The sequence below is a fragment of the Musca vetustissima genome, unplaced genomic scaffold (genome assembly GCF_032173495.1).
Source record: "Musca vetustissima isolate MV318-11 ecotype Yass unplaced genomic scaffold, APGP_CSIRO_Mvet_v1 utg2525, whole genome shotgun sequence".
Lineage (NCBI taxonomy): Eukaryota > Metazoa > Arthropoda > Insecta > Diptera > Muscidae > Musca > Musca vetustissima.
The window spans coordinates 160,439-232,527 of record NW_026880725.1 but is presented as its reverse complement, the minus strand read 5'-3'; the positions used below and the strand labels follow the sequence as shown (position 1 = coordinate 232,527).

The following is a 72,089-nucleotide window of genomic DNA, read 5'->3' as shown; positions in this document are numbered from 1 at the left end:
GAAGTATTGCATTGGGTGTGAGGGGATTGCTGGATGTTTTTCTCCACGCCATATCAATGACTGTGTGTGTGTGTGAGAGCCAGCCGCGTTTGTGTGAAAAAGAGTACACAGTACATTGTGAATTGTAAGAATGTGTATAGAGTGTATTGGGGGGTTTATCGTTGTTGTTGGTGGTTTGTTGCCATGCAAACCGTAATTATTAGTTTGTTGTTAAAGGCCCTCCAGCTCCTCCTCATCTTCCTTCTCCTGGATTCCGTTTCCATGTTATCCCCACCACTACTAACTAAAAATAAACGTCATTATTATCATTTTACAATCATTGCAGTTTTGTGTTTTTTTTTTGCACTAAGTTTTTTTCTTCTTCTTTTTGGTTTGTTTGATCGTTTGTCGTCGTAGAGTTCTATCTAAAGCACAAAGTGTGATTTTAATGTTTTCATTTCGTTTTTTTCTGGTTGTTTCCTTTGAAAAATATTTTTTCCTAATTTAGGGCGTTAAACGAGTTATACAAAAGCAAAAAAAAACGTAGAAAACCAGCCGCACCTTCTTTTGCAGGTCTCTCACTGGCTGGCTGTGTAGTATTTGTTAACAGATCTACAACCCATTTTGTGAAATGTGGCAAATCTATGATGATGAAAGTGTTTCTATTTCCTTTTTTCTTCTTCTTCGAAATGTAGGCCAGACAGTTCTTTTTTTATATTTTTGTAGAAAGCAATTAGTTTAATGAGACATTCACACTCCAACGCATGCTGTCAACTAACTCTAAGTCACATGCACACACCAACACACATACCTTTGGGAATAACTTCTATGAATGTGACTTTAGAAAAAAATGTGTTAAAAATTTCATTCAAATGGTCCGCATTTTTTAACTATTTTGAGGGGTGTTTTTTTTTACAGAAATTGGATTTGGGTTAATAAGTGAGGGGGTAAAATTTAATTTCGAAGAATATGGTGTTAATTATTTTTAATAAATAAAGGACAATAATTAAAAAAAATAAAAACGGTTCCAATTCCAGTTTAATTTTAATTTAATTTAAAACCCAAATTAATTTAAAACAAAATCCTTATTTTTTTTAAGTCATTTTTTATTTGAGTTTCTGCCCGTAAGATCGATGATCATTGAATGATTTTTTCGAGTCCTTTGAATAAATAAAAATGAATTCCTGAACAATGTCAGGATTTAAAAAAAACTGACTGTACTCTTGGAGGTCTAGATATCCTTTGAAAATATTTTTAAAAATCTTTATTGGAATCTTTAGAAAAATATTTTTTTAAATACAACCAATTGGGGCCAGATAGAATATATATATTTTTAAAAAAATTGTCTATACAAAATATTTTTTTTTTTTTTTTTTTTATTCTTAAAAAATCCACGCCTTGAAAAAATATTCTTAAAAAATCCACGCCTTGAAAAAATATTCTTAAAAAATCTACGCCTTGAAAAAATATTCTTAAAAAATTCACGCCTTGAAAAAATATTCTTAAAAAATCTACGCCTTGAAAAAAAAAATTCTTAAAAAATTTACGCCTTGAAAAAATATCCTCTATAAAAGTCACGCCTTCTCTAGTCATTGAAGAAATATTCTTTAAAAAATCCACCCCTTCTGGAGTCCTTGAGAAAATATTCTTTAAAAAATTCAAATTCTAGACCTTTAAAATATAAAAATCGAAAATTTTTGCCACTTTCATATCTTAATAAAAAAGGTCCAGTGTAGAATTAAACAAACACAATATATCAAAATAAAAGCAGACCCTTCATCCTGAGTTTCTTTTTTGGAAACTATGCATTCTGACCACAAAAATAAGCTTTAAAAAGTCCACAATTTAAATAACTTTTTAAATAGAGTTAAATATTTTTTGAAAAAAAACATATTATTCCGCAATTTTCCATTTTTCAACTAAGAAATTCTTTTTTATTCAATTTTTTTAATTTTATTTTATTTCTTCTCTTTCCAAGCTCTATATAAGCACTTGTTATTTAATGTCCTTCCACCAAATTTTTTTTGTTATATTTGGTTTTACTTTTTCAATTTTCCACATTGAATTAAATTAAAAAAAAACTCTTGCCATGACATGTCCACCACATAAATATAAAACGAAGCGCATCATAAAAAGGCTTATAACAAATACACTAAATATTTCATTCAATGGAGGCCTCCTTGTACTAATGCAACCAATTCAATTTACCTTATTTTTCGGTAAATAAGTCTCTTTATCTTTTGTACTCTACCCGCCACTCTAGCCATCTTTCGATTTTGTCCACCAAAGTCGAGTTGTCCACAAATAGGTCAAACATGTGCACACAGCAGCCATTGCCATTTTTTGTTGTTGTTTCCTTTGTAAATAGATACACGTTTTTTGTCATGGCTCTTCTCTTGTGTAAGGCCACCATATATATATATATATATAGTACATATGTACATAAATGCCGGCCAATATCAATTATCATCATTTACGAAGGATTTTTGCTGCATTGCTGTGAACTGTCAAAAAAAAAGAAACCCCAACAGCAATGGTCTTCTTCTTCTCCATTATCTTCTTTCATTCCATTCATTGCAAATGGCTCCAAATTGCATGAGAGTTGGAGTCAAAGGCAAAGAGTAAGAAGGCATGCTTGGGAGAGAGAGTAGTAGTGGGGCCATTGCACATGCATGCATGCATGTTTGTTGGTGGAGTGCTGTACTGTACTACAACTGTACATTGCTGTTAGCCTCTCCACTTCATGGTATGTGTGTGCCTGTGCATTTGTTTGGATTATTTTATAATGGCACAAAAAGAAAAATCAAAATGGGAAAATGTACGAAATGCAAAAACGAGACACACACAAAGCAGATAAAGCAATGTGATATAAATGCACAGACACACACACACCCAATGACATATGTGTGTTTTAAATCCGCAAACAAGTAACACAAAGCAGCAGCACAGACATTTTTGTTTTTTGGTAGATAAGAGAGAACCAAACAAAAAATAAAAGCAACGGCGGCGACACTTGTATTTTTGAGGCGGCAACGGCGTCGGCATCATCAAGCATCGTGCTCGTTCGTAAATGTGTGTGTGTGTGTGTGCAAATAAAGTGCATCAGCTGTGTATTCCCCCTCTCTCCTCTCGTGTACACCATATTTGCATTTATTTGCTTTAGCTACTGTACAAATGAGAATTGTATATATATAAAATGTAGTTGTATATATCCATGACATGTGTCAAAAGATTTATCTCGCCTGTTTTTATGGTTGCGCTTGCTTTGAGAAAATTCAGATGGGATGCCTTTAGGGAGTAGAATGGAAAATGCCAAGAAATTAAGGACACTTGAAAAGGGGGGATTTTTTTTAACAAAATATAAACATTGTTTAACGCCGTAAATTAAATTAATTATATGCATATATTTATTTGGAGAGATATAATCTGAAAGCCAAAAATGTATTTAATGAACAGGTCCACATAATTTCAAAAAGCCTTCATGTGTTATGATGACCGTTTTTGGAGCATTTACTATATTATTGCCCCTATCTTCCCCTCTAATAAAATCCCTTACCTTGCAAAAGCCATGTCCACAACAAAAATATTTGGCAACAACTTTGACAACACCACATCCTTTCAATAAATCACTAATCATTCACAAGGTTTTGACAACATGCAAACACAAACAAAAACAAAACATCCCACCTCTTTTCTCTTTTCCTCTATCAGACTTTCTGACTGATGCCAAGCATAGATTTGACACTGATAGAAACTCTAAACAAAACTGTGCTGCAACTGTCTGTCTGTCATCGGATGGATAACAACAGCGCTGCCAACTACTGCAATATTGAAATGACTGGCTGACATACTACCGGAATTTCCGTCCATTGTAAATGAAAAATAATGACACTTGGCTCTCATTTGATATACACAAACAAACATACACACATACACCTAGATATATATTCTACTAATTAAGGTCGATTATATGGTCCGGCATAACACTAAATCATTCGTTCATTTTCAATTATACACCAGCTGTGGCAGTTTATTTACTTCTCTCCCTCTGCCGCTCTCTCTCTACTCTTCCCCCTTCCTCTTTGCAATTTTATTGATATTTAAATGCAATGGAAGACAATAGCGCTACATAGCACAATTGTTGTTATTGGACCCAAATAATTTGGATTTTTTTTTTGGCCATATGAAATATGATTGCTTGGCCATTCTATTGACCATAATTTATGTGTTCTCTATTCGAATGGTGGCGATGATGATATCTGTGTCACCTGATAATTATCACATTTATTTTGTTTGCTGTCAAAATTGTGCTGGTCAAGTAATCAATTTTTGGTGGTAATAAATTACAATTTTTCACAAAAGGGGGAAATTAAAAATTGACTACAATTAATTGCAACTGTTTGATCACTCAAAATGATATTTTATTACAAAATCAATTTCGATAAATTTGCTGTAATCGGGTTTTATGCTTGAAAATTTTTCAAGCATTTTTTATTTAAATTGGATGTAGTTTTAATAAAAAAATTATCGTGAAAAATCTTGAAATTTTAACAAAATCATTTCGATAATTTTCGATAAATTCCAATTTTTGGCTAAAATTTTGAATTTGTATTAATCTTTTCAATGTAACAATACTCTAGGAAATAATAGTAACTCAAAATTTTATGAAATTTTGAATGATATTAATCATTTATCGGCCTTTATCGAAATGAAAAATTTATATTTTTTTAAATTTTTATAATAATTTTCCTATGATCTTCATAAACATGCGAAATAGACTAAAAATTGAATCGATAACTTTCGCGAAATTCGAAAATATAGGAACTAGAAATTTTACATATGTTGTTTAAAATGTAAATTAAAATGTAAAATTCGAGAACTTTCCAAAAAATTATTTTTTTTTTCGATAAGTTACAATTTTTGGTAGCATTTCTAATTTATTAAACATATAAATGTCCCTTTAGTTCTATTACATAGAAATAGAATTAAAAATTTTATGAAATTTCCAAATAATCGGAAAAATCGATTTTTCTACATTTCTTGTCTTTCGAAACTAAGAACATTTCCGTTGTTCATAAAAATGCATTATACATAGAAAAAGAATGAAAAATGTTATAAATTTCCAAATAATCGGAACTTATCGAAATCTAAAAAATCGATTTTTCTGTATTTCTTGTCTTTAGAAACTAAGAAATTTTCCGTAGTTTATAAAAATGCAAAATATAATTTCGACAATTCTAAAAACAAAATAATCTGTGCAAATATTTTCGATAAATTCAAATTTTAAACGCAGTTTGTAAATTTTCAATACATTTTTGATTATTTGTAACGCCTCAAAGTTCTATTATATAGAAATAAATTAAAATTTTATGAAATTTTCCAAAAAATTTTAAGTTATCGGAATATATCGAAATTAAAGAAATCGATTTTCTTGGAATTTTTAGTATTTAGAAACTAAGAAAAATTTCAGGCTTTATAAAAATGCAAAATAACCCAAATATTATTTCGATAACTTTAGAAAAAATTATAAATTTAATTCGATAAGTTCCACATTTTAAAATAGATTTTATTATTAAAATCATGTTTTATTATTTTAAATATATTTACGATCTTTTATATAGAAATAAAGTGCAATTTCCATGTTATCGGAATTTATCGAAATTAAAAAAAAAATGATTTTTCTGAATTTTTAGTGTGGATTTTTCTTAATTTTTAGAGATACAACAACATACATAGGTTCTATTTTTTACTTCTTTAATACAAAAATATATTGCAATTTTTTGAAATTTCCGCAAATAATTCCATGTTATCGGAATTTATCGAAATTAAAAAAAAAATAAGATTTTTTTTAATTTTAGAAATTAAAAATCTATTTTTTACTTCTTTTAAATTACTATTAATTAAACCTTTATGGCAAATGATCGATAAATCGCTTACAAAATAATTTTATCGAAATTGTAATCAGTTAATATTAGATTAGAAATAATAATACGGTCACAATTGCCACACCAGACATTCCTAAGAACTACAATTTTAAATTGACCTGTCTGCCACTACAACTCAAGTGTTGTTGATTGCTGTAATTATTGTGAGAAAATTGTTTTTCCTAGGAAATCCACAAGAAAAGGGATTTGCTATACATTAGTGTTCATATTTTCATACACATACAAATATCGCTTTTAATGGTAAAATGTCTCCAACGGAAATGCTACTTCTAATCCATCCATCCAATGCACCCCCACCGATATACTCAACAAATTTTTTTTTTCAAAGAGAAAATACTTAACTTACATATATGAATGAATTCAACTCTTTCAAGTCCTTCAAACAAGTGCAATAACAAATGCACATACAATGAATCACAAAAAGAAGAAAAAAAAACAAATCTGCAATGTAAATTGAAATGGAAATGAACATATGCATGCACTCACTTGCACGCACGTACACACTTACCTTACCTTTTTTGCACTATATACGAAAACAAAAAATCAACACTCAAAAGGTAAAAGAGCAAACAACTAAAATGTTTATAAAAGTCTAGTTTACAAGTCATTCAAGTATTTCCGGCAAAAAACGAAACAAAACGAAATGTAGCAACATCAACAACCAATAAAACTCGATATTGACGACTCTCATCACCACCAGCCAGCCACACACAGAGAAATAACCCACTCTTATATACACATACACCCAAACACACACACACACACCCACTTATCATACGGCAACTCACTCTTGTAATAAATGTATGCAGACAGTAGTATATTTTTGCAATTTTTCCTACTTTTCATTGTTTACTAAGACGTCTCCTCTTCCTCTCTCTCACTCTCCTTCTCCCACTTCCTCTCTTCGGCACAGGTATGGTACTTAAGCGTTTAAGTAATTCCACATATTACATATGCATGTAACACCCACCCACATCACCTTTGCCAACACATGTGTTTGCATGGTGACAGGCAAAGGCAGAGAGAGAGTGTGTGGGAGGGAGAGTGAAATGGTTTCTTTTATCCGATTGTCGTCTGCATTTTTTGTGGTTTATGGTAGGTCCTGATTTTATAAATACAACACTTTCATTGCATAATATCACAACACGATACACCCAACCTAACCACCAAAGCAATTATTCCATCTTCAATTGTTTTTTATCTATTATTCAATGACATGGCTTAATTGTAAACAACAGCACGAGCAGCAGCAGGTGTTGCCAACTATATATTGTCAAATGATAAGTAGGGACAACGTAACGTAACGTGCATTTATTGGGGAAGATGTGATACAATTATGGAGATTTTAATGATAACTATTTTGTAAATAACGGATTTTAGTAAAAATTGAGGAAAATAATAACTAAAAAAGGGGGAAGAAGGAGAAAAGTATTTAATGTTAAAAATGCCAGACACCAAGCAACTCTTTAGTTTAAAATTTAAACTCACTTCCAATGTTAGGTGTTAAAGGAAAACGACAAAAATCGATTAATTAAATAATTCTTATAGTTTCTTTAATTGAATAATTATTATTTATTCAATTGTAGATCATTTTATGCCTATTTATTGAAATATTAACCTACAATTTGATGTGTGACCATGTAGCTATATTATTTCAAGCAACTTAATGTATGGCCTTGCCACCTTACAGTTGTTTACTATTGGCATAATTCATTTGTCATCTCCAGTTATTTTCGTTTATAACTGTCAATCAACTCTCTCGGAGAGACTAACGGTTAATTTATTGATGCTTCAATGTCAATTGATAAAATAAACATACATTGAGAAACGTCATGTAAAATGGCGCTCTCTGATTATTTGACTATTACAAACAGTGTTGCCAACATGTGTGGAAATGTAAATAGTTATTCCAATAAGAAAATAATGTTATTTTATAAGAAAATTGGTAGAATGGTAAACAGCTCTGTACTCATTTGACAATAACCAAAAAGTGTTGCCAACACTTAAAACTCATTAGAATATGGCAATCAAGTCATTTTATGTTAGGATTAATTTAAAATGACGCAAATTACAAGATAGATTGTTGCAATTTAGGATTTCGGGCCAATCAAAACTGAATTAAAATTTTGTATGGTAAATCGTGGTAAATTCAGCTCGATTTGGCAAATTAATGAATATTATCAACATAAAATCTAATAGACTACAGATCTTTAAAAGGAAATGATAACTTTATATGCGGTAATATTTCGAAATTTTTTCACATAAACTAAACATTAAAATCATCTGAACGTTTTTATTAAGAAATTAATTTATATGAAATTTTCATTTTTATCAAATCAATGTAAAGTGGCGCCCAACTGTTTCTACAATTGAGCGCCAATTGTTTTAATGGAAATAAGAACATCTGAGTAAATATAATCAAAATTTTCACATTCAAATTTGTCTTTCTTTTATATTTGTAATATAATTTTAAAATTCCGATATTTTATTTTATTTTCAACAAATTCCTAAATTGAAAATTAAAAACTGCAGGTCATAATAGGTGTGCAGAACTAGTTCCATGACCATTTTTTTTACAAAACCAAAAAAAGAAACTTAATACCACTTCCCCATTATATTGTGGTTACAATGACATTTCTCCTTAAGGCCATAAATTACCGCTTACTCTCGCTCTCAAAGAAACAAGTTTAATTTCCTACACCCTCATCCATGATATTGGCTTTCATAATCCTCAAGTTTTTTAGCATTGTTTCATTGCACGAATAAAAAAATAAATTCCTTTATACCAAACGCTGTTTTACCCTTCAACAAGGATATGATAATGTAATGTTTATGCATATGATGGTGGTGGTGGTAGTATTTTGTAGTAGGTGCATAATATATAACCCTTACCCACAATGTCTGCTGTTGTCTATGGTCATCAACTCCACAAACCTTGAATGCCAGCCAGCCAGCAAGTGTATGTTTTGGCATAGCATAGCATAATAAATCACCCACCATCATCATCACCATCATCGACGTTATTACAACCACTACCCCACCCTTAATGGTATGCCATGGCGCATATATCATATGGCCACATGAGAGAGTCATGATAACGAAACACTCCAGACACAAAATGTATATAAAATTGTCTGTCTATTGCAACCCCTCATTTTCATACATTATCCACTAGCTTAACATAATTTATACATTGTTTTTTTTTTCTCGTCTGCTATTCTTGTCCTATACACAGGGAGAGGGAAAATTGGCGGGGGTAACTGGTTAATTGTGTTGTAGGTGTATTTACCCCGGATCTCTCTCTCTCTCTCTTCCCAACCACATAGCATAACTTGCCCTATTTGATCGTAATAGAAGATTAGGCAGACTGGTTTGGTCGTGTCTGTCTGGTAGTATTTTGTTTAACATGGAATTTATTGAGGTAGTTTTCAAAATAGACCTTTTACCCTCGCTTTCATTCGGTCGTTTCTTTTTGTATATTTGTTTGCTTTGTCTGCAGCATAATTAAAAATGTTGCTATGTCATCACACACACACACTCCTCTAATCATGGAAGAGATTTAATAATAGTTGTTCTAATTTAGATAAATTACTAGGTTTTTATTAGTTGTTACAATTAAATTTTATTTTTTGTTTTGTTAGTTGATAAAAATGTCTATTTTGAGATTTAATATATTTTTATGACCTTTAAAAAAAAAAAACTGTTGTGTGACCAGGCTCATTAAACTTGCAGCAGTACAATTATTTTAACATAGTTTATTTTTTATTTTGTTATTTATTGCTTTAAATTCAGAAAAAATGGATGTTTGGCCATGTACCCTTAAAATAGGATGCTTTTATTTCTTTTTAGTAATTATTTTTTTATTATGTTATTTATTATTTTTTTATTATGTTATTTATTATTTTTTTATTATGTTATTTATTATTTTTTTATTTAAAAACATTTTGATGTGTGGTCATGTTCCCTTAAAACATGTATTTTTTCATTTCCTTTTATGATTTCCTATTATTATTTTATTGTCTTTTTAGTATTTTCTCAATTTTATTTACTTTCATTTGCATTTATTCAATTATTTACTTGCAACTTGATGTGTGGCCATGTCGCTTTATTTCTTCATGCAATTTAATGTCATTCCTGGCTTTTGTCATTCTTATCATTTGAATTAGCTCACTTGTCTCTAAAACAGTTATATTCGAGATTATCTTAATGATTAAAAATAAAACACTCTCCCTCTCTCTCTCCCTGATCACTCTCAGTGATACTAACGGCTGTTTGTTGATACTGCCGTGTCAATAGAATAATATAAACACTTAATGAGAAAGTCATATGAAATGGCGCCAAATTGTTGTGTTATCTTATGACAATCACAAACAGTGTTGCCAACATATGTAAATGTAAAAAGTTATCCTAATAGGAAAAGAAAGTGGTTTTATGTGAAAAAGCATAAAGAATGGTGCAATTAAATAGCAAATCTTAAAAAAGAAGTGTTGTCAACATAAACACAAATAAAAATCAATTCAGGAGAAAACAACAACAAATAATTTTATATTAGTGACAAAATTAAAAATGGCGTCTTTGCTACATTTGGTGTGATAATCATGAATAGTGTTGCCAATCACATATTTCACAAAGAAGGTCATAAAGAAAACAAATGTATTATGAGAGAAATAATGTAAAATGGCGTCACTTGATTTGTAATAATTAGACAAACTATCCCAAACAGTGTGGTCAATGTTTGCAAAGATAAAAAAATCACTAAAATGGCTTATATGTAATTAAAAATTATAAAAATTTATAATTTTTTATAGATTTTGATTTTTTAATTAAATGAAATTAAATTAAATTGCATTTTTTCTAAAATGGGACTAAAATTGTCACCAACAATAAAAACAATATTGCCAAATGTTACAGTGATATAAAAGTCACCAAAACCATTAATTACTATTGTAATAATAGGTTTTTGGATTTTCTTTTCACGAATTTCGATCATTGAATGTTCTCAATAAAAAATCAAGAAATTGGAATAATTTTATTTTCTTTTGTTTAATAAATTTCCATATTACGAGGTTCTAAATTTTAACGGCATAACTAAAATTAATGAAAACGATTACGATGTTCTAAATTTTAATGGCATAACTAAATTAAATAGTTTTCATACAAATATTAATGATTTTTTGTTACAACAAGAACAACAAAAAACAACTCTTGTTTATTTCCTTCGTTAGGAATGCAACAAAACTCACAAATTCCGCACAAATTAATGTTACTTGGCACAGCATTTGCGTGTCATCAAAACACTAGGAATAATTGACAAAGTTAAAGTTTAAAAAAAAAATATTTGTGTTGTAAACAAGGGGAAAATGTAATCAACATTATCTAGTAGAGTGGTACAAAACTTTGGCATAAACTCACAAGCTATGTTTCCTGCTGCTGCTTTTTTTGTTTGTGTGGATTTTTGAAAAAAAAAATCAAACTTGGCTTGCCTTTACTTTAGTGTTGCCATTAGTTTTTATTATTTTTCTCTGCCATGCTTCTACTCGTACAAAGTAGTCGTCTGTCTGTCTATCTATTCATTATCATATGCCAAACCAAATTCTATTTTTTCTCTGAGTGTGTGAGCTCTGCTTTTGGTCTATCTATTTTCTTTCTCTAGAGGGGTTAGTCAACTTGTTATGAGTCCCCATTACTGACGGCTGCCATGACACTACTACTGCATTCCATCCATTAGTTTTTTGTATACCTCATGTTGCAGTAGTCATAAATATTATGTCGTCGTATGGTATGTACGTACGTGTATGTATATTTTTACGTTGTTTTAGAATGAATGGCTGACTGGCTGTTTGCCTGTCCTGGCCTGGGATTGTTTGGCCCAACTGTTTGGTCTCCAGCCAAATAGTTTATAAACGGAACTATGCATAAATTAGTTTTTCGTTTTACACACTGTCATTGATATTGTTCCAAAAATAAAGTTGCACACATACATCTACAACTACAAATATCTAGTTGTATGTATGTGTGTATAAAAAATTATTTTTTTCGGAATTTTGCAGCATAAAATTCACAATAATCGACACTTATTTTGTCTAGATTGCCAAAAAAGAGATCTTGGAAAGTATTGATGTAAAAAAATAGGGAAACAAAATTGTTTTTTAATAAAAAACTGTAATTATTGTAATTATTATTTTATCAATTTTTACATTTAATGCCATAAAATCATTAAATTCAAACTGATTTGTCGACCCTTTTACATTTAATTTGATGTATGGCCTGGTACCTTTATTGGTTTCAATTAAAACGGGACTTTTTTCTCTTTTACGTTTTAAGCGTTAGTGTTGGTAAACGCATTTAATTCAAACAGCAGCAATATTGCCTTGCCAACTGAAAGTCGTTCATGTAAACACGGCCATAAAATAATACTATATTTATATTTTTAATCATTTAATTATATTTACAAAAACATATCTCTTAAATTCACACAAAAAATCAAATGATTGGTTTATTTTCGGGCCTATATCTGTTAAATGCTTGTGTACCATATTAAACAAATTAACCTTACGTCAAATACCCAACAAAAACAGCTGATATTTATTAATATTTGCATTTATATTCTTCTTTATTGTTTTTAATACCACCTACCTGATAACCTCAACAACAAAAAAACTAATCTCGTTTTCATTATTATTGATTAACAAATTAATTATACTAATATAACCAGGTGGATGGAACAAGTTTTTCGATTCTCGATTTCTATTCAAATTGAAAACTAGTCGCTAACGGTAAATTTTTGGAAATAAATATAAATCATAGACCTGATAGAACAAAGAGAATGAGAAAAGAGAGAGAGAGCGTTAGAATAAATGGGTCAGTATTACACAAAATAAAAAAAAAATAATGTTTGATGCCTTTCCGAATCGGCATCCGAATAGAATTGTTATTGCTATTTTTTCTTTGTTATTTTCTTACTCATTTAGTTTTCTGATCTATTATTTGTTTTATTGTCAAAAATTGTTCTCACATATGTTTTATATATTGTGACATATGTTTGTTAGTATGAGAGATTTAGATAAAATCATGACTTCATATTTGCTCAATCACAACACATTGTTAGTCATTTTGTTGTCAATCAAATGAGAGAGGAAGACCGTCGTATGAGTGTGCAAATTAACGTCATCATCATCACTGAACAAAGCAAATTTTTGGTGTATATTGCTAATAGCCAAATTGTTGTTTTTTTTTCTGGCGGTACCTTGCTTTGTTTCGTATAATTTGTTTGCCAATAATTTTTTTGGCGATTCTCTACGATGACAAAAGAAAGACGATATTGCATAATACAAACAAAAGAATTTTGTTTTAATACAAACTGACAATTTATATTCTTTTCTGTGAAATTTAGTATATATTTATAATTTATGCGATTATTTTGGGTCCCACTAAAAAAAGAAAAATTATAATTTTGAAAAATTTCTAGCTCTATGATGTTGGTATTTCCATTTAAACTCAGAAATTAAATCTTGCATATAAAAATCTAATAGAATGAGTTACTTTGATATGTCGCCAGGTGACTTCATTATTATTAAAATACTGGTTATTACAAATATTATGGCAACGCGAAAGGCTCAAAACATTACCAAGGGACTTTATTATTTGACCTCTCATCAATTGCCTTTCTTCGTCTCTCCAAGAGATTATATTTTATTTAAATTATGTGCCAAATAGGTGTTGGCAACGCGATAAAACAATGTTGTATTGGACAAAAATCTATGAGTATTTGATATGTCGTCAGGTGACTTCATAATTTAAACCTTTTCCATCAAAATCAGTTTTTGTTAATAGTTTTCTGAATGATTATTAAAATACTTGTTATTACAAATATGTTGGCAACGCGAAAGGCTCAAAACATTACCCAAGGGATCTCATTATATGATACCTCATTAATTGTTTTGCATATTCTTCTCTCCAAGAAGTGTTTGTAACGCGAAAACACAATGTTGTGTTCCACAAAAATCTAGGAGTATTTGATATGTCGTCAGGTGACTTCATTGTTTAAACCTTTATCAAAATCAGTTATTGGCAATAGTTTTTTCCGTGATTATTAAAAAAACTTGTTATTACAAATATGTTGGCAACGCGGAAGGCTCAAAACATAACACAGGGGACTTCATTATATGATACCTCATTAATTTGGTTTTAATTTTCCTCTCTCCAAAAGATTATTATTTTACTTTAGATTATGTGCCGAAAAAGGTATTGGCAACGCGAAAATACAATCTTGTATTCGAGAAAAATCTACGAGTTTCAAATTAGATATATATAATATAAATTTTAAAAAGTTCAAGTTCTAATTAATAAAAATTCTCTCTCTTAATATTAATTTATCATTAAATAATTAAAGTATATCTGCACAGACTTTTACTGTTGGCAACGCGAAAAAATAGTGTTGTATTCAAGAAAAAGAAATTAGGGAGTTCATTTTTTGTTTCCTCTATAAAAACTATTGAGGCAATTTTACTTTCTAATAATCCCAAATAACATTCCCAATTTTATTTCTTATAATTATCACAAAATATTTTGATTCTAAAAAAATCATATAAATAATTTCCACTTTTCTCACAAAGTGCATATATCAGTTAACAATTAAAATATACATATCCATCAGTCGTTTGGTCTCGAAATTTCAATTTAATTTCATTTTTTCTTCTTCATTTCTTTCAAAAAAAAAAATCGCCTTTCTTTATCTCTCGCTCCCTATCATATATATATGTAGATATATAGCAGTAAACATGTGTACGTGTGTGTTGTTATTTATGTATATATGTATTTTTTATTTGTTTGACATTGAAAAATTTTTTGTATTGTTGTTATGACGTGTCTCTGTGTGAACAGAAGGTAGTGGAGGAGTAGGGGAAAAAGCGCGCGCTAAAGAATTTTAACAAAGAAATTTATAGAAATTGAAATACAATACAACAACACTTAATATATTCCGTCACTTTGCAAGCAAGCTTGCTTCGGAAAAAGAAGTGATAATTTGTGTATTATGTATGCATTTTTTTTAATAATTATCACAAAACATATTATAAATAAATTAATTTGTTTAAACATTGATTTTTTTGGGTGGAAGTGATTTATATTACAAATTGGTATTATTAGGAATAATTGTTATTTCTTTTGAATATTACATTTAATTATGATCATCTAATTGCTTTAATTTGCTGCTATGTGGCCCGGCAGCTCTATATTACAAGCATTATAATGAAAGGAAGTTGGCAACACATCACAAGCATCACTCAGCAGAGCAGAAACATGAGAGAGATGTTGCTTTTAAAAATTTAATGGCTCCAAAAAAGGGAAATTTGTAGAAAATTATCTTAATTATTTTATTAATTTATTATTAATAAATTCTTTAACAATATTCAATAATTTGTTAATTTCATACTTGAATTATTAGCTAATTAATTCCTTCTCTGCCTTTATCTCACACCAAACCTATCGAGGAGACTTTTCTTACACTTCAAAATTGATTGAGAATTAATTGAAAAAAAAAAAATATTTATTAATTATTTCATTAATTTATTTTTAAAAAATTATTAAACGATTTTCAATAAATTTTTAATTTTCTCGGCCTTTTTTGTTTTTCCAAATTGCCACAATAAAACCTTTGCCCTTTCTCCCCCTCTCTCTTTCTTTATCTGTATCTCATACACAAAAACCAATCGACCCACTGACATCAACACTTAATCATAAACATTCATCAGCAGCAATAAAAACAACAACAACAATTTCACATTAAAAAAATATTAGATTTGTGGCTTGCCTAGTGTCTAAATGACGTCATCATTTCATTTCATGTTTAGTTATGGTCAATCAATTGACACATATGGTGGGACTATCAATTCACCCAACAACAATAATGAGTAGCTCTTTGCCCCCTTCTTCGTTAAACACTTAATTGACATTATAAAACTAACAGAAAAGCGCGGGAGAGTAGTGGTGGGGGAGGAGAACCATGTAAAACACAAATCACACACGCACACACCCGCCGCCATCTATCACACAATTTGTTTTTTGATACATTGCTTGCTTGTCTAGCCTTCTTTTTTGTTGTTTGTTTTGTTTATTGTTTTTTTCTTATATTTGTTTTGTTTTGCAAATTTTGCCGGTTTGTTTGTTTTTTTCTTTCTATTGTAGGCCTATTATTATGTATTTGGTTCAGCTTCTTTGTTTGTGTCTAATTATAAGTGAGGTATTTGAACTTATGCTCTTTGAATGACATGGGGGGCGCTTGATTAGCAACAGCATACCAACAACAAAAACTGTTGTTAGATATGACAACGCAGGGTTACCAACTTTGAAATGTAAATAATAATGTGTGACAGTTAATCAATTTAATTAGAAAACACATGTAAGGGCGTATTTACACCGCATGTGACGTTTAGCTTGCCATTTTCTTTGTGTATATGGCAAATAAATAAAATAAGGCGTATATTATTGAGAAAATTGATTAAATTTGTGATTTAAAATAGATGGAAAATGTTTATTTATAATTTTAAATGGCCACATCTGTAGTTTTCTTAAAGGTGTATTAACGAGCAGATGTTTTTATTAATCTTTTAATATTGAGGGTGGACAGGCAAACATAAAATTTTGTTGACAAGTCTTGTTAAAATCGAAGTGCAAATTTTTAGGCAATTTATTAAATGTGTATTAAAAAAATAATTCCCGCTAAATTCAGTTCGATTTAGCAATTCAATCAAGATAATGCACATTATGACGATAACAGCTGTAGTCTAAACGAGCGTTTATATTGGTAACTGGCCACACATCAAGTTTTGTATGAAATTCTTAATATAGGATGGCCATCCGCACATCAAGTTGTGTGGTTGACATTTGTAAAATTGTAATCTAATAATAAAATACCTTCAAATAAGGTCTAAAAAATTCCGGTTTCTCTATCATAACCGGAGACGGCTTCTTATCCTTGTCGGATGATACTGTTACCTAAATATAAAAGTTATTGCAAGTCTTTCAATAGCTTTTACACGCACCTTACGCATATTTTCCCCCACTGGGTTAGAGTGTGTAGCTAGAAAACTACCTTTGCCAACATTTATCCTTCCTAATGTGTCTTCTGCTTGTCTGCCATGGTTTATATGATGATAATCTACTAAAGAACTCTTGTCTAATATTTAATGATGTACTTAGAGATAATAATGAATATATAGGCATTTAGCCTAACAATGCAATGTTGTGATGCATGCCACAGACGGCTGACTGACTAGCAACATCATTATGATGTTGTTTGCCACACAAAATCATGCTAATTGCATTTTGTGCGGTGTGAGTGTGCTGTTGCAGCGGATCGGGTTCATTGTACTCGAGACAGATTTGTTGTTTGTAGTTGTTTTTTGCAAATGCCAGACATTTGGTGATTTAACGATTCGATGATGTGTACGCGCTAACTGACTGGCAGACTGAGTTTTTTACAATTGTAGTTCAAATACATATTTTTTTCGCGGAACACCAATCAATGCGGTGTGGTGCTTGGTCGGCCATTCACTTAACCTTATACTAAGTTTTTTTGATAACCCTGCCCCTTGCTTGCCATTCCTCCTGCAGGGTGTGGTAAAGCGGGGTGGTTTTCCGCTTGCTATGCGTGCTGCTGCATGCATACACAAACATATGCTAATGATGATGATCGTGGTAATATAACAATTTAAGCCGAAAATTTCTTTGTTTGTTTTTATTGTTTTACGAGTTAATTTGCAAATGTTTTTTTTTTTCTGGTTAACGTTCATTGAACTTTCAAGGTGATATTTGTGGGTTAAATATTCTCTGCTTTAATGTGTTTACAAAACATTTTTTTTGTGGTTGTTTTGAAAAAAAATCTAAACGGAAATTTGTTTTGTAAATCAATCACAACACAAAGATCTGCAATCTGGAGTATCTCTCTAGAGAATGACATTTTATTTGACATGCAAATATTTATTTTTGTTGTTTTGTGCCCTTAAAATTTATATATAAATAAAATGTAATATTTAATTGTCCCATATTACTCATGCATTTTTTTATCGTGAAAAATAAATGTATAGTGTAAACCTAGTGTAACAATTGATATGATAAAATACATGTAATTTATACATGTATTGGTGTAAATGCGGCTGTAAACCTTGTATTTTTTACTTCTATGGATTTAATTTGATGTGTGGCCAGATAGCTTTAAGAATTGTTAGAAACGTTCCTCTCGTAATAAGTTTACATTGAGACATTGTTATTATGATGTGTGTCATATTGGCCGTAGTTACACATTGCTGAGTTTACACAGCACTGTTTTTTTTTTTTTTTTTTTTTTTTGTACTTCTATACGTTGTCAAGTATGTTGGTGGGAGAACATATGATGTGCATTCACCAGGACCGGTTATGCAGCACTGTTTATATGATAATTACCATATTGGGCGAAATTACACAGTGCCGTAATTACACGAATTTGTCCCTTAAACTACAGGGTGATACTGTTTTCTTCATAAATAAAAGATATAAACCTTAAATTAAATAAAAAATATTTAAACAAATAGATTTTAACCAATTTGTTTCTTTTGTTTTCTTTTACAGAAATGGCGGAAGGCAATGGCGAACTGGTAGAAGATATTAATCAAAAATCAGAAGATCGTGGCGATGGTGAAAGAACAGAGGATTATCCAAAACTATTGGAATATGGCTTAGATAAAAAAGTAAGTAAAATTTCAGAATTTAACGATGAAAAAATATGAAAATATTTTAATATTTAATTTGTATTCGTATTTTATTAATATCTAATTTGTGTTGTTTTATTTCATATTCCCAGGTTGCCGGTAAACTTGATGATATTTATAAAACAGGTAAACTCGCCCATGTAGAATTAGATGAACGCGCACTGGATGCGCTCAAAGAGTTTCCGGTTGATGGTGCCTTGAATGTATTAAGTCAGTTCCTTGAATCAAATTTGGAACATGTATCGAATAAATCTGCCTATTTATGTGGGGTTATGAAAACCTATCGACAAAAGAGTCGAGCCAGTCAACAAGGTGTACCGACACCGGCCACAACAGTGCAAGTTAAGGGACCCGATGAGGAGAAAATCAAAAAAATCTTAGAACGTACCGGTTATACTTTAGATGTAACCACGGGTAAGTGATTCACACACAAAATAATAATAATACAACAAAAATAAATAATAAATTTGAAATAAAAATTGAAATGAAAATATGATAAAACAAATAGAAATGAAAAAATGATTAAAAAAGAAACGTTTATCTGAAAGAAAAATTTAAAAATAGGTATCCTAAACAAATAATTTGACATGTATTTAATTGACATCGGCAACTGTATTAAACCTCCTCACGAACAAGTCATTAAGGCAGTAATCAATCGCAATAAATTATTGTTGAGAAACGTAAAGTCTTCTTTAGCCGAATATTCTCTCTTATATTGGTTTCCTTAATGAATATTTGAATAGACAATCTTAATTAGGTAACTACCTATCCTATAGGAACATGACATAACATATTGTCATTCACAATAGTCAGCTGTATATTTCAGTGTTGTATTCCAAAGACTATTTTGATTTTTTGAAAACAAATATTAAATCAGAATATTTAGTTACTCATTTCTAATTCTCATTGTTTCGATTTTCATTATTTTGTATTTATATTATTTTTAATTAACAATAAAAACACACGATCAATCACAATAGTGACCTGTTCATTTCAGAGTTGTATTTCAGAGATAATTTTGATCAGTTTATAATTGAAATAATTTTGAAAATTGAAATATTAACTCAAAATATTCGGTATTACATTTTAAATCTCCATCGTAGCAATTTATTTTATACGATATTTAATTATTCCACTTTATATTTATATAGGCCAGCGCAAATATGGTGGACCACCACCCAATTGGGATGGTCCTGTGCCAGGTAATGGTTGCGAGGTATTTTGTGGGAAAATACCTAAAGATATGTTTGAAGATGAACTAATACCTCTGTTCGAAAATTGTGGCACCATATGGGATTTACGATTAATGATGGATCCCATGACCGGTACAAATCGTGGCTATGCATTTGTAACATTCACCACAAGAGAAGCTGCATCAAATGCCGTTAAACAGGTATGTTTACACTTATTTTGGATTTAAAATGATTGTGTTGTTCTCTCTCGATCTGTCTCTCTGTCTATATTTATATCAAACTGTCACTATTTTCTTCCCCCCGTATTATTCCTATTTGTCACATACTGTATTTCTTTTTTGCCACAATTGTAAAATGTATTTTTAATATAAAAACAAGTATTAATTGAATCTTTTAGGTTTAATTTTTAATATATTTTTTATAATTCTAAAGATTTTGGCTTGTTTAGGCAAACAACTATTGGTTGAAATTGTAATTTTAGGTATCTATCTATATATATTCTACAGATATGAACTAAAAAAAATTGGAATAAAATTTATTTTTATTTCGTTTACATCTTCAAGCTTCTTATATGCTTATATATTTAATATATGTATATCCTTTTTCTAGTTAAATTGTAAAATAATCTATCTAAAGACTTGATAATTCAACTTCATTTGATATTTGCATCTGAAGTTTAATTTTTAATCCATAATCTTTAAATCTATACTTAGTTGTTGCTAAATTTCTATTTTATTTTAATGGCTTGATGCAAGTTTTGCATGAGTTTTGTATTATTATTATCTTTCAGCTATATATAGACAAAGCGAAAAGTTTTGTTACGATCTAAGTTTGAAATGTGTTACGAAAACCATCATGATTTTTTGCGATTTGAAAAGAAGTCTCTTTGAGTAAAAAAAAATTATACCCAAAATTCCAAATCCCAAATTTGTTAAACCCCAAAAAATATCAATTGAAACACAAAACCTTTCCCCTTGCATTATTTTTATTTTATTTAATTTTCTTTCATCCCTTTTCTTTTTTGTAATGTATCCTGTAATGAAAAAATTTTAATTAGTAAATATTTACCCCTTTTAAGGTCAGATTTTAGAGTTGGTTAATGAAGCTACTTCATTTAGTTCAACAGTTCCTTTTAGTTCAATCGTTCACTGGTGCCAATCAAGTTCTATAAATAAGGTCACCCTGTTAGCTGTTTCTCATGCTTGCTGTCAAAATACATTATTCAAAATTTTTGACATTACACTTGAGAAAAACAGCTGACTTCGGCTTGACCTTGTTAATAGATCTTGGTATTAATCATGTTCTATTAATTAATGACAACCAGGAGAATCAGCTGTTTCTCAAGTTTGTGAATTGATTTCACTTGAAAAATGTCTGCTCATATTGTTTTGAATTAAGTGACTAAAATCAAAGTCTATTTAACAGATCGTCGCCCAGGAGAATCAGCTGTTTCTCAACTTTGCTGTCAAAATCCATTAATGTGAATTGTTTTCACTTTGAGAATTTGTGAATTGATTTCATTTAAGAAAAATTTCGGTCATCTTATTTCCCGTTTATTGACCGAATTAACTGACCACTATCAAGGCCTATTATATAAGGTCACCCTAGGGAGGATCAGCTGTGATCTCAAGTTTGCTGTCAAAATCCATTATTGTGAATTGTCTTCAATTGGGAAAAACCAGCTGTTTTTCACTCTTCTTAACAATTCGCTCAATAAACCGCGAGAAACTAAATGATTGGGATTTGATCGAAAGGAACTAGTTAAACGAGAGCAAAACATGAACGACTTGAGCAAAAGGAACTAGATGAACTAAAGAAAAAGGAACTAGCACCCATCGTTTATTTTGTGAAATAGTTCCTATGAACTAGTTAAAGAGCAAAATGAACAAAAGAAACGAATCTAGTAGTTCCTACGTTACGGAACGAACCAACTCTACTCTATATTAACCCTTTTTATCCTTTCCTTTAATTAAAACCTATTTTATAAGTTATTTTTTTATTGTTATTTGCGCAATTATTTTCCATATTTTTTCCACTTGCAACAAGGAATGTTGTTGAACCCGACAACGATGACAATACTTTTTATTTCTTCATTTTTTTCCTCATACATTTGGCAAACATTTTCTGGGTCATTTATTTTGGAATTGCCTGCCTCCAAACCTGACACTAGCAGGAATTTACATTACAAATCAACATGCTAAATTTATTTTTATTACAGTGCAAGGCGCAATTTATTATGTAATGAATACAAAAAATCTCCTCCTCCATATTCATTTCTCTCCTCTTTGCATACACCATCATCACCACCAACCAACATCGTTGCATTTAAACTATTTGTCACATGGATGTTTGAAAACGATTAGTTTTTTTCTTTAATTGGAAACTATTGTAGCAGAGTTGATTTTTCTCTATAACATTTCCATATTTCACTGTCATCTCCATAGTTTTTTTTTTTTTTTAATCTTCTCTTTATTTGATTTCGAACAGATAACACGGAAGAGGAAAATATTTTTTTTTCTTCTTCTAATCTGTTTGTCTAATTTTTCATCGCCATATATCTCGCCTCCTCTTTCTCTCATTTTCCATGTAGTTTGAAAGAAGACAAATTTTTCTTGCCTTCCTGTTAGTTTTTTTTATATATTGTCTGGTTTTATTTTACTAAAAAAAAGAAATTCAAAGAAACGAAACGAGCATGCCCTCATTCTAACCTAAAAATTAATTAAATTTCCATTTTTCTCCCCTTACACATTCCGATCTTCTTATTTAAGTTAGTTAACAATTGTTTTCTATTAACATAAAAAAATATATTTTTGGAACGCTGCAAAGATTTTTGGCATATTTTTAACATCGAAATTCAAAATTGGTAATTACACAAATCATCCATCCACAACATTTCATTATTATGGAACCTTAATTAACATTCATTTTTTATTTCATTTAAGTAATTTTTATTTGTTGTTATTTATTCTTCTTCTTCTTAGCAAAAAATGTCAATTGTTAAATCAGCTGATTCCTTCATTCTTAGCAAAAATGTCCAGTGTTGAATCAGCTGATTCATTTTAAGTAATTTCATTTTTTTCGTTTAAATTAAGTCACTTTTATTTGTTAATATTTGTTCTTCTTCTTCTTGGTAAAACAAAAACAAATGACAATTGTCAAATCAGCTGATCCCAAAAAATGACAAGTATTTATTTGTTATTAAGTGGAAGATATTTTTCTCATGAATTCACTGAAATAATTTAAAGAATTTGACTTATTTCATTTGCAGGTGTTCAAAAGTCACCTGCTGCATAGAATTGAGCTTAGCTTTGAAACCAAATGACACATGGAGGTCACAATGAATTTTTCTGATTCCAAATTCCAAGTTGACACAACACAAATTAAATTATATTTCAAAATAATTTTTTAACATTTGATTCGGAAGTGAACCGGATGAAACACATTTTCAAATCTTATGACGTTTAAATGTGTCAAAAAATTTAAAAAAAAAAAAAATTTGCTTCGAAATCTATAATAAAATGTCTTTGCATTTTATGTAACGTGTAAACATGCCATAAGCAAAGTATTTTCTATATAAGCATGTCATAAAACAGAAAGGTCGTGTTGTGTAAACATGCCATTAGAATATTGTTTGTATATCTTGTGATACGGTTTTATCAAACAAACGTTTTTATCATATTTAAATTCTAATTAGTCAACAACGTAACGTAACGGAAATATCTGGGATGTGACCATTTTTAATTTTTTTGCTTAGAAATTTATAACAAAATGTCTTTGTATTTAGAATATCGTGTAAACATGCCATAAGTGATTTATGTTCTTTATTAACATGTCATAATAATACAGAAATGTCATGTTGTGGAAACATGTCATTAGAATAATGTTTGTATATTTTGCGATGCGGTTTTATCGACTGCAAACGTTTTTATCACATTTGAATTCTAATTAGTCAACTGCGTAACGTAACGAGATTAACTTGGCTTTGACGTTTGGGAAAAGAAAGGTTAGATTTCAAGCGAGAAAATTATGGGGATATAATATGGACTCCATAATTAGTTTTGAGGCTATATTTATAATAACTTTTTGAATCGAAGTCAAAGAAGTGATGTCAAAATATCGAAAAAGAAATCCACCATTATTTTTGAGGTTATATTTATAATCAGTTTTTGAATCAAATTCAAAGAAGTTCTGCCAAGCTATGGAAAAATATACCCACAATTATTTTTGAGTTTATATTTATAATCAGTTTTTGAATCGAAGTCAAATAAGTAATAGCAAAATGATGATGATGATGATGTCAGTCCACTTGGTTCATTTGTTTTTAATATTTAAATATTTTTTAATATTATTTGTGCACCTACTTACGAATTTAGGCAACAATTGACATTGGTTCATTAAATATTTAAATATTTTTTTTTTATAATATTTGTCCACTGACTTACGAATTTAGGCAGCAATTGACATTTTTTGCTTTGAAAGAAAAATCCCAATCATCTTCTTTTATATTTGTAGTTTATTAATTTTGTGTCCTTCTTTAGTGTATCTTTTTTAGTTTAATTTTTTCTTCTTTATTAATTTCTGATTTTTTTATAATTTCGTATTGCCACCCCTTTTTAATTTGTTCACTCAAACTCAATTTCTTTCATTTATTTGTATTAAAAAAAAATATTTTTCATTTCTTCATTTTGTATTTCCTTTCATTTTTATTATTATTACAATTATTTATTAATTTTTTTATCACATTAATATCCAACATCAAATCAAATTCCCAAATATTATTGTTATTATTATTATTTTTTGTTTTCCCCATGCTCTCTTTTTCTTCCACCACCACCCCCAACAAACCACACAACCCCGACCCTGAACAAATAACTACCACCACCTTTAGCTCGATAATCATGAAATAAAACCCGGCAAGTGTCTGAAAATAAATATAAGTGTGCCCAACCTGCGCCTATTTGTAGGCAATATACCCAAATCAAAAGGCAAAGAGGAGATATTAGAGGAATTTGGTAAATTAACAGGTAAATTCAAAACGAAATTCTATTACAAATTTATTTTTTTTATTAAAATTTAATAAAATATATTATGATGGATACAATTTTGTATCTATTATAATATTATTATATGGTAAGCGTAATATGTAATATTATATTAATACGCAAATTGGCTATAAAAACAAAAATCCAATTGGCTATATAAATAATAATTGGCTATATATAATACCAATTGGCTGTGGGGGATTTCTGATATATTTTTATTAATAAAAAATACTACGTTGAATTCTAGGGTTTCTCTTTAACTGCGTTGCTCTTTGAACTGTTGTCTTGGCGCCTAAAAGTAGGCAATATATTCATAAACTATTTATTTGTAATGCTATGTTTACATCACTTGTTTTTTTAAATGGAAATTTCATTATTTTAATTGTCATCTCCTTGAATTTAAATGACAAATAAAAAAATGAATTTTCATTATAGGCTCTTGATGCAAACATTGACATATATAAAACATTTTCAACCTGACAACCCGTCCTGTTTATAACAAATAATTTTTAAACGTATATATATACCAAATTTAAAAACCATTATTTTATCAAATGTACCACTGTGTTGTTTAATCATATTATTATAATTTACGCTTTATTAATGATATATAATTTTAATAACACAATTCATTTATTTTTTTTTTTATATAAAAATAATCATCATCCATCCTCATTTGCACCAAATTACCACCCCATTAAACCGAGACTATCTTTTCAAATTCTGCGTTATACATATTTGACATTTTTATATATATTTTTTCTATAAATTTGTGAGGATGAAAGAGCAATACTGGGGATAATTAATAATTATTTGGAAATTGTTTAAAATTATTTAAATGTGGATATGCTGGCTTCAAGTATTTATTGTAGCATACTTTTAGGTGGCCTATTTATTGTATGAACATGGTGATAAAACTTTTTCAAATATATTTAAATCCATATATTTTTAAATTCATATATTAAAAATTTTAATCTTTAAATTATCTTAAAAAAATATATGGGCTTTACTATATTTGAAAAGAGTTCATCAGCATTCTTATACTATTAAGAGGACACCTAAAACTATGCTGCAATAAATTCTACACACCAGCATTTTCAAATTTATATATAATTTCAGACATATTTTTAGATGGTCTAGATGGCATAAGGATGCTGCGTTTTCAAATATATTAAAATCCATAAATTATCTTACAAAAAATATGGAAAATATATTTGTATAAGGTTTATCAACAACCTTATACTATTAATAGGCAATCTTAAAATATGCCACAATAAATACTAGACACCACCTTGTTTTATTTTAATTGTGTTTTATTTAAACAAATCTTGTAATAATGTCCCCAAGTTTATTTACTGTGTCCCCTGTATTGTTCTTCAATTTTTTTTTTCAAATTTATTCATCTTTTTAAAATAAAATTCAATATTTCATTTATATTTATGCTTCTTATACACACACACACACACTTTTTGTATATAACAATTCAATACAATTATTCACAAAAAATCATATTTCTAATAATACACAAATTCTTATATGTAAAAAAAATCATATATGTAATAATACACAATTCCATTTATATATAAAAAAATTTAAAGAAGTACCTTCATTTAATTTCATTAATTTTTTTATTTATAAATTCACAATAAATTAAATAAAAAGTAATCTATTTTTATGCCACTATAAATCTCCAGTCATTAACTTGTGTATTTAACTTCTGAGAAAAAAAAAACAATTTTCTAATATTCAAATAAATATATTTTTAAATTCTAATACAAAATTTTAATTTGCCTACAACACAGTATAGAAAAAATCATAAAACACATACTTTTACATACAAACATACTTCTTTAAATTCTATTTAAAAAATAAATAATAAAAAATATATTTTTTTTCATAATGGCAAATTGTAGAAGAAATTGGATCTATATTCTCCATTATCGTAAAATTGAGTCTAGGGACCCTATTGTAGTGCATCAATAAATTATAAAACACATACTTTTACATACTTCTTTAAATTAAAAAAATAGAATAGGCCTACAGAATTTTTTTATATATTGTCCATGAGTATCATGAGCATATTTTTTATCATTTTTATTCTTTTTTTCATTATTTTTTCTTTAAATATTCCCTTTGTAAAGATTCACGTTCCACAGCACTATGATATTTGTTACGCCTCAAAGTATGCTTCACTTTCTATACACCATTAAGACCACATTGAATGGGAAAGGAAGCAATTCTTATTAGACTCTCATCTTCTTTCGAACCGTTTGTAGTCACATGTTAAGACCAAACGGAAGGAATCCTTTCCGAAAATTAAAACAAGTTTCGATATTGTTGATCTGCCATTGTTATATTTTCCAAACCATATCCACATTTTTTTGTCATGTGATTGCTTAAAGGGAAAACAGGCTTGACAACTTAACATTGGCTTCTTTTATTGTAAAAGAATACAGGAGAACAGCGTCCAAATTCAAGTTTGACTCTGATATTCCTTTATAAATTGACAATTCATACGAAGCCAATATAACTGGACAGGCCTAAATCTTCGTTTGAGTTTCCCCCTTAAGATTTTATTTAACCCTTTTCAGACCCAAAATACATTAATAATTTGTCTGATGTATTTGAAGAGAAAAATTGGAGCAGGTGGCACATGTTCACTACGTTCCCAATTAATTTTTATTTTTATTTTAAGATCTCACTCTCAATTGATTGAGCTGGGTCTGAAATGATTGAGTAATGTATGTGTAAGGTCTAAATTTTTAATGGATTCCGAGAACATGTAGGCTTTGTTATTAATTCATATAGACTTATTAATGAAGAAATAGAATTATTTAATCATCACTTAGATCCGATGAATTCTTGTACAATTTGCAAAAAAAAAAAAAAAAATATAAGAAATATATATATTTTTAAATATATTTTTTAAAATATTTATATTTTTTAAAACCATACTCAGTAGGAATTTGTTAAAAGTGCTCATAATTTTTTCCCAGATATATACATTTCAAAATTTTATTTTTTATAAATTATGTAGAAAAATTCGCATTTTGGTTTTTGTGTTTTTGATTAAAAAAATATATATATAATTTTTAATAACCATGCTATTCATAAATTTCTATATATTTCCAAAAAAATATCTATTGTATACATATTAGTATTTTTAAGACAAACAGAAAATATCCAAAATTTTATTTAAATAATATTTCAAATTCTATTTTTTTTTTCATTATTATTATTTGGCACGTTAATAAGAAAAAAACAACCATTCAAATCAAGTCCGAATTTAGCCCCGCCCGACCCAAAAAAAAACAAAATAAATAAATAATATAAATTTGTGCACACCATTTTCACATGGAATATAAAATAATTTTTAAATTTTAATGGAGTTTAATAATAATAAATGTTAATAATAGATTAAAATTAAAATAGAAAAAAATCCTAGGAAGAAATAAAAAAAGCTTTCCGTGGGTAAAGTTAATAAATTTAACTTTAGCGAAATTTTTATTTTTTTTTTTATTTGAAATTTAAAAAAAAAGTTAAATCGTATTTAATAACTAAATATATTTAATATCTTAAAACTTTTATAGAAACAATAAAATGTCGTAGGAAAAATTCCTACTGTGATTTTTAAAAGCCTTCACTTTTTCGAAATATTTGAAGTAAAATTTAAAAAAGAATTATGTGAAAATGTTGAACATAAAACTGAAGCTAAATCGACAAACGATCATTAGTTTTTGTTTTATTTTGTGTGTGCAAAAAATATATCTCTCCCCACCAACCAACCTCTCTCTCTTCTCTACCCCTCACCCCCAATATTTGTGTGTTTTGTGTATCTGTTGTTTTGTATTTGCTACAATTTTTTAACAATTTCCAGCTGAATGATTATGAAATTCGGAAAGGCAAAAAGATTGGTGTTACGATATCATTTAATAATCACCGGCTTTTTGTCGGCAATATACCTAAGAATAGAGATCATGATGAATTAATTGAGGAATTTTCTAAACATGCACGTAAGTGGTGAATTTTGAACAAAAAAAAAACAAATTAAAAAAATATATAATTTTGTAATATTAAAAAAAAAACAAAAGAACAGGACAAACATTGAAAAATAAAATATCCTCCCCAAATAAAAAAAATGTGAAAAGAACCCCTTCTCCCCAATAAAAAAACAATAACATTGTTAATTGGTGACAATTGGTAAATAATAATATAACAACAATATGAATTGGTTTCTTATATAATAAAGCGTAAGTTGCAGAACAAAATATTTAGTTTATAATAATTTAAAAAACCAAAGAAGATTTAAAAAGAAACGCCAATTGGTTTGTATAATTGGATTTTTGTGTAAACATTTTTTTGCAATTTTCGCTTTTCTCTTACACACCCACACACATATTAATAAGTTCCTTTTCTGGAATCCAAAACCAAAAAAACATCAAAAATTCTACTTACAAAATCTTCATCTTCAGGTGAATATTATATTTTCTTCCCCCTATTTTTTAACTCCATTTTGCGTGTACTATCTCCGTCTCTCTCTCTTTTAGAAAATAAAAAAGCATCTAATTGAAATTTATTGAAAAAGATGAAATTTTGTAATTGGAATTTTTGTTTGTTGTATGAAAAAAAATTACATTTTTCCCATTATTTATATTTTTATAAACAACAACAATGCAAATAAATACAACAACAAATTTGAAAATAACGATTTTTAATTGTAATCTGTCTCTTTCTCTTGTCATCACTCTGTAGCTTGACAATTTTTTAGAATTTTTTGTATAAGAAAAAAAAAATAATTTTAAAAAATAAATAAATTTATTTTCACAAAAAAAAAAAAAAAAAAGGTTGAAAAAAAAACAAACCATATGCCAAATTCGCTTAAAAATATAAGACTATTTTTTATGAAATTTTCTGCTGATTTTTTTTAAATAAATAATGCAATTGAAGAGCTACAGTTGTCAACACAATAATTGTGTACAAAAATCGCCGGTAAGAAAATTTTTTCCACAAAATTTTAAATAATATTTAATAATTCATTTAAAAAAAATTATTATTGGGTCTATTTTATTTTTTATATATCTCTATCTCTTTCTCTCTATTATTGATCAATTAAAAAAAGAAAACGAAATCAAATAAAACAAAACAATAATTTTATATAAATGTAGAAAAAATATTAATATTATGTAAAATTAATAAATATTGAAATATAATCTTCACCTGACCAACAATAAACATATAACAAAAAGGTTGAGGTTAAAATGTTTTATTAAAAAAAAATCCCCTAAAAATTATTTTAAAATTTAAAAATAAACTATATGGTACCCTTCCCCACTTTTTCTACACATGTATCCTAACAGACGTCGGACGAAAATATATATGGGAGCTATAACAAAATCCGAACTGGGAGCTATAACAAAAAACGAAAATTGGCACACATCATTCTCGACCTAATTCAGTACCCTAACCAAATTTCGTGTAAATCGAAAGATATATAGCGACATACATTGGTGTCCCATTTACCTTAAATCGGACGAAAATATATATGGGAGCTATATTTAAATCTGAACCGATTTTCACGAAACTTAGTACACATCATCCTCGACCTAATTCAGTGCCCTATACCAAATTTCATGCAAATCGAAATATATATAGGGACTTTGGTGCACCATTTACATTAAATCGGAAGAAACTGTATATGATATATATATCTAAATCTGAACCGATTTTCACGAAACATAGCACACATCATTCTGGACCTAATTCAGTACTGTGTGCCAAATTTCGTGCAAATCTCAAGATATATACCGACATTGGTGTCCCATTTACCTTAAATCGGACGAAAATATATATGGGAGCTTTATCTAAATCTGTCCCGATTTTCTTCAATTTCAATAGGGTTCGTCCTTGGGCCAAATAAGTGACTTGAACCAATTTTCAATAATATCCTGATAGTTTCTCTCTAAAATATATTCGAATATATCTAAATTATTATGTCTTAAATAATATTTTTAAGCCATCTGGAATCGATTTAAAATATTCCCTCAGTTAGTTTATCATTCTTTGAGAAAATATTATTGGCGCCTTAAAGTATGCTTCATTTTTTGTCATAAACTATCTATATAATTGTATTTAGTGTTACATTTTTTTGCCATAATTACACAAAGAGTGTTTAAAAAAGTGTTTTTTTTTTTTTGTTTAATCAGTATAAAATAAATACATGACCTTTTAACCTCACCCTTGAAGAAGAAGAAAAAAAATTAACTTAGGCCAACCACTTGCCCTTTTTCTTCAAACGACAAAGTTTTCCAAAAAAAAAACCAACAAATGTCCTGTTTTTTTTATATTTTATCAAAATTTCTTGTTTTGATGGACTGGAACGAAAAAAACAAAACAATTATAAAAATAAATTTAAACCAAAAACCTCATAATAACAATAAATAAAATGGTAATGACTGGAGACCATTTTTCAAAATGCAAAGCAAAATCAAAATACTGCTAACAAACCAACAACAAGGGCTACATATTATACAATTTCAAAATTAAATAAAAAAATGCTACTAGAAAAAAGTACAACTCCCTCCCACCACCACCAAAAAAAAATATACATTTCCAATGTTATTTCAAAACTACAAATTGTATATTTCTCATTGGTTAAAAGCCTATTTCACAACAAACACTTCGTTCAACAACAATAAAAGAAAAAGCTGTTAACCTTAAAAAAAGCAAATTGTTCTGTGTTTTTCTTTTAAATTTACTTTTCAATTTTATGTAAACTTTATACAGTTATATACAAATATCTATATAAATATATCTACCCCATCTATTATTATTCTCAACATTTCTCTATCTGTATTTGTCTCTTTTTTAACTAAATGTGTTTTAATTGTGTTGAACAATATACGTATTTATTTATTTTTTTTTTCAATATTCCATATGTGTAATTTTTATGTTATATATATTTTTTGGTGTTACAAAATAAGAATTTAAAAAATTCAAACTAAAAAAAAAAAAGATAAAAAATCCCAAAACTATGTACAAAGAGAATAAAAATTCTAAACAAAACATAATTAAAAATAATAAACAATAAATAAGTGTTTTATAAGTTTTCAATTTTAGTTGCATTACAAAACACAAATTTTTTAAGAATTTTAAAACAATAAGTCATCAGAAATTAGCAAAAAGCGTTTTTGGCATTGGTTTTAATGAAATGGATATAAATAAGTGTTCAAGAAAAATAATTTCAAAATTATTTTCAAATCCAAAGGCAAAAGGCCCCAAGGCAGGTCGTACCTCCTTGAAAATTCAATTTTTTGTTGTATATTTTTTCGTTGTTGTTTTATTATTTTACCACACACACTTTACTAAAAATAAAAAAACCGAGATTTTGTTACAAGGTCTATGATTATATTTTGCCATAATTTTTTAATTAAACTTCGTTTGAATTTTCCTTTTTCCCCCCGCATTCATAATTTAGCCGGCCTTATTGAAGTAATAATTTATAGTTCACCAGACGACAAGAAAAAGAATCGCGGTTTCTGTTTTCTCGAATATGAATCACACAAAGCCGCTTCATTAGCTAAACGACGACTTGGCACTGGTCGAACTAAGGTAAGTTTGGACAATAATTTGTAATTAAATACGTTATTTAATAAAAAATTATCATTTTTTATTTTAGGTTTGGGGATGTGATATCATTGTCGATTGGGCAGATCCACAAGAGGAGCCTGATGAACAAACAATGTCCAAAGTTAAAGTTTTGTATGTTAGAAACTTAACACAGGATGTGACAGAGGATAAATTAAAGGTATGTTCAGAAGATTTATATAAGACTCGGTGTTAAATGGAGGATATCCGAACAAATTTTATATATTCGAAATTAAAAAAAAAAATGTATAAAATCCCTTCGATAAATTCGAATGCCAAAATAGGCGTAGGATTGATTCTTAAAACTATTATCAGTATTAGTCCACTTTATGGACACCGCATTTAAATTAATTTAGTATTTTGGATTCACGTCTTCAAAAATTGTCAATATGACCCAAATTTCACGGTAGCAAAAAATTATGAATATTTGAGTTCACATTTTGTTATAGACCTCATATAACAATACATCCACCCCCTAATATCCCATATTTTGTCCTTCCTACTAAAACCAAGTAAAAAAGTGTTAGTCGGTGTTACCGACGGTAGTAATCTTCCAACCAACAATTATAAATATCGATCCACGTTCTGTTATAGCCGCCACATAACCGTATCTCCAATTTCGGTATTTTTGACATGCCATTCCTCAGTCGAATAGCCTCTAATTTAGAGTCCTCATTGGCTCTCAAATCTTCTTAATAAAGTTCACCAATATCGATTCATGTTGAGGTTCATACATGTCCTCCATTACCGACATTTGTAAAGTATTAGAACAATTTTGTAACCTATGTAGCCTATTTCATTTCCGTCAGTCATCTATTTAGCGTGGCATACCACTCCCACGCCTATATAAAAGAGCCGATGGATTTTAGGTTTTCCGCCTTATGGTGGAGAATATAAAAAGTAGGGTTATGTCCGCGTACCATCCAGAGAATAAGACATTCTCTTCAATTTTTAATGTTCTGATTGTTCATTTTCTTCTGACATGTATTTATCATGGTATATCCCCACTCCCATATAAAAGCCCCGATGGATTTTAGTTTTTTTTTAATGTCCGCCTTATGGTGAAGAATATGAAAATGTAGGATTATGTCTGCGTACTATCCAGGGAATAACACATTCTCTTATTTGTTTAATGTACTGATTATTCTTTATCTCCTTTTAATTATTTTTTTTATTAATAATATTTCTTATCTTAATTTATTTATCTAGGAACAATTTGAGCAATATGGCAAAGTTGAACGTGTTAAGAAAATAAAAGACTATGCTTTTGTGCATTTTGAGGATCGTGATAGCGCTGTTGTGGCAATGAGAGCTTTAAATGGCAAAGAAGTTGGTGCTTCTAATATGGAGGTAGGTGTTGCGAACCATAGATTTCTTTCCAACATAATTGTAATCTTCAAAAAAAAAAAAAACTAATAATATTTCCCTTATAAAAATAAAGGTATCTTTGGCAAAACCACCATCAGATAAAAAGAAAAAGGAGGAAATATTACGTGCACGTGAACGCCGTATGATGCAAATGATGCAAGGACGTCCTGGTCTTGTAGGGTAAGTTATATGAATAGTTATAGTATTGTAATGGAATATAGAAACCCAAAAAGAACACAATGAAGTTAACAAAATTGTGAGAAATTAATCGATTTGGCACAAATTACAAAATCACAACAATTGGACAAAGACATCTTGGCCCCCACAAAAACAAACAAATATTCTGATATATATCTTACAAAATATGGTTATGTTGCCTTTTACACGTTTAAATATTAAGCAATTGCAGTTTTTAATGGGGTTTAAAATAGCAATAAGAAATAACAACTTAGAATAGCACATTGACACTGTATCTATGAAGTGCGCCTAAATGTATGCAATATTTTTTTAATTTAAAGATAGAATGCAATAATGGCTCTTCTAAAAGTTGCCTTCGTTAAAAAAATGACTACAAATGATCCGAATTGGATGAAATTTAGCACAGCTCATTTATTTGGCCCAAGGACGAACCTTATTGAAATTGGGGAAAATCGGTTCAGATTTACATATAGCTCCCATATATATTTTCGTACGATTTTATGAAAATTGTGCATTAAAGTTCCTATATATCTTTCGATTTGAGCGAAATTCTGCATAACGTACTGTATACCGTCTAGAATGATGTGTACTAAGTTTCATGAAAATCGGTTCAAATTTAGGTATAGCTCCCATATAGTTTTTCGTCCGATTTTATGTAAATTATGCACTCTAAGACCTAAAGTTTGTCCGATTAGCACACAGGTTTGTACAATGTACTGGCAATTAATATAAATTAATCTCTGGCAAGTTTTGTTGAAATCACTTCAGATTTGTCCGATTTTAGGTAAATGGTGCAAGTGAAGAAAATTGTGTTTTCTTTTAGCGGATATGGGGTACATTGTTGCATTACCTAGGTCGTAATATAAATTGACTATTGATGGAAGGAAATCTCTTCCAGATTTTATTTGCTTAATATTGTAAAACCAAAAACAAAGGGCAACATATATACAAAACAAAAATTCGGTCTATCTTCACGTTCATTATGTTTCTTTCTCTTCTCTACACATATACATATATATACACACTATTGATATATACATATCAATATTTTGTGTTAACAATAGCCACAATTATTTTTATTAATTTTAATTATCCTTTCTTTTTCTTTTTTATTATTTTTATTCTATTTTTTGCCCGTTTAAAAAACCGAATATAAAAACTTGAACTCTACCCTCCAACTCTACTACTACTACCACCACCACAATTGCCACAATTTTATTGATTTTTATTTGTCAACGATTGTTGTGACTACTAAACTACTCTACAACAACCACAAAATAATATCAATTTTCTACTACCAATCGAACCGAACCGAACTGAACCGAACCAAACCAAAACCTGTGTCCATCCAATATTTTTTTGTTTCTTAAAACAAAATATTTTATATAAAAAAACAAATATGTGTGTTTGTGTGTGTTTTAAAACAAAGCTTTGAAACAATGTCTCCATACAGAAATCTATCACCAACACATCCTGGCATGATACCCTTAGGTACGCCCATGCGTTTACCCGGTGCTCCAAGGATTCCTTTACGCACACCAATGCCCAGGGACTATGGTAAGTCTTAACATTTTGTTTTCTTTACAAATTATTATTGTTATTAGTATTATAGTATTCCAAAACAACAACAACAAAAAAAACATATTTTTTTATTCTTTACAAATAAGCAAGAAAAGAAAAAGAAGAAGAAAAACGTTTAAACAAACTAATCTACATATATGAACCGATAATATATCTATATTAAAATTTTCAAATGTGATTTCATTGCAAAAAACGAAAGCAAATTTTTTGTAATCATTTTTATCAACAACAACATAAAAGAAAAAAAATTCTATATAGGAAAATAATTTTTCATAGTTTTTAGTTATTATTTTTGCATTATTTATAATTTAAAATATAATTCCTAAAAATCATTGAGAAAAATCAATATTTATTTTAATTTTGTTGGTACTAATTTATATATTATATATAATGTATTAGGGCTAATTTTGTTATTTCTCTATTACATTAATTATTATTGTTATTTTATATTAATAGTTTATATATAATTATTATATTTTTAGTTGTTTTTTAGTTACTTAGTTTAATGAAAAACAAAAACAGTTTCAGCTTTTTATGCATTTCTATATTATATTGTATTTTTTTGAGTTTATTTTTTCGTTTTCATTTAACTATTGTTTCATTTGAAATCATTCCAAATTTAATTCTCTCAAATTAATATATGAAATTCTTGTATGCTTTTTTCATCATTAATAATTCTATAAATGTTGTATTTTCTTTGTCGTCATAAATGTAATTTTTCTAATGACTTTTTGCACTGTTGTAAAACTTTCAAATCAATCATCATTACATTCATTTTGTCATTCATTTCTCTCCTCTTTGTTTTTTTGTTATACTTGTCTTTTCCTTTGGTTTAGTTAATTATTATAATTATTGTTATTATTATTAGTTTTGTTTGAAACATAACACCAAAAACAAAATTAACTAAATCATCGATTTTTTTCTCCATATTTATCATCATCATCTGTTTTCCAATCTTCTTAATTTGCATGCTCCAAATAATAATTCTTTTTGTACTAAATTAAACACAAAACAAAAAACCAAAAAGAATTCACCTCTAAGTGTTAATTTTTATTCCATTTATACAATTGTTCGTTATTTTTTTATATTCGTTTTGATTTTTTTCAATGTCAAACTAAATGTGTCTGCAAAATATTTACTTTTTTTATTATACAAAAAACAAACTCTGATAAAAAATAATATACACTCAGCTCATTTCCGTTAAAATCAAAACCTAAATCCAATCAAAAAAAAAATACAAAAACAAATAATTAAAAAAAATTAAACCAACAGACCCATTAAGAACCTCTTTACCCACAAAAATATAAAAAAAAGAATATAACTATTTTTTGTGTAATTAAATGTTGCAATTTTGTGTTTGTTGTTTGTTCTCTGTGTAGCAAATGTTAAACACCCAGTATACTTATTGATGTTTTGCCGGTAAGTAATTGTTGTTGTGTAACAAAAAAAAAAACACTCAAACTAATAATGGTATGAAGAGTGTTGTCATGATTTATTTATTTATGGACAACAATTATATATATCATACAATTAAAGTGTTTAAACAAAATATTCAAACAAAAAAAAATAATAAATAAATAAAATGAAAAAATTTTGGAGCACTCACTCGTTTTAAATTAAATTTTGATTTCCTTTTTTAAATTATCTTCCCAAAAACAACCGCCAACATACACAAAGGTTTTTATTTTCATTTCCTTTCTTTCTTAATTCTTTCCCTTTTTTTTCTTGATCAATTGATAAATGGAATAAAAGTTTTCACTTCACTTAGTTGTTATATTTAAATTTCTTTTTGTTTTTTTTTCAAATAAAATTCATTTGCTATATAAAACCAATAAACTAACCATTTTGTAAATGAAAATCAAGGCCAAATTATTGTTATTTGAATTTTTGTAAAACAAATTGCCCTATTTTTTTACACAAAACCGCCAAATTCTTCCCACACACTTGTATCCTCTACCCCGTACCCCGTTCTTTTGAAGACTGAAAGAAAAATAAGAAGAAGAATAATAATTTGTAGTCAGCCTCCCCTTACTTCGAATTGATATTATTTATAAAAAAACATATAGTTTTTAAAAACCAAATAAAATCTTAGTATATAATTTAATTTTGGTTATAGTAATTGGTTTTTTTTTAAAGAACATGTAGCAACTTTTTTTTGGTTTTTCTTTAGTATTTGTTTTTTTTTCGTAGAAAGAGAAAGTGATAAAAATGTATATATAAGTTGTTTTCATATGTTTAGGTATTTCAATATTAACTCCCCCCTTAAATATTATAAAAAATGTGTATTGCAATATTAACTTCTTGTAAACCTTGAAAATTTTATAAAAACTATTTTAAAAAATATAATAGAAAAATTCTCACCAATAGACTTTTAAAACAGTTGTAGTCAAATCGACTTTGTTTTGGACATTTAATAATTTAACCCTAATTTAATTAATTATAACGCTCCTTAGAATTTTATTAAAAATTATCTCTAATAAAATAAAAAAATTTCTACTAAGTCTCTATTACAGAGACTTTTGAACATTTGTGATTTTCACCCCTGATAGCTCTATTATAACTCTCTTTAATAATTGAAACAACTAAAAATATAACATAAAGAGGATCAATAATCGGTAATCGATTTTCAAGTGTCAGCCTTAAAGTATGCTATAAAAAATGTATTTCACCTGTTCAAAAATAGATATTTGATTTTTTTCAAATTCACGATTACAACCCGAAAATACTTCCGAGAAATATGCTAAATTCATTGAAGCGCCTACCTAGTAATTAATAAAATTTATAATAAAAAATAATCACTTCAAAAAATTCACATATAACTGAAACAGAATTTTGATTTTTTTACTAATATCCACAATTACAAATCGGAAAGCTCTTCTAAATATACTCTATAATCCGTTGTAGCTCTCTTTTGTAATTAAAAACAACTAAAAAAGTCGTATTGGCTGGGGATCGATATAAAAAAAAATGCTAATTGTAACAGTAATTGATTTTTGAAGTGTCAGCCCTAAAGTATGCTATAAAAATGTACTTCAACTGAGAGCTATATGTATCGATTATCATCAATTTTAATAGGGTTAGTTATTGGGCTAAATAAATCAGCCAAGGCAATTTCTAAAAAGAACCGAAATGAGATTTTTGAATTCTCAGCCCTAATGTATGCTATAAAAAATATATTTCGCCCGAGAGCTATATGTATTCACAATCTGAATCGATTATATGCAATTTTAATAGGATTCAGATCAAGTCAGGCAAGGTAATTTTCAACTGCCTCTACGACTCGAAATGATGTCCAAAATTCACTATTTAAATTACAGAACTGAAAATCCTTCACATTATGAAAAATTTCCATTTGATATATAAATAAAAATATATATTTATTTAATATTTAAAAATTTCCAATAGATATTTAAATTTAAATCTATATTTATTTAATATTTAAAAATTTCCAATAGACATTTAAATTTATTTAATATGAATAGTCTTGACAAATCATGTTTGCCAGTCCAAGGCAGCACTCTGACCATCCTAGTATATTTTTAAATAGCTTCAGATCCAAACTTTTCTTTAATTGTCCCCTAAACGAAACTGAAGTGCATAGATCTATACGTTATTTTTCTAATAGTAGGACTCCAATTAAAAAAATGCACACAATAAAATTTGAACAATTTTGATATCCCTCTGTTGAAATTTTTTATTGTTAAGGCTTCAATATTATAATATGAAGACTTCAATAATATTACAAAATACAATCCTTTAGGAAACATAAACAATATACATTTTTATCACTTTTGTTATTACAATTTTATAGAACGCGGTAAATTGGAAATTAATTGTTAATTAATGTAGTTAAATATTTACTAGTTTTTTTATTTCATTAAGTTTTTTTTTTAATTTTAAATAATGTTTGATTTATAATGGTTTTTAATAATTATTGTTTTGTTTTTCTTTATCATAATCTTTTTTGGCAAATTTTGTTTTTATTTTTCTTTCCAACTTAACTTTGGCTTTAATACCTTTCTCTCTCTCGAACACAATACCAAAAAAAATATACAAAAATTATCAAAACTATTCAAACAAACAAAAAAACCAACACTTGTGTTTTGTTATTATCCTCTTTTTTTACCTAAACAAACAACAACTACTACCAAACGCTTTTATAGATTATGAATATGACTTTTATGGTTATTCGGATTATCGCGGTGCCTATCCAGATTCATATTATGAAGATTTCTATCGTACCTATGATGGAGAATATTTCTTTGATTATCCACCGGGCAGTGTGGCGCCATTGCCACCACCCGGTGCCATTGGTGGTGGGGGTCCGGTTGCCGGCGCCGCCGGTGGTTTGCCGAGAACAGCACGTACAAATGTGGTGGGTTATTAAACATATTATTTTTTTGTTTTTATTTCTATACTTTTTTTGTTTCTTTTTTTTCTAATTAAATTAAATTAGTTGTCTCTTGTTTTAATTTTTTTGTTGATACTTTGTAATCTTTTTTTGTTTTGAAAAGAAAAAAAAAACTTTCTTAATTTTATATTTTAATGTATTTGTTTTTGTTTTTCCACATGTTACTTTTTTCAAAATTCAAACAAACAAACAAAAAAGAAATACCAAAAGTACACGGACAACCAACCAAATTTGTTCATCACTATTTTACAACACCACCACACCACAATCATTATTATTACCACAAAAAAACCAAAAAAGAAAATTCAACAGCAGCAATCAACATTTTGCCATTATGGATTATCCTACACATTTTTAGATAGTGTGTCCAAAATTCGTTTCATTACCTTTTGTTTTTAGTAAAATTTAGGCCATTATTTCAAAATTAATGTAAAAACAAACCAAAAAACTAAAAAAAGAAACTTTTTTATTGTAAATTAAAAATTGACAAAGCATTTTTTTTTCAAATTCATTACAATGAACAGTGTCACAGTTAGTCAGTCAGTCAATCAGTCAGCAGCCAACCAGTTCCGCAATCAATGTGTGTTGTCTGTTATAAATATATTTTCAAATCCGCAATAGTTTCCTCCAATAGACCAAGATTAACCATAACCCAGACGAAAATACAAAAAACCATAAAATCAAATAATCAAATCACTGCAGTCATTCAACCAAAGAACCAAACCATAGTTCCAACCATTCATTCTTCCATCCATCCAACCATTATATAGATTTTATTTCAAATCTCAAACACATACTTACTAACCGATTTATGTTTTTATTTAACATTCACAATTTGACATTCCCATTTTTTCACTAACACCAAACAACCAACCACAATAGTTCCTATTTTTTATATTAAAAGGCTTTTTTATTTAATACAATTTTTTTATTGCGCACTTTTTTCATTGCTTTATTTTTAATTTCAAACTAACGCCGCTTTGCTTTGTGATTTTTAATTATTTTATATTATTTATTATCATTATAATTTATTAATATTATTTTTGTTATTTGCTTTAAGTTCAACTAATTTTGTTGTAATTGCTTTTTTATTATTATTTATTTTAAGCTACATTTTTATTGTTAATTTTTTTTTGTTTTAATTTTACAAGAGCTGAATACCAAAGTGCTATTTTATTTTTTCTATATACATATAAAAAATAAAACAAAATATTTGTTTAATTTTATTATTTATTAAGTTTATTGCTTTAAATGTGTCTTTTGAACAATGTTTTGTAAATTTAAAAAAGAAATTTAAATCAATATTTAAAAATTTCACCAACAACACCCGAATTGTTGTTAAAAGTATTCTGAAAAAATGTCATGTTCTGTCTTTTTAAAATAATTATCAAAAACTATGGTTTTTAATATAAAAAAAATAATTAAATTGCATCCTTAAAGTATGCTGTAATAATTATACATTACTTCATTTGAATCACACCAATTTCAGAAAGAAGTTAGTTATTATGGATCAAATAAATCAGACGATATACAATTAAAATGTCTCTAGAATTTGAAAATAATTATTTAAAAAATCACGATTAAAAATCCACATATGGAAATCTTTCAAATGATGTCTTAACTTGCATCCTTAAAGTATACCCTAATAATAAAAATTTACATTTTAGAATTTTAAACCCTTTGAATATTATTATTAATAAAAAAAAATAATTAAAATTTTCATGATTTCTGTGTGAATACTTTTTAAAAGTGTTCTGAAAAAAATTTCATGTTCTGTCATTTGAATATAATTATTAAAAATTATAATTTCTAAAATATAAAAAAATTAAATTGCATCCATAGGTACGCTGTAATAAATTAACATTACTTCACCGATTCACACCAATTTCAAATGATGTTTCTAGAACTCCAAAATAATTATAAAAAAATCCAAATAAAATTAAACCATTGAAAAATCTGAAATCAGTGACTATTTTGAAGAGGCATCCTTAAAGAATGCTATAAAAATTAAAATTAACTTCACTATATATATATTTAAATCAAAAAATCAAAAAATATTCACAATTCAATTAACCATGACTATTTTGAAGTGGCATTCTAAAAGTATACTAAACATGAGAGTTTGAAGACTTCACATGAAAACTATGTTGGAAATCTAACATAAAAAATATAGTTAAATCCTAATAATTGTTTGCCAATTCATGCTAGCTTCTTGACAAAACCTAATATCAAAAAATAATTCTAAAATATTCACAATTAAAATTTTAATTTTAAAGTAACATCCTGAAAGTATGAAATAAAAATAAACATTGACTTCACCGAAAAGCTATATTTGAATCGGAATATCCAAAAATGTTCATATTTAAGTCCTCACTAATAATTGTTTGCCAATTCGTGTTAGATTATAGGTAACACTAGTATCCTTTAAAATAAAAAAAATCTTCAAAAAATCGAAAAATAATTCTAAAATATTCACAATAAAAATCAGCTATTAAAAATATGAAATCCGTGACCTTTTTAAAATTAGCATCCTGAAAGTATGCAATAAAAATGAAAATTTTACTTCACCGGAAATCTATATTTGAATCGGAACCTCAAAAAATATATTTAAATCCTCCCTAATGATTGTTTGCCAATTCATGTTAGCTTCTTGTCACACCTAATAGCCTTTTATATTAAAAAAACTTCAATAATTGGAAGGTTCATAATTAAAATTAACCATTAAAAGTATGCAATAAAAATAAACATTGACTTCATTGGAAGGCTATATTTGAATCGGAACGTCAAAAAATATACATATTTGAGACCTCACTAAGAATGTTTGCCAATTCATGTTAGATTGCAATCCTATTATCCTTTTAAATTAAAAAAAAATCAAAAATAATTCTAAAATAGTCACAATTAAAATCAATCATTAAAAAATATGAAATCGGTGATCCTTTTAAAATAACATCCTGAAAGTATGCAAAAAAATGCACATTGACTTCACCTGGAAACTATATTTGAATCTGAACCTAAAAAATATATATTTAAATCCTCCCTAATAATTGTTTGCCAATTAATGTTAGATTCTTGGCCACCCTAATATCTGTTTAAATTAAAAAAATCGTTCAAAAAATCCACATTTGAGACATTTTAATAAATTCAACTAATTGTGAATTCTTTGATTTAAACCACTAAAATAATATTGTAAATTAAATTCAAATCCTATAGCCTTACTAAATCAGAAAACCATCAACTCAAATATACTTCCAAATTTTAAAATAGTATTATTTTAAAATCCTGTTTTGGAAAATTTAAATAAAATAATTGATAACTTTGAAGTATCACCCTTAAAGTATGCTACATAAAAAATTGCAATTTTTACCAAACAATGTTCAAAAGACACTGCTTATTATTTTACATATTAAAACAATTATTTATTAATTTAATTAAATGCTATTAAATATATTTAATTATGTAGGGAATAAAATAATCCAAAAATAAAAAATATACTAAAAATATGTATTTGGAAATAAATTTTAAGTGAAAACCACAAAAAAAAAAAAATAAATTGTATTCCCTACATTTTGTTTACACAAAATGCTTTTTTTATTTTTTTATTGCTTTATATATTTGCTTTTTTACTAGAACATTTCACAACAAGCTAGAATATATACGTTTTAGGTTAATTATTTTGTATTATTAGATTTCTTTTTATTATTTTTGTTTTTAATATATATATTTTTCATAAGTTGTTTATGTTGCAAATTGAGAAAACAAATTGTTGTTTACACACGAAAAATACCAAATCATTGAATTGATTTATTTTTTATAAAATTTACATTTACATTTGTTTTTATCACTTTTTATATATTATATATATTTGTATTTTTTGTTATTATTTGAATTTAGTTTAAAACAACCAAATATCAAGAAAATAATTTTTAGTATGATGAACAAAAAATGAAAACTTAACAAAAAACTTTCATTGTATTATACTCTTATATATGAATATGTTTTTTTTACTACAATTTGTTTTTTTCTATATATATTAAAAAAGAAAACAAAACAAAAAAACTTAAACACTAAAAACCAAATCTCTAACGCGTTCATTATCGATTTTGTTTTTTTTCTTTTTCTTTTTTTCTTTTTTATGTTAAATACTCTCTCTCTCTCAATCTCAAACTCAATCAATCAAACAATGTCGGTAATATGCAAAACGATAAAATCGTCTTAAAAAAATTATATATATGTTCGTCAAATCAAATTTATATATAATAATCAAAACATATATCAAAAAAATATTATGTTATGTCTCTCTCTATATATCTCCCCTTCACACACACACAATTGAATTGAATTGAATGCATCAAAACCGTTCAAAAAAATAATGTTTTACCCTAAATTCTTAACAAATTGTTATAATAATAATTATTGCGTTGGTCTTAAACAATTAAACAAAAACGAAAAACTTACAAAAAACAACAAAATTATGATTATCCAAAACTCATATAATTGCCCACCTCTTCTCCACCCACAAAAATCTTGCAACAAAATTCTCAACTCATCAAAACAAACTCATTGTTATTTTTATTGAAATATCCTGACACCCCGAACCTCTCCCTCCTCTGTCTCTCTCCCGTTTCCAAACCAATTTATAAATATGAATCAAAAAATGTTTCCAAATTTTTATTTTGTTAATATTAATTTATATACAACCAAAAAAAAATACAACAACAAAATTAATACCACCCCCCCCAAACCAAAATTGTAAAAATAATACTTGGCGATCCATATATATACTTTATATAATACGAATACGAATATATGCTATAATTATGATGATGGTTTGAACGAATGATATATAATGGCTTAATGTGGACCTAACTCTCGGATCTGTCAATGGCCACCAAATTACAATTTCCCAATGGATGTCGGCGAAATATGATGGTAATTGATGATGATGACGCGATCATGATGATGATGATGATGACGACGATTATGATGGCATTCTACCCACTACTCCATGGCTTCTTGGTTCTACTCGTTGAAATATATATATTTGAATATATATATATTTATTTGTAAATGTATGTGTGTATGTGCATTTTGTACAATGTACAGGGGGTTGGCCGTGGGCGTGGAATCACGGCGCGTGGCCGAACCGTTGGGCTCCGTGGCAACATCAATCGTCAGGGGGCCCCTCAAGCGGCGGTGGTGGCGGCGGCGGTGGCAGCTCAACGGGGGGCCACCGCTCAGGGGGCTCAGCCAGCAATCGGGGGGGTCCGTGGGGTGGGACAAATACGTCCCAGCGCTCGTGGCACTCAGCACGCCAAACCGCTACCAAATTTACCAGGTGAGAAAAAACATTAAAACCAAACAAAACAAAAACAAACAACCAACCAATAAATCAATCAATCTTTGTCTTTCACTCTCTCTCTCACACACACTCAACTACTACTACTACTATTACCACTACCACAACTACTACTTACTGTTATTTTGAAATTGCATTGCATTGTCGAAATTCGAAGACAATGAATTCATGATTCGAACATACAAAAAAACCAAACAAATTCTTCTCCCTCCTCCCCGAAAAAGTTAAAAATAAAACAAGAAAATGATTTTATACACACGAACACCAACCAACCACCACACCACTACCACCATACACTCTTATTATAATTATGATTATTATGATTGTTATTATTATTAAAAATTATTCTTATTTTAAAATTTATGTTATTAAATTTAACTCACTCACTCTCTCTCAATCTATACAATAATTAGTTTTAGTTATATATTATATTAATCTATCAAAAATACTATTACTACTTATACACGGAAACTACTCTACTACTATTGTGTACTATTAATTTTTATTAATTTTTTGTTTGTTTAATTATTATTATAATTTTTTTTTATTATTTGTGTTTAATTTATAATTTCTGTGTGTCTTAGTTATTATAATTACAATTAGTTTTTTTCTCTCTCTGTCTACATTTACATACATATATCTATCTGTTTGTTCGTTATCATTTACATCTGTAATACTGTTTCTCTATAGCACACTTTTGTCTTCAACTGTTATACTGGCCAACACACACACACACGACACTGTCAGACAACCAAAAAATATTGTTTACATTTTATTAATTTTTTTGCATAAAATATAAACACAACATGTAAACAATATTATAGAGAATATGGGGAATGCATTCAATTCGTCATTAGTTTTTATAATTTATTAATATTTTATTAATTTTTATTTCCATAAAAAAATAATAAACTTTTTAAATTCCTAAATATTTTAATTCATTTTTCAAGATATTTTAAAAAACCATTCTTCGTCCCTCTTAATTATTTTTGAACTTTATTTCTATCATTTGCTTTGGATCAAATGATTAATGAAAATAGAGATTGTTAAAATAATATGATTTATGTTCTAATTAAATGCTTCTATATATATATATATATATATTTTTTTAAATATTTATTGGATTTCCCAATCCCTCGTTTCCAATTCCAAAAAACAATATAAGAAACAATTTTCATTCTATTCTGACAATAGGTTTTTTATTATATATACATATATTTATTTCTGAGTCTGAACATACCTAATATTCTTGTAGATAAATAATTTATTCCAATTCATTTAAATTCATATCAATTCCATTAATATTTCACTATATATAGTTGTGGTAGATGACAACAGATGGCGGTTGTTTACATTTTTGACAGTCTATGAATGCAACAGCTGATGTCTCGCCAGTGTTGCTATATGATAGCTTACACTTGACAGTCAATGAATGTTACGCTTTACGCGTTTTTTGTCTTAATTGGCGAGTTAAAAGCCAACACGAAAACAAACCGTTTTAAATAAAAACAAATCTATTTTGCAAAATATAAATAAAAACATTTTTAATTAGTAATTCAAAACAAGAAAATTTTTGACAATTAGCTATTTATTGTAATTATACAATGACAGCTGATAAAAATTAATGAATTTTGACATTAAAAAAAATGTTACACTTCACGTGTTTCATTTAAGTATTTCAAACAAGACATTTTTGACAATCAAATGTATGCAACAGCTGACTATTCTCTCGTCAACGTAGTTTTACGATGACAGCTGAATAAAATGAATGCCTTTGACAATCAAAAAACGTTACACTATACGTGTTTTAATTAGAAAATTAAAAAATACGTATTTGTAATCATCAGCAGCTGATCTCTCTCTCTCTATCAAATGTTCTTATACAATTTGAAATGTTCTTTCTCTGTCTCTCATGTTTACATACAATTGAGTTTAATTAAAACACGTCATTTAAGAAATCAAGTTCCTTGTTTACACGTCAAATTAATGGAGCATAATTTAGGTGTCAATGTGTAGGGTGTTTTAGGTTATGTTTACATTAAATGGGAGTTTAATAAAAATGCATTATTTAAATGAATTTAATTTTAAATTCTTTTAAAGATAGGTGAAAAAACCCCAGTGTAAAGAAAAGCTTAAACTATAAATCATATTATCAGAAGGACGATTTGTGATATATTTCCAAAAAAATATAATTAAACTAAATTAAATACATTTCTGACATTAAAATTAATTGAAAATTGCCTGAAGATTGTGTGTACGCCTCATATTCAATTTGTCTGACTTTGTTTAAACTTTCAGTTGATCGAATCTTTTTCTAACCCTTTGCCTAACACATAATAATTTTAGATATTTAATTATTTTTTTTTTTTTTAATATTCATAGTCTAACATTAATATTTTGTTTATTTGTTCTTAAGAAAAAAAACTTTGTAAAATTTTTATGTTTAAAATTCGAAAACTTGTTAACATTATTTTTTAGTAAAAATTTTTGTATGATGTCTCCCTTAGTTTAATTTGTTTTATGTTTTTTTTTAATTTATTAATTATTTTTTAAACAACTTCTATGCTTAGAGAAACAAACGGAAAAAATGTTAAAAGAGAACAATAAATTCAATATATATTAAATATAATAATCATAATGATAATTTTAATTTTTAGTTTTGAAACACCAAAAGAAAGTAAACAAATTTGTAATTTTGTTTGCTTAACTTTTAGTTTTTTTCTTTTCATTTTTTGTTTTAATGATTTTTTTATTATTCTTCCTTTGCTAAATATTAAGAATTTCCGTTAAATTAAACTCTGTGTGTGTTTTTTTGTTTAAATATTTTTTGTTTGTAATTTTAATTTTAACGAAAAAAGAAAATAAAGATTAAAGTAAAGTTAAATGCCTTTTAAATTGAACAAATGATATTTTAAAGAAGAAGAAAAAAGTAATTTCGAACACAATATTTACAAAATCATATCAATTATTATTCTTGATGAATTGTTATTGTTTGTGATTGTTGATTGTTTCTGCTTTGGAATAGGTGTTGTTAAAAAAGGAAATGAGTGCATGTTTTTTCCTAATTAGTATCATTCTTATTATTGTATATAAATATTTGTATAAATGTTTATGGTTTTTCTTCTCTCTCCTCTGTGTTTTCTTCATTTCTCTTCACTGTTTCACATTTCTTATTCTCTTTCTGTTTGTATTTTCCAAAAGTATATATAAATGAAAAAATAATTTCATATTATTTCCATTATGTTATATAAAATGTGTATGCTATTTATAACATATATGGCCTAGCCCTTGAGAATTGTATGTGTGTATGTAATATTTTCTTTATTTTCAAATTTTCTTTATTTAATTTTTTTCATTTGAAAGAGAGGAAGTTTTTTTTTGCATACAAACCAAGAAAAAAAGGAATCGATTAGTATTTAAAAAACAAAATAAAATTTGTTTTTTCTTTTATTTTTTTAGTATTTAAAATATTATTTTTAATTTGTTTTTTTTATTTATATAAATATTGTTTTATTTTTATAAATGTAAATCCTTCAGCCCTTCCTTCAAAAAAAAAAACCAAAAAAAATAAAACCAAAAATCGCATCCTATTCACATATAAACAACATAATTTTGTTGTTTTTTTTTTCGTTTGAACCAAAAAATCTAAATAAAATGCTACCAACAAAATTTGATTTTGAATTTAACCTTCCTTCGAACAAAAGACGTTTGTATATATATAATTTTTTTAAGATCACCAAAAATGAAGACAATTTAAATGTATTTGATTAAGAGCCCACCACCCCCTGAAAAAAAAAACAAACCAATAGCATAAACCCGCAAAATTGTTTTTTCCAAAAATCAATATATCAAAACCTTTTTTTATTAACTACTGCCTACCCCCACTTTTGCCTGCCGCCTAAAAGTATTAGAATCAATTTTTTTGTTAAAAACTATAAATGAAAATAACAATGATTTGGCCTTTTTTAAAATAATACTACAAAAAATAAAGCATTCACATAATTTGGCTTATATCTGTAGAAATTTTTTATATTAACATCAAACCTTTATACAAAAAATAAAATTAAAAAATTATTATGTATAACCTTAATAGAAAACAATGTGATAAATGTATTATTAAGCAAAATTTTATAAAACAACAATTTAAACATATCTGAAATATTGTATAAAATACATAAATTATTCAATAACAATCTTTAATAACAATATTCCCTATGATAAATCAAAATAATAACTCTTTCATACATTTTTCATAATTTGGCGATTTTTTGAATAACAGTAGTTGACCACACTGCAAAAGAATTGAATTTGACAACCACAAAACCATTCGTGCATAAGGGCGTATTTACACCAAACGCGTTTTATAATAAATCATTGTCTGTCACCCAAAAAGCAACAACAGCTTTTTTTCTTAAAGATAATGTCAAAAATGTTAACGTTTTCATAATGGAAATCCATTCACAATAATGGCACTATAAATAGGTACTTCACTTAGCCCAGCTGACTATTCGCTTAACTGTTTTTCTACTTTCGAATTCGACGAGCAATGTTGCCAACCGTGAGAAGTATTACTAGATAAAATTTGACAGGTTGTCGAATAAAAAAACATTTGTTTTTGTTTTGACACATCAACTTATTATTGCATCATGTTCACAATAATGTATTTTGACAGCATACATGAGAAACAGCTGATCTTCCTATCTGACCTTATTTATAGGCCTTGATGATAAATCATCATTTGATCGTCTTTAAGGGAAAAAGAGAGACAATTTTCTCATTCAACTACTTTTTTGGTCACATTTCTTTGGTCTTAAGGGAAAAAGAGAGACAATATTCTCATCCTTCTACTCTTTTGGTCAAAAAACATTGCCGTGCCTTTGTCCCCGTACCTTCAAACATTTTAAATCTCACAAAAAGTTGTGTAAAAATCATAAAAGTCGTACATTCTTGCACATGGACACCGAACGATTTTTAAGTTGTCATTTTCTTTGTATAAATGTCAAATAATGAACAGAATATTTTTTGTCATTGAATTTTGTATTTTGACAATTAGTTATGATGCCATTTGACAATTCTTTAGTTGTCATGTCCATTGAATAAAGGTGCATTTACACCGAACGTGTCAATTTCATTGAATATTTATTTAACAGCAAAATTGGTTGCCTGTAAATGTACTCTTAAAAAAATAATAGGGAGCCCATGATGCAATAATACGGTGATGAATTTTGTATTTTGACAGTTATGGCATTTGACAATAACAATTCTTGAGTTGTTATGTCCATTGATTAAAGGTGCATTTACACCGAACGTGATTTATAAAAAATATGACAGAAAAATTCGTTGTCTTTAAATGTACTCTAAAAAAAAATAATAATAGGAAATCCATAATGCAATAATAAGGTGAAATTCAAAAGCAAAAACCTTTGTTTTTGTCTCGACCATCTGTCAAAATTTCCCTTATAATATTTCACATGGTTGGCAACATTACACATCGAATTCAAGTAGTAATTAAGCACTTTGACAGTTAGTCGAGGTATCAGCTGCGCTAATGGTCTACCTATTTATTGTGCCATGCGGATGCCCACCAACAAATCAAATTTTATGTAGGCAAAACTTAAGGCGTAAAAAAAGTTAAAGTTTAAAAGTTTTACCACTTTTTGGTTACGGCAATAAACCAAATATATATTCCTCAATTGGTGGTTATAATAAAAAATAATAATTTCAAAATGAAAACACATGTTTCTATTATGGTTATACATTTGTCACAAGAAAATACTGTATCCATTTCATATGTATATATATAGTAATATTATTCAATTTTTTATTAACTTTTATTCTAAACAAACACACAAAAAAAAACCTAACTAATTCTAAGTTGATTTAAGCAATAAATTTTGTTTTTGGTAATATTAGCAAAATTTTTAATTATTATTTTTATCAACTATTAAGACCAATGGAAAACAATCATTATTAACCACCTTCATCATCACCTTTTTACATATGCTTTGCTAACAACATAATCCTTATTTTTTTGTTATTATAATTATGTTAGTTTTTTTTTAATTTTTTTGGATAATTATTTTTATTATTAGAATTGTTTTTTTAATTATTTTATTAAAAAAAATTGTATTTTTACTCAAAAATTGTATTGTATATTAAAAAATGAAAGCAAAACCAATAGTTTTAATATTTTATTTTTAAATATTCTGAAAAAATATACAATTTTTTACACTTATCTATAAAATATATATTTTTAAATACTAATCGATTCATTTTCTTATTATATACCATACATAAATTGTATTGCGTTTTATATTTTACTTATTAAATGGAATTTTTTTCTATATACCCCAGAAGACATATATATCTCTCAAACAATTTATGTTTTAATTTTTATGTAATCATCTGTTTGATTTCTATATTTTTTATAATGATTTTGCCATCACACCAATATCATTTTGTTTTATTATGTTCTTAGTTAATTCTCTGATTTGTCTGATTTGGTAGTATATTTTTTCTATTATTTAGCTGCTATTTGTTGGTATTTTTTCTTCCGTTTATTACCAAAATATAAAATCCACAAACATTAAATAATGTTGTGAATTTGTGAAATTATAAATGTTTTTGTTTTAGGGAATTTGTAACAAAATTATGAATTCTATCGGGTATAAATATCCGCAAGTTGTTTTATAATCAGCTGTGTATAAATTGTATAAGTTAGCATTTACACCACAATTCCTAAAACTGTACGCAATTATGCGTATGCGTATAAATGTAAACATATATCAGCTGATTGTCATTTTAAATTATCTAAGTCGCTGTAAACGGCCTGTTGTAAATTTGACAAATACTTTATACACATCAGCTGATAAAAACGAATACCAGCTGACAATAATTTTAAAGGGCCGAGTATTCGATAAAGATGGATTGTATTTATTTAGAATTTAAAATAATTAATATTTGTGAGGTCGAATAATATATTTTGCAGTTTAGCTTTGTTCACAATTATGTTTATATAAATGTAAACAAATATCAGCTGATTGTCATTTTAAATTATCTAAGGTCGATGTAAATGGCTTGTATATATAATTTACAAATGTATTGTAAATTTGACAAATACTTTATGCAGATCAGCTGTTATAAGCAAATATCAGTTGACAGTAATTTTGAAGGGCTTAATTGTCGATTAAGATGGATTGAATTTATGTTAAATTTAAAATAGTTTATATAAATGTATTGTGAGTTAGGATAATATATTTTGCAGTTTAGCTGTTTCATATATAGTCAAATATCAGCTGTTGCTTATTTTAAATTATGTAATTGATTGTATTTACTTTACGATTTATGAAATCGAGATTATTTAAAATGTTTTTAATCTAAATCACTTTGTGATTTTGAAAAATACATTTTGCAGATCATATCTTATAAATGTAAAGAAATATCTGCTGATTGTCATTTGAAACGATTTTGCAGATCATATGTTTTAAATGTAAAACAAATAACAGCTGATTGCCATTTAAAACGATTTTGCAGATCATATGTTTTAAATGTAACAAATATCAACTGTTTTCATTTGAAATTATATAAGAGTAGATATAAATATTTTGTTTTTTTAAATTAGGGTTTCGTAAATATAAATAATTTTAAATTTTGATTTAAATGTGCAGATCTTCGCATAGGATGCTACAGATTTAATGTTTTAATTATTATTTTTTTTAATACAAGAATTGTAAATATATTCAGTGATTATTTGCAGAGCTATTCTTATGAATTTTTCGTATATTTTCTAAAGACTATAATACAGAATATAAAGTTCTACCTATTTTTCAACTAGTTGTTTTAGTCGAAAAGCATTATATTTCGTAATATATTGGCTTAAGTCGCGTTTAGAGCTTCCATTGCGACAAACTGCTTTATTAAATCCAGTCAGTGATTTTATCGAAATCATAAGGCGCGTTTAAACTACAGCTTTTGTCGTGAGAAAGTGCATTTTCTCGATGTAATTTCGTAATCGAACTTAATTTGCCTCCTCGATTTACAAATCTAGACGATTTAGAAAGCGTATTCTAAAGGTACGTTTAGATCATGATGAAATAATAAAGTGATGTATCACACAAAAACCTTTGTTTTTGGTCTCGACCATCTATCAAATTTTTCCTTATTATATTTCACATGCTTGGCAACACTGCACATGAAATTCAAGTAAAAATTACGCACTTTGACAGTTAATCAAGACATCAGCTGCTCTAAGTGGACTACCTATTCATTGTGCCATGCGTTTAGATTTATGAAATGTCAATTCCATTGTTTATACGTCAAATATAATCCACTGGATTTATGAACAAGATTAATGTGACGTATGGAATTGACATTTGAGATGAAGTAGATTTAGTAGTTTAAACGTAGCCTAAAATAATAAGGTGATGCATCAAAACAAAAACCTTTGATTTTGTCTCGACCATTATTCAAAATTTTCCTTATAATATTTCACATGGTTGGCAACAAGGCACATGGAATTCAAGTAAAAATTACGCAGTTTGACAGTTAATCGAGTCATCAGCTGCGGTAAATGGATTACCTATTTATTGTGCCATGGATTTGCCTTGCACAATTAAATCGACTCATTGTATTTTCAAATGCAACACTGCTTTTACACCATAATGATACCAATTGGCAACACTTTCTTCACTTTAAATACAAAATATGTATATTAAACTTCAAAATACATAGCAGCTTAAAAAAATATGAAACGAATGAAATATGAATGTATATAGGTAAGCAAATATCAGCTGATTAACAACTTTATATCAATTGAATGGCAATATAAACAGCTAGAATTTAGTTCCTCCATTTATAATTGGAAACGTTTTATAATGCGTAGTCTAAACGCGCTTTAATCCATGTAGATATATTTCTGAATTAGAGGATGATAATTAAATTAATAATAGAATTCCATTTCACAATGAATAGGTAGTCCATTTAGAGCAGCTGATGTCTTGAACTCGATGTGCAATGTTGCCAACCATGTGAAATATTATAAGGAACAATTGACAGATGATCGAGACAACAAAGGCTTTTGTTTTGATACATCAACTTATTATTGCATCATGTAGAATTCAAACAACTATCGTATGGGAGGAATATGTTATAGTATGTTTACATTGTATAAGGAGTCGGCAACCCAGTGGGTTTAAATTGTCAAATCTATTGTATATATGTCAAATATATCCTCATAAAGTAATGTAAATGCCGTTTTAAACTAGACTAGGGAAACAGTGTCGAATTAAACAAATGCTACGTTTACATTAGCATTATCTACAACATTGTTGAATTGTTTACATTATTTTAAATACAATAAGCTTTTAATGTTAATGTAGATGATGAATCAAACAAATAACTTTTATAATTTCACAAATTACACTCCATATAAAAAATCAAAATATAATATGTTCATATTTTGATTTTTTATATGTTTTATTATTTTTTTAAACATTCTAAAATTTATTTTTATTAATTTCTCTTTAATTTTCTTGTGTTATTATTTATATATGTGAATAGCGTCAATTGGAGTCAATGCCTAAATACAATGAACGTATTTTGAAGACTCAATGAATTTGAATACATATAAACGAACAATCAATATTTCAAATGCAAGCTATACAAAATATAATTCTCAAATAATATACAAAACTCAAGACGAAAACAAATAAGAAATCTCAAAACGGAACAAAATTGAAGCAATTATCCAGAAATAATTTTCTTCCAAAACAAGAACCCAATTACTTTCACCTCTTTATAGAAAAATTCAAAAAACAAACAAAAAAATTATTGTTGTTAAATGTTTGATGTTTTTTTTATATACAATTGTTTCTTATGTCATTGTCCACTATATATTCGTTTAATTTTTTTATTCATATTTAATTTTTGTTTTCCACATTTCTCTCTCTAGACACAAACTTAATTTTGTTTTGCAAATTTAATAAGATTTCGTTTCGTTCCATTGAAAATATTTTATTGAATTCTTCTTGTCACATTTCTAAATTTTGTTTATATTGAAATTTTTTTATTATTACTATTCATGCAATTTTGTTTTCAAATAAATTTTTCATTGAAACAAAAAACCTGAAATTGTATGCAATTTATTTTCGTTGTATTAAAATACTGAATATAAACTATTATTGTGTTGTTAACGACTCGTAATATAAATTAAAATAAAAATAAAATTAGCGGTTAAAAAAGGTTTACTTTAAACATGTTATGTGTTAAAGCACCTTTAAATTATGGCTTATATCGTGATCATATATATTATCCCGATTAATTTTACTAAATCGAACTATATTTAACTCGATTAACATACACAATAAAATCGACTATTTATATTGATTTGCTCGAAATCCTGTGCCAAGATAATCCTGAGATAATTGGAAATACAACTCTGTTTTTGCGCTAAAAAAAATAACCAATTTTCCTAAACAAAGTCATTTGGCAACGCTTTTGGTCTGTTCCCACTCTCAAAATGTGGTAAATTACACATCATTTCCAATAACAATTTTGAAACCAATGAAATATGTATGTACACGTTAACAAATATCAGCTGACTGACAACTATTTATATTATGTCAATGCTATTCTAAATTAGTTCCTCGAATTACAATTGTGTTGATTGTGGTTACGTAGTCGAGCGCAAAAGTCGACATTAAAACTTTTCGATTTTTGCCTTTGACTAAAATGTCGAAATTTCAATCATTCGATTTTGTCAATCCCGTTCAAAATCGTTTTTTTACGATTTCCGACTTGTACAAAATCGAATAAATTTTATATTTTTAATATGAGTTGTTGTCAAAAGATAATATAAAGTTTTGGAATGTGTAATTTTTGAATAATTTTGGTTTGTGAAAATAAGCCAAGTATTTATGAAGAAAGAAAGACGATCTTGAAAGTCGACTTTGCGATTTCCTCAAAGATAAAAAGTCGACTTTTAGACTTTTCAATACAAAAAAGTAAAGCGAAAATCCATTTACATATCCCTATTGTCGATTCAGGAGACATTACAACACTCAAGGCGTTTGTACACTATTTATAAACATCTCTTCCTTTTCTACCATCTGTCAAATTTTATATAGTTATATTTCTTATGGTTGGCATCACTGCAACTTTGATTGAGTAGTCAGCTGTGCTAGATGAAGTGCCATGATGCAATATTAAAGTGAAACCTTTGTTTTTGTCTCGACCATCTGTCAAATTTTTCCTTATAATATTTCAAATGATTGGCAACAAGTTGAAATTACGCACTTTGACAGTTAATCAAAACATCAGCTGTTCTAAATGGACTACCTATTCATTGTGCCATGATGAAGTACCTAGTTATTGTACCATGGTTCATAGTAAACAATATTTAAGATAGATTCATAAAAACAGCTGATAGTGAATTAGATTTTCAAAAAAGTAGTTTTTATTTGAAATAAAACAATACCTTAGTAAATCTTTGAATTGATTCGACTACGGAAAATAAAGTATTAAGACCAATTTGAAGTGGCATATAGTATATATATATATTTGAATTTGATGTGTAATGTTGCCAACCATGTTTTTTGTAGTTTCTACCAAAGCCTCTTAATAAGGACATTCATGAAAACGTGAACGAAGTCCAATCTTTTGACATTAGACTTGACTTGCGCTTGCTGTGTGATCTTAATAATAGATCTTGGTTTCTACTTGAATTCGGCGAGCAATGTTCCCAACCATGAAAAACTTTACTAGATAAAATTTGACAGATGGTTGAATAAAATAAAAGATGTTTTTGTTTTATTACATCATGAGTGTTATAATCTGGTCTATGATCTGTAGATATGAACGATTTTTGAATTATTTAATAGTAATGGAGTTTCCAATTTTCTACCAGTGTTACCATATTATTCGAGAGTCGTTGGCAACACATATTACCCAAATTTCCTCATTGACAGCTCTTATTGGGAATTGAATTATTATTTCATAACCCAAAAATGTATTGAATGAAAGAAAATTTTTAAATGTTATTTTTTTATTAAAATCAATTGAAATTAATCAGATTTTATGAAGCAAAAAAATTATTTATTAATTAATAATCAAAAATATATTTGTTTATGATTCCAGACATATTCCGTTTGACACAAAACAAAAACTCCCATGATGCAATAATAAGGTGATGTATCACAACAAAAACCTTTGTATTTGTCTCGACCATCTGTCAAATTTTTCCTTATAATATTTCACATGGTTGGCAACATTGCACATCGAATTCAATTATAAATTACGCACATTGACAGTTCGTCGAGTCATCAGCAGCGTTAAATGGACTACCTATTCATTGTGACTTGGAGTATTCCATTTAGAACTATTATTAGATAAAATGTGACAGCTGATCGAATAAAAATCACATGTTTTTGTTTTGATACATCAACTTATAATTTCCTTCTGTGTAAACCTATAAATGTATTAAAATTTTTGATTAGAAATTGGCTTTTGAATCAATTGATCATTGAAATATAAATGTAATCGGTTACTTTCCACGTTGTAGGTGTCAAAACGGAATAATATGGAGGAATATAAAGTAATATATGTATAATGTAAATCGATGCAATTTTATTTATATTAGAACTATGAATAATCACCCCTATTCTGTATGTCTTAGTCGACACGAAACGACGTCGAAGAGAGTCGTCTTTTGCAAATTGGTATTCCCTATGTCGTTGTCGACATTTACCGATAACTATTGAAACATTTTTGGTATTCCGTAACAATGTGTGACGACGACGATGTCAAAGATTTCTTCGTCATAGTTTTTGTTGACGACTGAAGCGTTTGAACAATTTTTTTAGAAATTAAAAATAAAAACATATATAAATCAGAACCGATTTTGACCAATGTCAATAGGACTCGTCTATGTGGAAATAAAATTTCATCCCAATTGGATGGATTTTTTTCCAAATTTCATCCCGTACGGATCATAATGGTGGCATGTAACTTGTTTAAAATAATACTGAAAAATAATTGTATGTACATATATACTAAAAAGTAACTATGGGTCTATCTCGTTTCTTTTTGGTCGTTGCAAACACATTTATCAAGACATAATGTCCTGTGCCACAGTGCGGTGAAGGATACAAACACATTTTTGCCCAAAAATATGCAACAAAATAAACATCTGACCACATTTTTAGAGATGTGTTTTTTATTTTCATTGATATTATCGATAAATAGTCGACATCGTCGCATGAGTGTTACAGAATACCAAATCAGTGTCGAAGTGATGTCGATGCGAAGTGATGTCGAAAGAGAAACGTCGTCGACAACGATGACGACATACGGAAAAGGGGTGATTATTTTATAAATTTTAATTGTTATCGATTTACATTACAGAACTAATAAAATATCAATTTAAAAATCATAACTTATTTACTTATTAGCATTTATTTATTTTTTTTTTTTAATTAATTTAATTTCCATTATTTGTTCCACATCATTTATTTTTTTTTTTAATAAGTAAACATATTTTAAATAAGATTTTATTATTCTTATTAAATATAAATGTTTTGTTTGGTTTTATTATTATTATTTATCAATTGACTTTTACTTTTATTTTTTGTATTTCCATTCCATTTATTGTTATATAAATGTGTAATAATTATAATTATTAACCAATTCAATATATTTTTTGTATATTTATATGAACAAAAAAATTGTATTTCTAAAACAAATCGAAAAAAAATAATTTTATAATTTAGAAAAAAAATCAATAACCAAATTTTCTTAAAATAGCAACAAATCAAAAAAACCGAAAATTAATCTTACAAAAATTTTGTCTACTCTCTCTTTTTTCTTTCTTTCTCTCTCTTTCTCTGTTTCTCCCCGTATTGCCACACACACATTCACTGCCAATATTTATTTGAATATTTCCCCTTTCAACCGACAAAAAAACCAAAACCAAAAAACCCCGCTATACAAATATCTGCGATACTTTTACCTCGTAAAAAATAACTGCCCTGTGTTCTTTATTTTTTTGTTTAAATGATTTCATTTGCAACAACAACAACATAAAAAATTATGATGCCAACCACAACACAACAACCTGCAAAATTTTTTGACTATCACCACATCTCCACGTAATAATGTATGGCGGCATGCCTCGAACCCCATTCCATTCGTAAAGTAGTAGTCGGTAAACGTAAATTCGATGGAGGTCACCAAAATCCAGCAGACATTAAGCGACGTTACCCAGGCGGTTTAATAGGAAATGGCGGCAGTTGGGGCAGTTTACCACTACCACAACAACCATTAGGCACTAATGGCGAACAATGGTATACGGATACGTTTTCTACATGGAGTTAAAAAAACGCAAATTCAAAATAAAAAAATAAAAACAAATTAACAAAAACTCAACACACAAAATTAATGTTAAAAAAGCAAAAAAATTATAATCCTCTTGAAATTATATATAACAACAACAACAAAAAACACAAACAAAATTATTATTATTATAAAAAAATCATAATAATATGGCTACAAAAACAACAATAAGATGAAAACTTCACACAATAATTAATTATATTTTGTTTTTAGAAAACAACAACAACAATACACAAGCAATACTATAGGCAAACAAACAAATATTTAACAACATAAAAATATAAATTTTTTCTATAATTAAGAAAAATAAAAATTTAAAAAAGAAAAGAAATCAGTAGGAATTTGCAAAATAAGAAAATGGAAAAATATTAACACAGGCGTCCTCCTTATAAAAAAGATGGCAAAACAAAATATTTAATTACAACAACATAATACATTTTTTTAAACAAATATAATCTTTACAAATACAACAACAAAGTAGACACCACAAAGAAATCAGCTTAATTTTTTAATCCAAGAAATATATATAAAAAATAACAAAATCATTTTTAAGCACATTTTATATTAAACAATAAAGGATAAAAAACAACAACAATATTTTACACAATTAAAAAAATCTAGAAATAATTAAAAAAATATATTTTTTTATGTTTTCTATTATCAGTTGCAAAATAGTATATTTTTGTTTTGTATTTTATTTTATTAAAAAATTAATAATTTTTTTGGTCTCTATACATTCTTTTTTTTCAACAAAATTTCAAAATAATTAAATTTCCAAAAAACAAAAATTCTAAGCAAAGCTTAACAAAAAAAAACTTAATTACAAAACACACAAAAATCTTAAAAAAATATATATTTAAATTTAAGCCTACACAAAACACACACAAATTATTGACTGAATTCAAGGAAAATTGAATTAAAAAAAGAATAATAATTAATAATAAAAACAACAACAAGGAAACAAAATATTTCAAGCATATATAGGCGTTGATGAGAATATTTAAATTACTTTTTACAAAACACACAAAAGAAAAAATGAAAATTAAAAATAAATTATATATAAATTTAAATAACAACAATTAATTAAAACTAAGAAATTAAAATAAACAAAATTACGAAACTAATGCTGTCACTTATAAACAAAATATTGGATATTTTTTTTCCTGAAAAAAAGGAATTTTGAAGAGGGAATCTAAAATTGATTAACAAACCAAACGAAAGACAAAAGGAAAATAATTAGTAAATATATATACAAAATACATATACATGTTTTATTTATTATATAATTAAACATTATCTAAATATTTAATATAATATTGAAGAAAAAAAAAACAATAACACAATTTTTAACAATTTCCATTAATGTTTGACACAAAATTTGTTTATTTTTTTTTGGTATGTTATTTTGATATTGAATGTTATTTAAATTGTTTAGTAAAAAAAAACACCGTCCAGCCTCGAAAACTAAATCCCAGAATTTTAATTTTTTTGGTATTCTTTGATCTTCAAAATCAATTGGCTTGGACATAATTTGAGTTTTGTTGTTTTGTTACGTTTTAAATAAAAAATTAAATGTTTCTTTTGTTTTTGAAAATATTTATTATGTCGGTCGTTTTTTCGTCGTAATTGTGCCTTAGAAATTTTTCTTTCCAAATGTCCCTTAATTAATAAAAAACTAAATATTTAAGTTTTCAATGTTTAAAAAAGAAAATATTTAATAACATTTAGCTATTGAAGCCGAAACAGATTTCTTGTGTGGGAGAATATCTGGCTTATTCGAAATTAATTTCAAATTTTTAATATTAAAGGATTCCAAATTAAAATTTTTGAAAATTATTTTTTTTTTTATATAATAATTGATATCTTAGGCAAAATTGTTCTTTAATACTTCTTAAATAATGTATTTGTTATTGAACGTTTAAGATGCCTAAAAGTATGCACCATATTCTCTCAAATCTAATTTATTCTAACAACTCTCAACTGTCAACAATTGTCGCCATTTTACACATAACACTTGGACGAAACATTTGTTGTTAACGCCGTCAAGCGTTTTTTAAGGTTGCCATGTGTTTTTGTGCTTCAAATGGGAGTAAAAAGACTTTCTCTCATCCTCTCCTATTTGATATTCTTAACGGCACAAAGCAAAGACTTGACAAATTATTTTCGCGGATAATTCCTCAAATTTCCACAATATTTTAATTATTCTTCACTTGTTTCGAATAAATTGAATTACAAATATTTATTTTTTATTGTTGATGAATTATTAATGTTTTTACACATGGATTAATCCACAAAACGGTAACAGCACTCAGCAACGCAGTAAATGTCAATAATTGGCGGTATTTTTGGGTCAATACCGCCGTTAATTTTAACGCAGTCAACCGTTCTTGTACTTAGGCCAAGATGTTAATGACATCAAATGGGATTATATAAATTATATTTAATGTTTTAATTTAAAAATAAATAAAAGAAAAATATTGTTCTATCACATTGGAAATATTTATAAAAATTTAAAATTCTATATTTTGTATTGAATTGCCGAATTTTACTTGTTGAATTTTTTTTAATTAAATATTTTTCTCTGAAATTTTAATCTTTTGGTATCTAAGGCACAATTATGTTAGTGTTATTATTCTAATAATTTTGTTTAAAAAACATGTTTAATTCTAAAAAATATAAAATATTTTCCTTTATGTCTTTTGTTACAATAATTTAAAAAATAAAACATTGTGTGAAGAGAACAAAAACAACAACAACAAATAACAAACTAAGCCGTACTCATTTGCAACGAATTAAAATACACATCACAATAAGTAATCTAATAAACAAAACGTATTTTCTTTTATAGACAACAAAAACACAAAAATTAATTATTAACAAAGAGAAAAATAAACATACATACATATTATAATAATGATTGTCTGAAGAAAAAAATTTCCAATTACTCTATAGCCTTAATTAAAAAATAATAAAAACAAAAACAAGAAATACAATTTAACACACACAGACATCATATATTTTAAAAATATATATAATTTTAAGATTTTATCCAAAACAAAAAAAAACATAATTAATTTCCAAGAAGAAATGAAATCTATAAAGCTCAATTTGATAATAACAATACAAAAAAAAAAAAAAGAATTCTTATCATCTTTCTATCTCTCTCGACATCTAACCTAACTACAATATGAATTGAGAATCGGGAATAATTCAAATTAGATATAACGCAAAAAAAACAATAACTTTTTTAACTCCTTAAACAAAACGTATCCTATTTAAATCATATAACAACAACAAAGCAAATAATGAATTGCATAATATCTATATATAAATATATATAGAAACAATATACCATTGTTTAAAAAGGCCATTTAATTAGAAATTTACCATAGAATCACATATAAACAAAAAAAATGAAATACAAATTTATAAAAAACAATATTATTATAATAATTGATTATTATACAAAAAGCAGCCACACACACACATAACCATACCAACAAAAAACACACACACACAAAATAATTACACAATAATTTTAAGAAGTAAGAAATTTTTAAACAAACAGCAAAACGAAATTAAAAAAAAAATATTCAGTTTCTTTATTTTAAAATTAAGAAAACTACAAAAACAAAACAAAAATTCTGTATTACAAATATTATATACATACATATATATATATGGAAACTTAACAGTGAGAATAAAATGCCTAGAAAAAACCACAACCAACAACAACAAAAAATTAATAAAGCGTTTATATAACAAAATTTAATACAAAAATTTAAACAAATAATATTTAACACACTCTAAATAAAAACGAAAACTGAAGAAAAAATGCTTTAATTTTATTATTTTCTTTAAATATTTCGTTAAAACAATCAAAATTAATTAAAAATAAAAATCTTAGTTTTTTTCACTTTCTCCCTCTCTCAAATCTTCCTTTGTAATCCTTTAAGAAATGTTAGGGCAACATAAATAAAATTTAAACAAAAAATTAATAATATTAATATTTTTATAAGGAATAATAAAAAAAGAAAAATAAAAATTATACTCCTCTCCCCAAAAGAAAAAAAATTATATACAACAATTACATAAAATAATTTTCTATATATAAATTAATAATTAAAGAAACAATTATATTACAAATTCGTACTAATCTCCCCTAGAAGAAGAAAATAAAACTTTTTTAAATAGGAGTTGTAATAACTTTAATAAAAAAAAAACAAAAATATTATTAAACCCCATTTATATAAATCTAAAAAACACAAATACATCCAAGTAAACAAATTAAAAAATTGAATTGTCATAACTCCTGTTAAGCAACCTGCTACGTTTTCTCTCTTTCTCTGCAAATTAGAATTTTTTGTTTAAAATAATTGAAACTAAAATTGTATTTTTTTTATTTTACTAAAATCATTTTTGGTTTATTTTTGAAACTCACTACTCCATCTGTTTTGTTTCCTGTTTTTATATTTAATTTTTTTTTTGTTACCCCATTTTTTGTTTAGAAAAAATTTTGTTCTTTTTCTCTTTTGTTAAAATTTGTTTTCTTAAAAAAACCGGTTTATTTTTCAATAACGTTGCGTTTCCAAAAAACCCAAAAAATATGTCTGAAAAGAAAGAAAAAAGAAATTAATGCATATTTATAAAGAAAAATAAAATGAAAATCAAATAAAATGTATTTCTTTTTAATGCGACTTAGTTTCTTTTTCCTTTCCAAGTTTGGTGTCGTTTTTGGTGACTTAAAATAAAAAACAACAACAATTTGCAAATATTTTATTATTTTGTTTTTCCTTTTAAGTTTTAATAATATAATTAAAAATTGTACTGATCTTTTATATATTTTTTAATATAACAAATAATTGGGTTTAAGTTTTTTTATTTTTAAAAATTGTTACTATTCTTAGATTTTTTGTAATTGTTTTTTTTTTAATAATTTAATTTAACGCAGTCGTAACAAAATTCATATTTTTCTTGTAAAAAAAGTAATATTAATATTATATAAGGTTAAACAAATTATATTCTTTTTTCTGTTTATATAATCATTTATTAATTGTAATTTGTTTAGAGAAAAAAATTATTTTGTTTTTGGGAAAAGTAAACGTTTGGCAAATTTTTTAAGATTTATGTAAACAAAAAAAAAATGTTAATAATATTTTTTTATTGTATACACTTAAATATATAAATATATATTTTTTGTTTTTTATGTTCTGTTTAAGTTTATATTTAGCAAAATATTTAACATCTTATATACATTATTAACAACAACAAAAAAGGAAATTTGTAAATTTAACAAAATTAAGAAACAATTTAAATTTAACAAAATCTTAAACTAAAAAGGATATGTTAAAAAAACATTATTAATAATTGTAATTATTTTTTTTAGTTTTTCTTTGTAAAGTTTTTTTTATTTTCATTTAAATTAAATTTTAAATATATATTGTAAGGTGACAAGGTGATTATGGTACCAATTGACATTTAGCGGCGACCACATCTATTATATTTTATATCTAATTTCATTTTCAAACAAATCTAAATCACTTATTTTTGCAATTTATTCTAACAACTCTCAACTGTCAACAATTGTCGCCATTTTACACATAGCACGTGGTCGAAACATTTGTTTCTACCGCCGTCAAGCGTTTTTTAATGTGGTCATGTGTTTTTGTGAGAGTTCAAATGGGGGAGTAAAGAGACTTTCTCTCATTCTCTCCTATTTGATATGATTAACGGCACAATGCAAAGACTTGGCAAATTATTTTTCATGAATGTTTCGAATAAATTGAATTTCAAATATTTATTTGTTTAATTTTTAATGAATTATTAATGCTTTTACACATGGTTTAATCCACAAAACTGTAACAGCACTCAGCAACACAGTAAATGTCAATAATTGGTGCCGTTCTTAATTTTAACGCCGTTCTTGTACTGAGGCCAAGATGTTATTGACATCAAATGGAATTAAATAAATTATAAACAATAAAAAAATATTTATAAAAATAAATATTTTATTAAAGAATGTCAATAATAACTATCCTAAACACCTTGCAGTATATATTAATATTATTATATTATTAAATTTTTTTCTTTCTAACAAAATTGTGATTAACATTTATTTTATGTTTCTTTATTAACTAAATTTTGAATATATATACTATTTTTTAAAAAATTAAATACTTAAAAACAAAACGAAAATAATTCAAATATTATGTACTAATTATATATTGTGTAGACTCATCATCTATTAGACTGCGTACGTATAACATAACATAACAAAACAAACAAATAAATTTGTATAATTATTAATTCTTAAACAAAATTTAATTTAACTAAATTAATATTAATATTAAAACAAAACCTAAATTATAATTATATTGTAAATGTATCATATTATTAATTGGCAAAATAAAGAAGAATAAGAAGAAAAAAATGAATTGAAATATACACAAAAAAATAAAATTTGAAAAAGAAAAAATCAATAAATAAATAAAACAACAACTATTTTGGCTTTTTTCTAAATTCTATTTTTCAAATATTTTATTTTGGTTTGTTGACAAACAAAAAAAATTCAAAATTTTTTCTTCCAATAATCTAATCTTTTGAATATTTTCCAGGTTGAAATTTGGCTTTTAAAAGATTTACACAACAACAAATCGAAATATGTTTTGGCTTCCAATAAAACAAAAACAATTTAAAATAAAAAAACAAAATCAAATATGGCGTATATTTCAAAACAAAATTTAAGCATCTTACCCCCTCTAACACCCAACACCCTCAATTCATGCATCATCAAATCCGGCAGATTCAACAAAATTATGTTTGAAAATAAAAACAACCCCCCCAAAAGAGAAAAAGGACAATATTTTTTTAATACATATAATTTTTTTTAAACTTTTGCATAAGAAAAAAATTAAAATAAAAATAAATTATATATATTTTCTATAATATTATTTTTAACTTTTACATTGCCTTTTTTGTTTTTACGTTTATCTTTTTTTCATGGAGAAAAAGTTTAAAATAATTTTAAGCATACTAAACAACAATAATAATAATAATTGATTATACTGTGTGTACTACTTTTTTTGTTCAATTATGTTTAATTAAATTTTAGTTTATATTCACATATATTATTTTTTTATTATTGTGTTTCTATTTTTTATATATATAAAATACAATAATATATTAGTTACATTTTGTGTTAGTTTATCATATTTTCTGTATATATGAGATAACACAAACTCTTAATTTTACAAATATATTGGAAGAGGAAATAATAATTTGATTAAAAAATATTAAATAATTAAAAAAAAAATTATATGATTTGATAAACACATTTCTTCTATGTTTTTAACAATGAAATGTTTTATTATATTTTTTCCAGATTTAAAAAAAGCATTAAATATTAAAATGTAATTAAAAATAATTTTCAATTTCCCCAAAAAATAGAATGTGCCTTTTAAACCAGTTGATTTTTTATGTTTTATATTGAAATGTCCCTTTTTAATACGAAATTGGGTTAACATTCAAATAATATATTTAAACCGAGTTTGTGTTTATACTCAATACAGAAAATATTTTGATAAATTAATTTAAATAAAAAGAAAATCACACTATATATGAATAATTAATATACAAAATAGTTCGATTTTATAATAACTATATAATTTTTGTTTTTTATTATTGTTTTTTTTTTTAATTTTTTTTTTCATCAACGCTTTTTTATTAATATAATTTTACAATTTTATTTTTTTTTCTCAAACATGAAGAAGAATGAAGAATTTTTTTGAAATGTCATTTTAATTACATTTTTAAGCAATTATTATTGTCATCCAGAATGTTTTCATATTTGCAATAGTAAAAAGGAAAGAAATGGAAATTTTTTTGCAAAATGTGTTTTTGAAAAAAACAAAAATGAAGTAAAAGAAAAGTAAACCCCCCATAATCATACAAGAAAACAAACAAATACATTAATATTTTACATGTAAAATGTGTGGATGAAAAAAATAATGTTAATAATAAAAGATAAACAGATTTGTAACTTAATAAACCGCTTAAAGTAACGTCGCTCTTTTTCCAAACACCATCAACAATAACAACAACGTCAGTCAACCAACCAACTACCACCATCAATTCACTTTTTATTTGAATACCGATTTTTTGTCTAAAATTCAACAGCAGCAGCAGCAGAACAACACCAATTCAAATAACATAACAAATAGCCAACAAACTTTAATAACAACAACAACTACTACAGCAACTCAAAAAATCATCATCAACATCAGCAACAACAACAACATGTAGAACAAATTACATTGATTAATTAATTTTTTTGATTTATATACATATATAATTATTTTTTTTGAAACTGAAACACATTTTTTGTAAGCAACCTTTTATGTACGAAAAAATTATTGCAAACAATTTTCAACAACAACAACATGAAACAGAGAAAACAAAATAACATCAACCCTAATTTTTTTATTGTTAAAACTCTTTGACAAATTATTATATATATATATTAAAAAAAGAATAAATGAAAAACAAGTTTTTATATGATGAAAAAAAATCTTTTAATTTTGTTTTATTTTATTTGCTTAAAAAAAAACTTGAGTTAATTGTTGGGGAAACTGAGAAGAGTAGGTATTTACTTTATATTTTTTATTCTTTGCTTTCTTGATGATAATTAGAGTAGTCAAAAAATTCCAAAATTCCATAAAAATCTTGGTTGAAATTGAACTAGTAAGGTGTTTGTCCTATATACAGGCATTAAATTTATTTCCCCGTGGGATATATAAATACTACATATTTTTAGCTTTCCGCTGGTGAAATTTTCATATAAATCCCTCCATTCGTTGCTGAGTTACGGCCATTTGAATTTTAGCTTGTAACAAAATATAGCTGCTACGTCGTTCTGTTGGCCTGTTATCACAAAATTGTAAAACAGCCATAATTTACATTTTTCCCAAATGGCAAAATTTGCTTGCTGCTAGCAACAACAACAATGATGTCAGATCATGCATGTATAAAATAGTTCCCTAATTCAAAGCATACTTTGAGGCGCCATAATAATTCATATAATGCAAGGAATTTCAAACCAACGCCTAGAAGTATGCTTTACGGTTATGTGATTTGCTATAACCACAAATGATACACTACAGACGATCTGGCACCATTGATTCTTGTTAGAAATTTTTGTTATTTGAGAAATGTAAAATTTCGTCTTTAGAAAATTTTGTGATAATAGGCAAACAGAACGGTGTAGCAGCTATATTTTCACACAAGCAAAAATTCAAATGGCTGTATCTCAGCAACGCATGGAGGGATTTATATGAAAATTTCACCACTGGAAAGCTAAAAATATGTAGTTTTAATATATCCCATAAAGAAAAATAGTTAATGACTTCTTCGCAGACAAACACATGAATTTGAAAATATATTATTTTGAACGCTCAGAAGGCTTGGATTTTTTAAATATTTTTTTGCAAGAATTTCATAAGGTGAGGATTTTTTTAAATAATTTCTTTCAACAACCCCATGAGGCGTGGATTTTTTTTAAATATTTTTTTTAACAAACCCATAATTTTTAAACCTTTTTTTTGTTTTAAACCTTTTATTTAAAGCCCCATAAAGCGTGGATTTTTTAAATAATTTTTTTCGTGACCCTCATTAGGCGTGGATTTTTAAACAATTTTTTTTCGTGACCCCCAAAAGGCGTGGATTTTTTACATAATTTTTTTCCACCCTCATAAGGCGTGGATTTTATAAATAAGTTTTTTCGTGACCCCCATAAGGCAAGGACTTTTTAAATCATTTTTTTCGTGACCCTCATGAGGCGTGGCTTTTTTAAATAATCTTTTCGTGACCCTCATAAGGCATGCATTTTTAAGGTGTAGATTTTTTGAAAACAATTTTTCTTGACCCCCCTAAGGTGTGTTTTTTTAAGGTGTAGATTTTTTGAAAACAATTTTTCTTGACCCCCCATAAGGCGTGGATTTTTAAGGTGTAGATTTTTATACCCTTCACCACAATGTGGTACAGGATATTATGTTTGTAACAGGCAAAAGGAATCAAGATAGACCCATGGTTCCCTTTGAGAATATGTATAGAATCACTTTCTAAGTCGATTTATGCATGTCCGTCCGTCCGTCTGTCTGTCCATGTTAAATTGTAAACAAAGTACAGGTCGCATTTATGATCCGACTTGGATGAAATTTGGTACAGCTCGATTGTTTGGCGCAAGGATGAACCCTATTGAAATTGGGAAAAGTCGGTTCAGATTTAAATATAGCTTCCATATATATCTTCGTCCGATTTAAGGAAAATGGTGTACCAAAGTCCATATATATCTTTCGATTTGCGCGAAATTTGGCACAGTGTAATGAATAAGGTCAAGAATGATGTGTGTTACGTTTCGTGAAAATCGGTTCAGATTTAGATATTGATTCCATATATATCTTCGATCGATTTAAGGTAAATGGTGAACCAAAGTCCCTACATATCTTTCGATTTGCACGATTGCGTACTGAATTAAGTCTAGAACGATGTGTGTTAAATTTCGTGAAAATCGGTTCAAATTTAAATATAGCTTCTATATATATCTTCGTCCGATTTTAGGTAAATAGAGCAACAAAGTCCCTCTACATCTTTCGATTTGCACGAAATTTAGTATAGCGTTTTGAATGAAGTCTAGAACGATGTGTGTTAAATTTCGTAGTAATCGGTTTAGATTGAGATATAGCTCCCATATATATTTTCGTCCGATTTAAGGTAAATGGAGTACCAAAGTCCCTATATATTTCGATTTGCACGAAATTTGGCATAGCGTTGTGAATGAAGTCTAGAACGATGTGTGTTAAATTTCGTAGTAATCGGTTCAGATTTAGATATAGCTTCCACATATATATTTTCGTCTTATATTTATATATATATATATAGATAAATATTGCACCAAAGTTCCTTTATATGCTTCGATTTGCACGAAATTTGAAACAGCGTACTGAATTATGTCTAGAATGATGTGTGAAAAGTTTCGTGAAAATCGGTTCAGATTTAGATATAGCTCCCATATATATCTTCGTCCGATTTTAGGTAAATAGTGCAATAAAGTCCCTATATATCCTTCAATTTGCACGAAAAATGGCATAGCGTACTGAACTAAGTCCAAAACGATGTGCGTTAAAATCGGTTTAGATTTAGATATGGCTCCCATATATATTTTCGTACGATTTAAGGTAAATGGTGTACCAATGTCTCTATATACCTTTCGATTTGTACGAAATTTGGCATAGCATACTGAATTAAGTCTAGAACGGGAAAATCTGTTCAAATTTCGATATACCTCCCTCATATATTCGTAAAATTTTACATAAATGGTGCACCAAACTCCTAATGTTTGTCCGATTAACCCGAAATTTTGCACAACGTATCAAATTGAAAATTGCATGACTTTATTACGTTTTGTTAAAATTGGTGCAGATGCAGCCATAGCCTCCATATGTATGTCGAACGAGTGTCTGATTGAGATTCATTTTTTAACAGTGCGGCGTACCGAATATGGTATATCATGTTTGCTAAATTTGTCCCATGGTACGCAGACGACTCTAAATCTGCCCGAATGAAAATAAATTTAGGATTGGTTGCAGAAAGACATGAGTATGTTCCTTCGAGGGAACATTGACATGCAATTGTAAGGATACATATCTACAATATAACCAAAGTGGTGAAGGGTATCATATAATCGGCCCAGTCCGACTTTACTACTTTCCTTACTGGTTTGAAATAATTTTTTTTCGTCACCCCCATAAGGCGTGAATTTTTTGAAGAGTAGTTTTTTTCTGAAGGCTCATAAGGAGTGGTAAAATTTATTATATTATTTTAAACGTTTTTGCAGATATCCTAATTTTGAAAGGCAGAAAATTGAAATAATAATTTTTTTGTCGGATTTTCACCATTGTTATTTTCACCATTGTTTATTGGCTTTGTTATTTTCTTAAAAAAACACACACAGGACATCATATTCTTTTTGGTGTCATTACTTCCAATTTACAATTAAAAAATAATATCAAATTACAAGCAAGCAAACAACATTGACTAGGACAAAGAATATTATGTCAATTGAATTATGAAAAGAAAAAATATTTAAAAACAAAATTATGATATAATGAAAAATTTATAATCTTTTGTACTTGGAAATAACAGAAAATTTTAACAATAAGCAATAAAATAAAAAAAAATTACA

The 72,089-nt window shown here is 27.1% G+C and overlaps 1 protein-coding gene across 12 annotated transcripts; it reads left to right on the top strand.

Moving 5' to 3' along the window:
* Positions 1-18,509: 18,509 nt before the first annotated feature.
* Positions 18,510-59,869, top strand: LOC133326534 (heterogeneous nuclear ribonucleoprotein R). 12 transcript variants are annotated; one of them, XM_061535155.1, is made up of 12 exons: positions 18,510-18,649; positions 18,763-19,084; positions 19,822-20,063; positions 28,783-28,918; positions 32,380-32,513; positions 32,581-32,709; positions 33,759-33,899; positions 33,991-34,097; positions 35,569-35,672; positions 39,860-40,071; positions 45,214-45,445; positions 59,655-59,869. In XM_061535155.1, exons 1-12 carry the CDS (start codon positions 18,533-18,535, stop codon positions 59,831-59,833), a joined length of 2,055 nt encoding a protein of 684 aa, XP_061391139.1. In that variant the 5' UTR covers positions 18,510-18,532; the 3' UTR covers positions 59,834-59,869. The 12 variants fall into 12 exon arrangements, with proteins under 12 accessions (XP_061391139.1, XP_061391136.1, XP_061391138.1 ...); XM_061535152.1 differs by having other exon boundaries at positions 35,545-35,672; XM_061535154.1 differs by lacking the exon at positions 28,783-28,918 and adding an exon at positions 24,752-24,887.
* The last annotated feature ends 12,220 nt before the right edge of the window (positions 59,870-72,089 follow it).

Bases quoted from the DNA above. Each gene is read 5' to 3' on its own strand.
- LOC133326534 (XM_061535152.1), top strand. From the start codon at position 18,533: ATGGCGGAAGGCAATGGCGAACTGGTAGAAGATATTAATCAAAAATCA. The intron at 19,085-19,821 runs GTAAGTGATTCA...ATATTTATATAG, and splicing joins TACTTTAGATGTAACCACGG to GCCAGCGCAAATATGGTGGA. The intron at 34,098-35,544 runs GTAAGTTATATG...TTTAAAACAAAG, and splicing joins GGACGTCCTGGTCTTGTAGG to CTTTGAAACAATGTCTCCAT.